This window comes from Passer montanus, unplaced genomic scaffold, assembly GCF_014805655.1.
Source record: "Passer montanus isolate IOZ18808 unplaced genomic scaffold, ASM1480565v1 scaffold36, whole genome shotgun sequence".
In the NCBI taxonomy this organism is placed as follows: domain Eukaryota; kingdom Metazoa; phylum Chordata; class Aves; order Passeriformes; family Passeridae; genus Passer; species Passer montanus.
Genome location: NW_024368374.1, coordinates 7,940,381 through 8,012,469, shown reverse-complemented (window position 1 = coordinate 8,012,469; position 72,089 = coordinate 7,940,381). Strand labels below are relative to the sequence as shown.

At 40.3% G+C, this 72,089-nt stretch overlaps 1 protein-coding gene across 4 annotated transcripts; it reads right to left on the bottom strand.

The window, feature by feature from the left end:
- Window positions 1–16,144: 16,144 nt before the first annotated feature.
- On the bottom strand, window positions 16,145–58,073 carry RNASEH2B (ribonuclease H2 subunit B). 4 transcript variants are annotated; one of them, XM_039716706.1, is made up of 11 exons: window positions 57,925–58,073; window positions 46,800–46,871; window positions 43,780–43,887; window positions 41,436–41,512; window positions 38,741–38,861; window positions 32,703–32,767; window positions 31,384–31,489; window positions 28,253–28,331; window positions 27,419–27,461; window positions 22,199–22,279; window positions 19,537–20,284 (listed from the first exon to the last, which is right to left on the bottom strand). In XM_039716706.1, exons 1-11 carry the CDS (start codon window positions 58,004–58,006, stop codon window positions 20,177–20,179), a joined length of 942 nt encoding a protein of 313 aa, XP_039572640.1. In that variant the 5' UTR covers window positions 58,007–58,073; the 3' UTR covers window positions 19,537–20,176. The 4 variants fall into 4 exon arrangements, with proteins under 4 accessions (XP_039572643.1, XP_039572640.1, XP_039572641.1 ...); XM_039716707.1 differs by having other exon boundaries at window positions 38,741–38,858; XM_039716709.1 differs by lacking the exons at window positions 19,537–20,284; window positions 22,199–22,279 and adding an exon at window positions 16,145–16,951.
- Window positions 58,074–72,089: the final 14,016 nt, after the last annotated feature.

Genomic DNA, 72,089 nt, shown 5'->3' with positions numbered 1-72,089 from the left:
TTAAAATGGTCCTGATACTTTATTTCACATGAGGGGAGGTGGGCTGAGGATGATCCAGATGAGCCTAGTAAAGCCAGGTCATACCTCATCTGGATGCTATAGCAAATACCTCCCTGAGGGCCAAATTGTTTTTCTACAACATTTACATGCTTCACTCCTCCTTGTTAACCTGAGAGAGAAGGAACTAAGCTCCTTTAAAATCTGTCCCTTTGGCTTTGCTACTGGAGTCCCCACATCCTTAATGAGTTACCTCATTTTGAAAGACTGGAGGTGTAAGCTGTGGCTTTGTTTGCTGACCCGGGTTTGTACCTGGCTCTGTCTGTTTCCAGGGCAGACATTCCTGATTGCTGATGCCGGTGGAAAGCTTTGCTCAAGGCTGGTAAGCTTGCACAGCAGCAGTGGGATTTGGCAGATATACTTATGTTACTGCTAAACCCAACCATAGTTAAAGGGCACCACTATGAAATCCCCACCACAGCAAGCCACGCTAAACACCAGATTTCCAATTTTGTACTATGTGGGACCCACAAGCTGAAGCAGTTCTGTAATCTGATTTGTCCTTATTCATGCTGAACACTATGAATAAAACCATAATGCATTAAATACAGTGCTAATCTGGTTTGGTCACTGCAGAGTTCACACCTTTATGGGTTGATGATAGGTGACCATGAGGGTCATTTACATTGTGCAGAACCAGGCATCACCCATCTCTCTAGCATCCATTTACCTTGCAGCAGCCTCACATCAAAGTTTCCTTCATCACCAAGTTTTCAAGAGAGTTTTTGAAGACTTTAGATTCTCCTGGAGACATCATAAAATTGCTATTGGCTACATAGGGAATTGAAGGTAAAGAGTCAGACAGTTCGAAGGAAAAAAAATAGCTCTAAGAATATGGACACCTTGTGCTTCTACAGTACTGCTCCCCCAGCTGTAGTCTGCCAGGTGATGGTCACAAAATGGAAGACAGTAATTCCCAGGGTTTTGCACTCCACTTCCTTGATGTGATATGGCCTCTCAAGGTGCCCCACATGCATTTGCTGTGCCAGGTTATGGCCCATCCACCTCCATGTCTTCCTCCATCTTCCATAAGGAAGTTTCTCATACAGTTTTGCTCTGAAGTTTTTGTGTTTGCTGCTCTTGCTATGTGACCTATAGTGTTGGTGATACGGCAGATGACAAAAGAAATCAAAAGCAAAGGAGCAGCTGTGTCAGACACAGCTGAATGCAATGCACCAGCTCTGCCACAGAGGATGAGAGAATCCCAAAGCACATGCATGGAATCATCACAGTCAATGAAGGGTATGGATTGGAAGGAATCTTAAAGATCATTTAGTTCCAACTCCCCTGCCATGGGCAGAGACACTTCTGGGAAATCAGGTTTCCCAAAGCCCCATCCAGCTTGGCATTGAACACTTCTAGGGATGAGGCACCCTCAGATTCTCTGGGAAACCCATGACAGCACTTCACCATTCTCACAGTAAAGAAATTCTTCCTTATATTTAGTCTAAAACCAACTCCTTTCAGTTGAAAGCCATTTTCCCTTTTCCTATCACTATATATCCTTGTGAAAAATCATTCTCCATCTTCCTTGTAAGCTCTCTTCAGGTACTGGAAGGATGCCAGAAAGTCCTCTCTTCTCCAAGCTGAACGGCCCCAGCTCTCTCTGCCTTTCTTCATTGGAGAGGTGCTCCAGCCCCTGGTCCTCTTCATGGCCCTCCTCTGGACGTGCTCCAGCAGGTCCATGTCCTCCCTATGTTGGCAGCCCCAGAGCTGGATGCAGCACTCAAGAAAGTGTCTCGTCAGCATTACCAGAGTTTTCTCCTGAGGTGACTGACAAACTAGATCTGTTCACACTGAGGACTGCTTAGAGATTTTTCCTGGCACTTTTTTAACACCTCTTTTTGTTCTCACTTTTTATTTGCCAGCAACTAAAGCCAGTTGGCCTTAATGGAGAATGAAAAAAAATGAACAATGAAGAGTGGCTTTCCAATTAGCAATGGCAACAGACATTCTAGGATTAGTGTTTTGTCATAATACATGGAAAATAAGGAACAATAAATTGCAGAAAGCCTGATATTAGGCACTTCTTTAATGAAAAAAGATGATGAGTTTTCAGTCCAGACTTTAGGAATGCCAATACTGTGTAATAAAGGTAAACAGAAGTGCTCAGCTTTTGCTCTTAAGTTCCAAAATGAAAAAAGATGAAATTTTATGACCTATATTTTTAAAATCAAATACAGTCTACAGCCTTTCTCTTTGGCTGCTAATATAAAGTTTAAGATGAGCTGTATGTCATTACAGAGTGACTGCCCTTTAAAAGAGGAAAGAGCCCCCAAATTTAAGTTTGTTAATATGACATCCATGAGAGACTATTTTAATAAGAAACACACAGCATGAGGGCAGGTGCCTTCAAGCTGGATCTGGAGACATAACTGAAGTCCTTTGTGTGATACAGAAAGTTCAGAGTAACACTGACCATGGACTTTGGATCACTGTCCTTGACATCATTCACAGGTGAAGCAGAGCACAAAGTTAAGCATGACGAGCCAGAGGTTCAGCAGTAGGTGACCCATGTAATACCTTGGCTAAGAAACTGAAATTGTGTCATCCTATAAGGTCTGGAACAAGAAGCACCTAGGAGTCATTACTTACAGTTATAGCAGAGATTTTCTACCTCAATTCTTTGAGATCAGGAATGCCTTCTGTAAGTGAACTTAAATTTACTATAAAGCAATGTGTCTTTCCCTTAGAAAAACTTTGAGGAATCTGCAAAAAGGGAAGAAAGGAGTTGGAAGTAATGAATCTACCGAATTGTGTAGAGCTATATTTGCTAGCCCTAACCCTTACATCTCATGGTCATAGGTTCTGTCACTCCTTGATGTCTGCACTGACCTATGTAAATATTTTGCCAATGGGCATTTTTTTTTTCTTTCCTGCTGCAGGCATTCCCCAGGTCAAACTCTATAAACAGTTCATGGTAGCTTGGTTACTCCTTGAAGCAATTTAGCTCCTTCATTGTAGGAGCTCCAGACAGGTGACAGAAGGAAAGTCCTGATGCCATCTCATCTCTTCACATTTCTGCGGGATGCAGAGATGAATTTTTAGAGAGGAGTGGAGTAACTGTGGTGAGGCTTATCGGCTCTGATGGGGCTGGAGAAAAAAGAGACCTGTCAATAGCATTTTAGTGTTCAGAGAAATTCGCATGTTATAGACCAGCTCAATGAGACAGGCAAGGAAGGGACCAAGAGCGGTTGGATGGCCACAGCCATATGGTGAATTAGCAGCCAGCAACAGGAAAGAAGAAATGGACTCAGGAAGGAGATGTTACCTCTAGCAGCCCAAGCTCTTTATTAGCTTTTATACCTGTTTGTACCATTTCATATATATGTTAGATGAAGCAGAAGCACTTGTGTCTTCTGGCATCTGGTGTTAAGACTCCAATAACTCTGAAGGATATTCCAAAGAAGTTCTGCAAGCTCTTCCACTAGATATGAAAAAAAGAGCTTGGCTTCTTGTTCTTGGAGGCGTGTTTTCTGTGTCTCAATGACACAAGGGGAGAAGATGAGGATGTCATAGTCACTAAATCATTAAATTATTCCTAAAGGGAAGATCTTTCACCCCAAGAGTTGAAGAGGGATATCAGTTGTGAATCTCAGGAGTATTTTGGTTACTCCATTTCTATATCCTGTTCACTGTTCTACCAAAGAGTACCACTATAAACAGAAAATAGGTAAATAAACATTTGGAATATTTATGCTAATAACAAGAGCTGATGGCTAAACTGCATTTCCTTGCAATGTTAAATCACCTGTGATCATGAGCATTAAGCCTCTCCCACAGGACACCCAAGTATCTTCTCCAGTTATCAAGGACAGCATGTCAGAGGGCCAGGCATCAGGGCAAAGGGGCAGCCCTAAACTGCAGGGGGACTCATTTGGGAGCAGGGGGCCTGCTGACAAGGCACCCTCTGCAGTTTTGTGATCACCAGGTGACAAGCAAGCTGCCAACAGAGGGGGCCAGGTGGCTGTCTTTTGAAAGAAGGGCCAGAGTCCAGCAGAGTGGAAGTGCAGATATATGACTGGAGGGCAACCAGGCCCTGAGGGGGAAGCCAGATGTGGGACCTCCCTGCTCAGTCCATGACAGATGCTCTGTGGGCACCCAGCACATGTACTGTTGGCATTTCTGTGATACAAACTGGGCCAGAGGTGGAGGCAAGGGACTTCAAACCTTCTGAGAAGAAAGGAGTTCTTGAGTCCTTTGAGATGTTACTTCCTCAGGAGAGCTGAATGACCTCCTCCCAGCTATCTCCCTCCTCCATCTTATGGACTATATCTGAACTTAGAAACACTGGTAATGGGTGTGCCTGAATAAAGACCATGGGAATTATTGATTTTCCTCTTGGGGAGGAGATTATCCATTAATCTGAAACAGAAAAAAAAGAGATTTCCAATATTCAGTGGAATGAAACAATTCATTCTGTTTGACGGAAGAATTCAACGTGACCTCAAACAAATGCTTTTCTTCATTGCCTTGGGGCTTTAAAAAAGTCAAAGAAGGAAAGACAGACAGCCAAAGGAGGAGGTTACGTGTCCTAGCCAAAGCTATTAAGACAAATGCTGCCTTTTTCCTCACTTTGTAGCTGAGGGACTTCAACAGTATCGTGGGGGGCAGGAGAGGGAGAGAGGTCGGGCTCTAGCCTGGGAAGTGTACGAATGGGCTTCAAACTTTTGGCTTGCCCAGCTGAGGCTAATGAACCTGCACTGAGATCTTATGAGAAGATGAGAGGATGGACACATGCTCCAGGCATTGAGGCTTTTCCTCTTTCTAAAAGGTGATAAAGGGAATAAGTGTATAATGAGGACTTGAGACTGGAGCTGAGGGAAGTGAGATCCAACTGCAGCCGGCAAATATTCGTTTTCTTTTGCCTAATGACCAAAACCCATAAATTAGTTAGGACAGCTTTGACCAGGGTGCTGGGAAGAACCGTGCTGATGGTGTGAAGATCCATCTTGGGAGTCCCGGTGGAGAACAGTGAATGAGGCAGAAGGGTACTTGAACCTATTTCCTGTGTACTAGTTAGACAGGGAAAGTTCCAAAATCAACCCCTCTTTGCAAAAGGAGCCCAAATCCCCTTGAGAAACCAACTTCAGCAGATGGAAATGTTTTGCAGCAGAAATGTCAACACAGAGGATAAATACTGCTGATGGCCACCCACTGCTGGCTTTTGGCAAATCAAAGGTGTGCTCAGCTCCTCATCTTGGAACTTTTTCCTTTTATCAGCATCGTCACAGGTCAAGCAGGATGCAGGACAAGCACAACCTGGGAATTTAGTGAGCCTTTCAATACACAGTGTGTGGCACATTTGTTACCTAGACCCACTGGCTGTTAACTGTGTCATTTACTTGGGTTGCTTGCTTTGCCAAGCCCACATAGGTCATCAGTAGAAATGCAAACACATTGCATTTTTCATAGGTTTTCTTATATTTTTATTTTATGGAAAATATATTTTTCTGTCATTTTGTACCCGGAATGTCATTTGTGTCCTCCTAAATATCATGCAGAGAAATAAACAACCCCACAATCCAGTCAGGGAGGTTAGCAGGCCTGATACTGTGCTATGTCAAACTGAGCCAGTCTTTTACATATGTTATATATTCACCTTTTCTCTGGCATCTGCATTGCACTTGGGAAAACACTCGCACGCAAAGGGATGGGCTCAGGGGAATGGAGAAACATTATCTAGCACGGGAATACTCAATTAATTTTCAGCAAGCAGCTTTTATAATACATAACATACACTTAACATAATACACTTTGGTCTTGTGCCAGAGATTCTAAATGATTAGGCTGTATCAATTTACTCTTGAAACACTGATTAAAATCTCAAAACTTTCATAGCAAATGATGCATGAACCAGAATCTGAAATGTGATGATTGAAATATTGCAATGTCACAGATTCATCACACAGCCTTTCCAAATCCACTCTCAGTTTCAGCTGGCCCCTTAAATGTTCTACTCACACATCCTAGTGATCAGCTTTTTTCTCCTGTTCTGTCTCCCCCTCCCTGACCCTCTGCCTCTTGGAAAGATAATAGCCAGACCTTAATTGAAGCAAACAGGTCATTAAAACAGTAATTTTGTAGATATTCACAATGACAGACATTCATTCAGTGCCAAAGACAAGTAAAGAATCGAGGACTGGATATTCCATGCACATTAATTCTACCATAGACCAAATCAAAGTTAAACATCTTCCTCATTTCTTACTGTGAAAAATTTCCATTTGGAACAGAATTTAAACAAAGAAAACTGAAAAATGACTATTCAATTTTTGTCCTGAATGGTGCCCTAGCCTTGAAGGAGGTCTTAGCAAATGGTGTCGCAACTTCTCCAAAGAGAAGGAAGATTCTCATCTCCCGTTTCTTGCTGCACAGTCACAACTCATCATTTGTTGCAGATAAGAGAGGTCAAATCACCCTGATTATTTTACAACCTCTCTCTAGGACAACCCTCATCACAGAGTCACAGAAATGCACTTAGTTCTAACTGGAATCCAGAAACTCCCAGCAAAATTTCCTGCTGCATGGAGCAGATTGTCTAAAGATGATGTCTGTCCTAGGAACCACTGTACCAGAGCTTTTGGGAAATGATACTTTAGCAGCAAGCCAACACTGTAAATCTCATACTGGGTCTCAAATGCCTGTAAAGATAAGTGCACTTGGACTTCTTCAAACTGTCAGCTACAGGTCCCTTCCTTAGCTGTCAAACTGCAGTGTCTCGGGGGAGAAGCCATGTGTGATTCAGATAGTCTGGCACTGAGGATGTCTTGACCTGCTCTGGCAAAGGACAGCACTCATCACCCTGAAGGGAGACATCTGAGCCTGGACTCATCCTATTTCACTTCAGGCCAAATTGAGAGTCTTATTACACTAGGACTTTTTCCCACAGTCTGTACAGAGAGGCACCACCAGACCCCTTGTCAACACTCAAATGAAGACGTGTTTTCGTCCCCAGTGACCCTGAAGGAAAGTGCTCCTTAAAGTGTTCAGTTAAATGCCTAAAATGAGATGAGGTGGCCTGGACCAGGCAGCAGCCCAGTGTAGCTGCTTCCACAAGAACTGAAAATGTTCTCCAGTCCAAGTCCCGCCTTGACAGGCCAGGATCAAACATGCCAGACCATGCTTGCCACCACACTAACATCTAAGGATGCTAGGAACAGGGACTCTGGGGAGATGACCTCTGCTTCAACCATTTCAGGGATCACCTGAAGCTGGGAGAAGTTAGAGGGAGAAGCACATCATCATTTCAAGGTGCAGAGTAGATGCCTGGCTAGACCCAGTGACTGTCCCCTGCGGGCTGCCCTCCTCCCAGCTGGCAATGCTCTCCACTGTGCTTTTGGCATGCTTGAACCCCTGTCCTGGAGCTTTCCTGGTCCATCACATGCCACCATTAGGGGACAACTTCTGTGTTCTTTTCAGAGCTTTTACTCTGCTGCAGCTCAAAGTGTATGTATGCAAGGACAAAAAAAAGCCCAACTGAATGAGATCATTTTTCTCTTCTCATCTCAGACATTCAGCCTGCTAGCCAGGGTTACTGGAATAAAGCAGGGAAGCTCTTTTTCCATAGCAAGCCATCTGGTTGACATAGACTCACACTGATGCTAATCTGTTGGTTTCTTTCTTTTTATTATTTTTTTTTCCTGAGGAACACTTCATCTGCAGCTGTAAATTCAGACCTGCTCCCTCTGTGTGCAGAGCATTCATTTTGCACACATATTTATTACCACATTATGCCCCATTGTAGGTGTCAGGAAATCATTGTTATCCTTGGTGTGTCTACGTTGTTCTAATGTCAGGGATGTACTTTCAAATGGAAATTAAGCAATTATGTTTCACATGGGGAAACCTGACAGACGCATAGATTTTTACACCACTGGCAATGTTGCTGTCACAAAAGCAGACATTGTTCTCAGTGGACTGCCAAAGAAATATAATGTATTTCAAGAGCAAAGTGGGAGAGGGAGGGGAGCAAGAAGGGGGAATGTGGGATAATTAACTGTGTGATTTGAGTTCATAGATCATGGAGCTGTTTAACTTCAAAATGCAGAAGCGACATGACAATGAGGCTACTTAACTCATCCTTGAAAAGGAGATTTCCAGTAGCCTTTTAAAACACAAATAAATGCTTTCAGCACCATCTTCAACTCCTGGTTAAACCAGGATGCTACTGCATGTTTATTATTTGTAGCACTTATTTAGGAATTGGTCTAATTAGCTACTAAAATAAGTGCTGTAGGAGCAAAGAGCCATGCTGGTTTTTCATTGAACATCAGCCCTCCAGCCCAGTTGGTCAGTGTCCCTGGGACAGGGAGCTGGGCAACCCTTCACCTGGTGAGGAATGTGTGCTGCAGGTTGGTGCCATACATCCCTAGGGATGGGAAGATTCTGCTTGTCCCCCATGGCTCTGTTGTTGCAATGCAGCACGCAGAGTCCATCTGGGACCTCATGCAGCACAACCCTCCTTCCCTCCTCCTCCTCCTCCTCCCCTCTAGCTATTTTTGGTTCGTTGCAGACTTTATTCAGCAGCCTTTTGTGTAACTCTCCTCTGCCCTTGGTCATTAGCTTCGTACCACTCCCTCGGGTGTAGTAGACCAACAGCAGCCCAAAGCCAGGAGCCAGTGAGCTCAGGCAAAGGGCTGTATTCGTGCCCAGTTGAAAGCAATAGAATTCTGGGGCCCAAGGAAGAGAATATCTTAAAAAATGAAGTATTTTAGAAATATTTCAAAGAAATCCTCACATTTTACAAAAAGGTCTGTTAAGAAGCACAGCAGCGTACATCATAAACCAAGCTTTCACTTAAATGGATTTCTAGAAAAAATCAAAAAGAATTTAGGACTCTTCAAGAAGAATTTATTTGTTTCATGGATATTTTAGATGGGCAAATCATGTAGCCCTGAATAAAACAAAATTCTTACAATTGAGATTGAGAGGAATAACTAATGACCAAGACTTCAAGCCAAGAACTGCATGAAGATGACTGAGAAACTGGCTGTTGCCTCATAGTAAAATACAAGGCACCACAAAACCACTGAGATGGGGGAAAAGTAGAAATTTCTATCCTTCCTCCCCTCCATGAGGCAAAAAAGGTATGTTTATCATCCCAGCTCTCAGTGGAGTTTTAGAGCAAGGGAAGAAGTGTAACCACATTTTTGGGTGCCAGTCAGGGCTTTTATGTTCCTCTCTGGCCATTCGGGTCACCTTTACCTATGTGAGAGGGGAATAAAACCCACAGATGCTTGGGTCTAGCTGGCTGCAGATATCCTGTGTCTGCTGCTCCTAGAGATGCAGAGCAGAAGCATTTGTTAGCACCTGGACACTTCTGCTGAACATGAGACCCTACCCTACCTCCACAGCCCAAGAAGGCCCAGTGGGCAACTGCCATACCTCTCATGCTGGGAAGCAGTGCTGATGTCATTTCCTTCAGGACATGAACCTTTCTTTTCCTGTTTTCCACCTCTTCCTGCCCACTCACCAACCCTGGTGGCAGGCTCTAGTTTTAATTCTTTCCCTGGCTCCTCAGAGAAGACATCTCTTGTCCATTAAGACAGACCACTCCTCATTCTTCTTGCTGTCTCATTTATTTCTTTCTCTATCTCCTGCAGAAGACAAACCATATGAGACCTGGAAATGCTTCTTTAAGAGATTGAAGATAACTGGACAAACAAGTGCTGCTCTAACACCAGTAGATTAATACCACATAGCTTCCTCAACAAGAGGGAAAAATCAGTGTCCCACAGATCAGGTGGGAAAAACGAACTAACAGAGAGAAATTATAGAGTTCTCTGTAGGTACAAAAGGGGAATCAGTATCAGCATCACCTGAATTTCTGTCAAGCAAGGCTGGGGTGGAGGCACACACGACCTTCTTTGGCCCTTGGCAAATACATCTTTTACATCAACTTGGCAAAATGTCCAAAATGTTTCCTGGGAATACTTGCAGCTGATAGGGTGCTGAAGGAGGTAAACAAGTTAGTGACAGTGTCAGTACAGTGGGCCACAAGCAAACCATGAAGCGCTGCCAAACCCAGACCATCCCAGGAAGCAATGGATGTGAGAAAAAGGCATGATGTGGGCTCAGTGTACTCCTGATGGACCACCCTCACCATCCACTGTACTGTGACCAGCAGAGAGAATGTGATTCCTGGCTATTAAATTGCAAAATCTTGAGGAGGATCCAGATTTTGAATGAAAGACTCCAATCTATTCAACTTTCCCCACAAAAAGTGACAATTTGGAGTACAGATGGCAGTTATGTTCTCCACCTACAAAGGAGGAATCAAAAAAGCCCATCTCTTCCATAGAGGAGCTCCATACATCCAAAAGGCTCCTTCAGAGACAATAATCCCTCTCTGCATCTTCCCTGCTTTGTTCCTGAGCTTGTATCAATCAAACTCTCCATATTGTCAGATGGGTCCCACCTGTTCCTAGCAAGTCTCAGTCCTTACAGTGGGTTCCATAGTTGTCAGTGCCTGATTCCTGTTGGCACCAGATGTGCAGCCAGGTGTTTACCCATTGAAGCTCTTTTCCTTCCCAAGCCCTTCCATTCATCATGGAGACCAGGCATTGTGAGCAAAATGGCTTAGGTCATGTCAACCAAAAAACATGCTGTTTATACACACTGTTAGTTTAAGCTCAGTACTTCCAAACCCCCAGACAGAATTCAGATACAGAACTCCCTTACTGTCCAATAGAATTTGTGTGGTTACACTTTGGCAGAGTTGAAAATACTCACACACACATAGAACAGAACACATGGACACAAGTATGAGGACATCTGAGAATGTCCCTGTTTGTAGTTATTCTGTAAGCCCACTGGGACAGATACCTCATCTCTCAGTGGCTTCAAAGCCAAGTAGGACTCTTTTGTACACTGTAAAAATAAACAGTTTTCTATGAAGAACTGCTGAAAAAGGCCCTGGCAAACTGCACTGAGAATCTTTCTGATCCTTGCAAGTGCCACTGGCAAACTCATTTCTATAGTGGTTTTCTCTTAAAAGGGTCCAGTAACATTTTCTTCTTCTTGTCATGGAGTAGCATTTCCATTCTAATGAGTTACTGCTTTTTAGTAGTTGCCTGCTACCTAGTGGTTTACACATACCACTGGCACAAGTAAAGAAGAAGTTTTAAAACATAACTTCCAGATAAAAATGAGAGCATGGAAAAGTGCTGAACTATGGTCCTCTTTGCTTCCCTGTGCTATTCAAGCTCTCTTTTCTCTCTACCCTTCCTACCTCCACTCCTTTATTTCAAATCTTATCAGAGTGACAGAATTGCTTGGGTTGGAAAGGCCCTCTGGAGACCATTTTAGTCCAGTTTCCCTGCTCAGGCAGGGTCACTCGGAGCAGGTTACACAGCCATGCATCCAGGTGGGTTTTGAATATCTCCTGAGTGGGAGACTCTACAACCTTCCTGGGCAGCCTTTGAGCCTTCCCCCCCCCCCAATATTTTCCTGCAAAAAAACCCCTCCGAACAAGCCAACAACAAAACCCTGTGGTCTCCGTAGATCATTTGGCCCATGCTGCTTGTCACTAACCAACAGTCCTGGAAGAGAAATGCTCAAGTCAGGCATATGCATACAGGCACTACTTGGAAATAAAAACCACAGCAAATAATCCTCCCTGAAGGTCTCCTCTCTACCTCTCAGAAAGCTGCACTCTCTAAACAATGGGTTGGGAAAAAGGTACATTGCACTCACTCTCGCTGCAATTCTGTGGTGGCACATTCATTACTGATTCCACAGAATTACAGAACAGCCCATGTGGTCCAACCATTCATGGAAGAGGAACATAGATGAGATTATCTAGCGCCCTGTCCAACTGCATCTTGAAAACCTCCAGTGATGGGGACTCCACCACAACTCACGAAAGGTTGTTCCAGTGAATGGTTGTTCCTAAGGTGAACAATTCCTTTCTATGTCAAAACAAAAGCTCTCCAAGTCCAACTTATACTTGTTGTCTCTTGTCGTATGTGCTGGGATGACTTTATGGTGCTTGTATCCCCAATAGTTAGTTCTGTTTATGCTGCATATTAAGTTACGCACATTTAAGACTGGCTCTGAGAGCAAAGTGGGGAGAGAAGAAGCGTGGAGTTGGTTATCAGGGACTGCATTTGCTCTCCCACATCCTTCTCCTGTACTGTGCTGTCTGCAGCACAGACAGACAGCAGGAGAGAGCTCTCCTTTACTTTCTTGTTAGTTGTTTTGGTTTTGTTTTTTTTTTAGCTAGCTGAGGCAGAGAAGTTCCCCAGACTGTAGTTTTTATTTTTCTAGGAACTGTTCAAACCTGCTCTGGACAGAAAACTCAGAAAAACACTGGGAGCTTCACACCTGTGGCCCACCAGGGCCTGTGACGCTGCATTTCAGTGCTGGAGGGACTGATAAGAGACTGAGTGAGCCGAGCTGCAAGCCATGAAAAGGACTTTCTGAATTTGCCATCTCTTCAAAGCAGCAAGAGGTTATACTGCTTAATATTACTCATTTTGTTATGCTTGTGAATACTTTGCTTGTTAAATAAACAGTTTTGTCCACTTTTCTCCAAGGAAATCTTTTCCAGAACTAGCTAGAGAAGGGGCCGTTTGAATTTGCTTTTCTAGAGGAACCTCATTCAGAGGTTTCCTCCCAAAATTTGCCCTAAACCAGGACACTTTTCCATGCGACTCTGCAGGAAGACAGAGACAATTCTCTTTTGGGAATGTGGCTTTGCAGAACCAGTAGCTGATGCAAGTGGTACTCACTCTTTAGGAGCCTTCAGGCACTGGTGGAACCAAGATATTTGAAATACAAGAAAAGGCATGGCTCAGTGGCTGCACCATCAGGAGATGATGTAATGGGATGTGACATTGGGGGAGGAAATTTAAGTCAGAAGGGTGAAACACATGTAAGGGGTTGAAGATACCACACAAGCCACCCAGTGCTATCTGCTGCTGTCTGGAGATGATGTGAGCTCTGCAAAGGGCATGACACTTGGGGATCTACCTCATATGGAAGGAACAGCAGGACTGAGCTCAGTGCTGCTCCTTCTGCATCTGGAGGAGAGGTGAAGGAGCAAATCCCACTGCTGATAACAGCAGCCCGATCTCTGTATCCAGTGTGCTCACTCAAGTGGCACCAGATCCCTGGTGACACCATAGCATGACTGATACAAATAAAGGTAGAGAAATTCAACAGAAATTAAATATAGTCTTTTTCATTCACATCAGCATTGCTGTTGCTTTCTTCATGTTCAGCCTTATTGTGGTCTTTTGCCACATTCAATTCAACAGTTCATTTTCCATTTCCTTCCTCACTGCCTACTTCTAATTTTCAACATTGACTTTTGTATTTGAGCCAGCTTTGCTGCCTTCTTAATTTCCATCCTCATTGTTGTCTCTCTAACCTTTCTGCTCAGTTTCTCCAGTGTAGGATTGACTACAAGAGAAGAAAGTACATCAGGTTGGGGTTTTTTCACTTTCACCCTACTGCATCAATTCTGCACTGTTTTGGAAGAGCCTGTAGCAATGCCAGCTTGCACAAGGAATTCAAGAGGAAGTAGTGATGATTCTATTCGTGACTAGGGCTGCAGAGTTTTGATTTTGGCTGTCCTCGTGAATGTGGATTCCTGGTCTGAAACAGTCTGCTCAGTTGGCCTGAAGTCAAGGGGAGATGGGGCTATAACAAATTAGCAACTTCTGAAAAAGAATCAGGTCCTCAGATTGACAAGAGAAAGGGTGAACAAAACAATGACCATAATCCCAAATCCGAATTTTAAAGCAGAACTTTTCACCTTCCTATTAGCTTCCACTTTTAAAAATTGATGAGCTTCACAGGGGCATTGTTTTACCTGACATAACCTCGCTTACTTTGCAACTATCATCTCAGGGTATGCAATGTATTTTAAAAGGGAGCTTTGCAAAAATGAGGGCAATTTGCAATATGACAGACCCTAAAAGACAACAGTTGTGCACAGAGAGGGTACTAGAGAGTTCAGTTTGGACACTTGAGCTATAAAAGCTCTTTAAGAATGTAAAGCAATGTGCTGTTTTCCTTAGTCTTAGCAACACCTTGTGAGATGTCTTCATTGAACTAAGAAATGTAAATGCTACTTCATATTTAAATAGATGCTGTACCATTGCTTTGTTGTTAGCACTGGTACTTCTCTTTCTTCACAAAAGTGCTGGTGGGTGATAGGTATATGAAATGGTACAAGCCTTATTTATTTCTTTTGATTTCATTAATATCAATAAACCAATTTGACAGCCAAATAAAATACCCACAACCTTTGTTGCCCCTTGTTGTCTGGATTTTATAAATGCAATGACTGTAACTATCCTAACAGCCTTGAAGCCTCATGTCAGCACTTACAATATCAGGGTGATACCAGGATAATGTTTTGGCAGAGGAACAGCTTTTCCTCTGTGCTTTATTAACTGTCTGCTATTAAAAAACATGGAAAAAAAATGTTTATCAGTTCCATATCAGTCTGTGATGGACCTGTGTATCACATACGTGATGGTGAAGAATGCAAAATACATAAAAGGTCACACATTAATAATTACATCATTCTCTTCACCTCCACTCTTTTCATCCCACCAATGCTCAATGATTCACCACCATGTTCATGAAAATGAAAATGTCCAGAGTGTGCAGGCCAGCAACTGTATGTAGACAGAGATGGGTTCTCTTTAGAACACCTGTATGGTAAGGTCCTCAGGGATTAGTCTAATTGCATCACTGAATCTGTATAAATGAACTTTTAGATTTGTATTTATATCAGGATTCATTATTTCCTCCAACTCAGTCCAGGAATTACTGACTACCCTGTGTAGGGTAACAGCATCAGTAGCCTGACTGCACCGTGTTTTTCTTTGCATTCCTCTGTGACACTAGTGAACAAATAATCAGCAAAATATTCCAAAGGCATTTATTTCTTTCTTGCACATGAATTAAAAATAAAATCTTACAAAATATACACATACTGAAATATATAATCTTAATTTATACATCAAGTATTTTGTAATGTAAGCTAGAAAAATAGAAACTTCATTTTGGACCCATATAATAATCTTGCTGTATTCCTAAAAATGATGTTGAAATAAGTATATTTTCCTTAAAATGGGAAAGTGCACATTCACCAGACTAACAAAAATAATTCAGTGCATAAAATAATTCCTAAAACAGGCATTCAGATTACATTTCCTTTCATATATGATTTCTCAACAATTAATAGTTCAGGTATTTCATATTTGGAAAGAGAGATGAACAGAGTCAGTTGAAAAGAAAGTTGAACAAGCTATTGCCCCTGTCCTGGAATTTAGTTTCTAGCAAGGTCATAATAAACTCTTATTGGAGCTCTTCTTTATTGAAAGTTAGGCAAACTTTGCTAGAGTTGATGTAAAATATTTCTTTACATTTAACCTAGAACACTTAAAATACATTCATGCTTTACCAACCATTTTGGTTATTTGCTGTAGGCATCTGTGAACTGGGGTCACAGTTGGAATTTACAGAAGTAAACATTCATTCTGCTCAAAATCCTGTCAATTATTAATTTTAAAAAGTTCTCCAGCAAGGAGTTATATATTAATAGCAGTTTGATATACAGGTATTTAAGTTAAGAACATGAGAATGCATATAACACAAATCACTTCAGGGTCTCATTAGCATCCACTTTCTGCATGTTTCATGTAGACTCAGACTGACATTTTGGTTGAAGCTCACTCCACAGAAAGTGCCACTTACATTAATAAATAAAGGATAATTAGGTCTTTTTTTTAAACCTGAAAGATTACGTAAGTTTTGGTTTAATTATTAAATTCTTAAAATTTCATTCTTAAATCTTAACACAAAATGTACATATTATTTTATATATGTTTGTAAGGATTCAATCCCTTAGAATAAAAGAAGTAAAATTAAAAAATATGGCTTCTCCATCTGCCTTTCTGAACACAATGAAGCATTAGCACTTAAGGGTTACACTGTCCACACAACCTGAGGTAGGTGACACCTTCTGTAAAACAAAATCATGTAAATAATTTGGACAAAATCATGTAAATCAAACTCGGTGAACCTACTTTTAAAAATGTAAATGTCCTATAAAGAGTCAATATTGTTTTTTTAAAATAATCAACCCATTTTGGTTGATTTTATGATTGAACATTGGACTTCTCATCCAAAAAGGCCACTTTTCTGAATTTGGATAGATTTTGAAAAAGAAAGAAGAAATTCCATAAAACATGCTATACAAACATATTTTGCTATACAGCTTCTAAAACTCGTAATTACAGTCACTAAAACCATACATTCTATTAAAAAATGAGTACAAAACATAGAAAATCAAGTAGTTAAGCCTTGCTCAAGGATGCAGTTGGTCTGATCTTGCAAAATACTTGGGCAGGTGCTTAATATTAAGCATATGCATCACTGTGCCAGGAGAGATTTTATGGCGAACACTAATGCACAAATATTAGACTGGCCCTTCCACTTCAAGATAAGCATGGACGTAAGTGCTTTGCTGGATATGGATCAGGATGCTCAGCACCTAACAGGGCTGCAGGCAGCGATCCAGCAAAGCACTTACCCACACGAACAACACGGCTGACTTTAGGATCGCTGCTCATGTGCTTAACATTAGGCATGCTCGTAAGTGCTTTCCTGGAAGGGCCCGATAGACCAATCGTGTGCAAGCTATAAAATTTGAAGCAGAGTATGTTTAACACACCGCATATTTAACAATGCTAATCTGCTGAGATTTGCTCTTTCTTGGAACAGGGCATGTGCGATGTCAAACACTTATTTTTCAGGAAGTGCGTAAAAAAAGCCGTCAAAAGCAGCTTTGTGATTATGGCGAGTTACAGTAATACAAGCGAGTCTCCTTAAGCTCCTTTCATTTCTTCTTTGCACATCTTTTCTCAGGCATCTACAAAGGAAAGAGAAAACCCTAATCAAAACATTACTTTATTCAAATAACCATCCATGCATTTAATTTTGCCCCAATAAACATCACATCAGATGCAACTGAACACCTGAAAACAAGCACACTGAACCCTTCCAGATTTCAGATCTGAATGCAAGTTCTGCCAACAATGCCACCTCTCTCACTGAAAATATTCCAATCACCAAGCTCTTCCACAAATAGAACTAAGTTTATTACTTAAGACTGAAAATGATGTGCCAGTTTGACCCTTAAATATCCCTAAGTCAGCACTTGTATTTCCATGTTTTCCATGCCCACTGATGTCAACCCATTTGCTATGCAAAGTCTAAAAAAGTGAAAATGTGAGAGTTGTTTAATCCCAGATAAACAACTATAAAATCATCACAGCTCATCAGATATTTACACGAACATGCAGAGATGTCATGTTAACCCAGAAAAAGAAATAAAGTAAGACCACATTTCTATAATAGCCCTGGCACATTGCTCCATACTATGCTAACCAAGGAAGAAATAGCAAAGCAGCACTTCATAATGATCTACTGCTACTGCTGGCCAGGCAGGGTAACTATATTTAAATCCTTATTGTGGTAGGAAATATTGTTTTATGCACTTGGCACCTTATGCTCTTCATAACTTCTTACAGATACATGTTGAGGAAGTTTCAAAGTTACTAAATGTATTTCTTGCTTTCCTAAAGGGAAAAGAGTTTTTGTTTTCACGTGAAAACTCTAATGGTTTTTGGAAATAGCTTATTTTTCTTGTCATGCACAAATTCCTAGTCAACCAAAAGCACAGTTACTAATAAAATTACTATTGTGGTAAGTTACAGCATAGCTGAGAGCTGAAGTCGAGATGTGGCACTAAAGCAAAATGCATCCCTGAACAGAGGAAGAACTCTAGACTTAGTCCTTGAGCACAGCAGCAGATGTGAAAGGCATGCACAGAGCAAGAAAAAATAAAATCTGGTACCCCAGATCAGAAGTCAGCACAAAGGCCTCTCATTTGCATCAGATTTGTTCTGTCCCAAATTCTGATCTGAGAAACTGTGACTTTTTCATAGAAGGCTCTTTAACAGCTCAACAAAAAGGTGTGCTTGCAAAATTTATTTCACAAAACTTTTGAACTGTTAAAACCCAAACCCCTAAAACTAGCATATTTAAGAGCTAGCTTAAATAAAAAATCTAGCCTATCCAGAAGAGCTTCTACTATGTATCTGTTCTGCCCCAAAGTTCCTGTTTCTAACATAATTCTCTCCCATTCTTGGTTTCCCAAAAAGCACCCATCTCATGCTTGGCTGCTTTCTCAGTGTTTTTATTAATAGATACAAAACTCATTTTTTCTACCAAAACACTCCCTAACTTGTTGCTTACTGCACAATGCTTCTCCATTAACATGACAAAATGTGCCTGTTCTTTTTCTTTTTTTCCTATAGCATCATCCTACATTTTTGATGAGTGTTTTTCAAAATTGCCATCACTTTGGCATCCCTTCTACTCATGTGAATTTGGGAGGTTGAATGTTTTTTGGAATTTAACCCTTCCACATAACCACAATTGCTCATTCTGGGCTCATCAAACACTATTTATTATCAGAGATAATAATTCTGTAGATCTCCAAGTATTTTCCTCTAGCTGGAATTCTAACCATGCTGACCCTCTGCACATCTGCAAACTACATCTGACACTTTGTAAGAAACATCAGTTTGAAAGGCACACAAAACCCAACAAGATCTACAAAACTGCACAGAACACATGGCAAGGGTTCTCTTTCATTTCTGGCTGGAAGAGAGTGCCACAGGGCTTTTTAACCTAACAGACACCATTGTAATCCAAGGGCTGCAAATGACAGCAAGTTTGAAGCAGAAAAATGGCAGTTACACAAAAAGGGGGAATTCCTAATTTCTCTGAAACTCACACGACCAAGGGCTACAAGCAGATTCTCTACTGAGCTGAAGTAGGAAAGACTGATGTGTTTTCAGAGTGTCTTTCAAAAACACACATTGTAGTTGATCCACAGTAATGAGACAGTGCAACAACTGATGGATGACATTGATTATGGCGCAGAATTGGCTAGATTGGTACAAATGATCCCAGTGACTCCATCTCTTTTTCAGTTCTGTGATTAAGGGAAGCCACATCATCAGCTAACCCTCTAAATACGTAGGAATACTCTGTACTGATGAAAGAACACAGAAAAGAGTGGATAGTGCATTTTAAGTAACAGTCCTGCCTTGTGCAAAACTTTGTAAAACTAAACCTTATCTAAGACACTCATACTCAAGCTTTTGAATCCAATGCCAAACAGTCTTCTTAAAAAAACCCCACCCATTCTTGCCTTTAAATCAAATTTTTCCTGATTATTTTCGTAAGGACCTCTTGACCTTGGAACTAAACATAAAAATACCCCTATATCACTACGTGCTAAGAGATTTATCACGTAAAGCCAGAGAGATGCCAGAACTCTTTAAGGATTAAAATTTATATACAGGAAAATACCAAAATCACTTAAAAAATGTGCTGAAACCCAACCTAGCTTTTGAAGCATACAGCAAATACAGCAAGCACAAGTTTCTTACACAAAGCACTTTATTGCATTACATGTACACTGACATTCATTGCCATTTGTTTCCAGCATATTGAAAACAACCCAAATCCCAATACAGAGAGTATCCTTGCCTCAATAAAATACCACCACTGACAATGCTTATATCAGCGCTTATATTTGGATCAAAATAAAAATGCAATGATGCCATCCTATTCTGACCTAACACTGGGTAAAAAACTTCAGAAAGTTGTAAAAATATAATGCTCCTTATGAATTAAAAAAAAAATAATCATCAAACGTGGGCAAATTTTCAGCCTAGAATGAAGTGTAATGGAGAAAACTCCAAGGTGGGCTTGACTGGGATTGCTCTAGGAGCAGCGGCACAATATAGTACCCTGCTAAGTCTTGCTTCTAGCTCATAGCACCATATTAATGCAGCTGAGCCATCTTCCCAATCCAGGCTGGAAAATCAAATATCATGGTACTGCCTTGCCTCACTAAGCCTAACAGCTCTGTGCCCTGCCAGCTCTCAGACCTCTCCATCACACTCCACCATGTACCCAGACACGCCCTGCATACACTATACTAACAAAAAACTCCAGGAGACATCTTTAGCTTAACATAAAAATAACCACTGTATAAAATTCTTTCAAGAACAAGTCTTCATTTTGATGTTTTAGATTTGGAGCTGAAGAAAGCAGAAATGGATTTCATTCCACTCTTATCAACTTTGGCCAGAGCCTTCTGTGCTGCAGACATCTTGGTGTTTGCCTGTGAATGAAATGATAAACAGAAACAGTTAAATAAACAGCAACTCCACAGGGGGAAACAGATGCTACAAACTCCTAAATACAGAAGTCAAGCAATAAGTTGAATTGCTTTTTTAGTATACGGCCGTAAAGATAATGTTATGCAGGCTTTGAATTGTAGGAGAAAAACATTAAAAAAACAAATTTGACATTATTCAAACTGAAGAATAGTTGTCATTAATTACTTAACCTCAAAGACAGAAAACCAACTGCAAGGAGAAGGAGGTGAAACATCTCTCCTTTCTGCAGAATGAGGTATCCCAAATCAAACGTTTACTTTGGGATAATCCCTGAGTGTACATTAAGAGGAATAATGCATGCAATAGAACAGATGCATTCTGTACCCTCCGACTCAATCTCATGATTATGCTGTCAGCAGGCTGAATTACAGACCTGCATTACAGATGATGAATAATTCAAACTGATTTACTATCAAAGACTATGCACAGTGAAATAAAGGGAAAAGAGATTAAGAACTAGGAATGAAGAAGGTAACTAACGTTTCCAAAGCACTTTTGAGGCCACTGGGACAACTTCCCAGACTTCTACACCTAAAACACGTTTTATGAACCACATTTTATTGAGCTGATCTCTTTTCTTTCTTGTATTTTAAAGCGTTATGTTTTCAATCTCTAGCTGCTTTCCCTATTAAGAAAACTTTGCATTGACCTTTATGATACTCCTCAGTCTGCAGGACTTCCCAATAACAGTTCTTGGGATTAGCTAGATGGTTATGGATACGATGGAGATAGGCAACAACTGTATGATTGTCTGTGTTACTCTACAAACAAAACCACTGCCAAAGTATTTTAAAAAGAGTAGTATACTGTACAGAGTCCAAGAGCTATCTTTTCTTTCCCAGATTCTCTCATCAATGTGCATTATTACTTCAGAAGTAAATCATATTTAATGGTAAAATGAATTATCTCTCCTCAGTTTATGTCTATCTCTATGCTAAGTTTAAAAGCTATAGCATATATTGTGGGGAGGGGGGAAACATGCATATTTAAACTATTTATCATTTTCACTTAGGGGGCAATCCTCTTACTTCCAAACTACAATGTGCAATGAGTACAAAAAAAATCTGGGGTTTTGGGGGGAGGAAGGAATGCATCTGTCACCAGCTGCTTCTCTTTGCAAAGGGATAACGAGTAGTCAGCATTAGACTGAAGGTCACAAGACCAGCACAGCGGGCCTTTTCGGTTCCCCACGGATTGGAGGAAGATTCATTTTCTTTCAATGTTCACAGAAATAAGCCAGTACAAGCCTCACAGCTTTGGCAGACACAGACAGGATCTATTTCTTTTCACATCTCTGTTGCTCTCCTAGGAATAGTACAGTGGCAGGCACCGCTGGACTCAGATTTGGATTGGCCTCCAAACATGCGTTGGAGCTGGCAATCAGTAAGTTCTGTGTTGACTTAACTTCATTAAGCTGACATAAATAAGTGCACAAGCAATATTTCTAGGTAAAAATAAAGCCTGTCCTAGCATCCCTTGGAATTTAAGCAAATGCTGCCATCTTAATTTCTTTTTTGAGTTACTGAAATTTACCAGTTGCTATCACTAAGCCATAGGATTTCTCATCTAAAGATCTCAAAGAGCCTCGCAAACATCAGCCAAACATCTTCACACATGTGTCTGAGTCTGTGAGGCTCACTGGAATGTTCACTGGTGTAATACAGCCCAGCAGCAATAGTACAAAACAGCTCAGAATAGGAAATTAAAACTGTCACATTAAACCTGAAAGAATTACAGATATCAGACAATTTTGTATTTGTTTTATATTTGTGATGTGTTTTGAAGGAGAAAGTTAAGCGCTCTGTGCTAGTCATCTACACTTCAGCAAAACATGTATGAATGCAAGGCTTGCTTACCTTCTTGGTTTTCAGATTGTCGCTGTTAAATTTAGTATAGTCTTCTTGTGGTTCCACAGGGACATCTGACAATTTCCTTTTCTGAAATGTTAGAGTGAGGAAGTTGCTCTGTCAACCACTTTTATGATGTACACACATGGAAGTTCAAAGCTTTGGCTTTAAAACGTAACCATAGCACCAAAACAGGACTGGAAATCAACTGAAGAATCTGCAGCAAGAGTGGAAGACTTCTGTCTGCAATTGTCTTCTCTACATGTGAATATAAACCATCTTTACAGCATTCAGAAGAGAGCATTCAGTGTCAGGGGAAGGATTTTCTTCCTAGCCTTCTGAAGAATGACTGTTAGAAATCAGCCATGATTGTGACTTTGGTGTCAGTCTATTTAGAGAACTTTCTGGAGCAGCTGTTGGAAGTCAGTGCCTGACAGTCAAGGAACTGTGGTGCTCACGATCTCACAGACCTGTGCAGCACCTCCAGTGTTGCAGCTATCTGCCAACACATGTGGATTATCTCCAGTCTGTTGTCTGCTTGTTCACAACCTTAAGAATTAATTAGTTTCTACAGGCTGCCAACAGTGAAACACTGCCATAGCTCCACTGACTGCTTCATCACTTGAATCCAACAGTATATTATGGAAGTTTGACACTGCATCTGCTGTGTGCCTTCTAACTTCAGAAATAATGCACGTGAAGGATTCTAAGCACTCCACATGATCAGGCTGTAAAAATGAATATTTCTTTCCATAAACTGTGAGCATGTGTTTAGTTTAAAGGTGAAAACTTTCTGGTATGTTTCCAAAAGGGAAAAAAAAGTATGTACTATTTTACAACACTGTATTTTTATTATTATTATATATCTGATATTACTACCCTGTCCTTAATATCCTGTGAAATCTAGACCGTGGCCTTCCCAGCTTTTGTGCCAAAGAGAGTGATTTTGCAAGCAACTTGGATGGTACCATACATTTTAAGATCCTGTTTTATTCATTTTGTTTATGGTGCTTCTGATATCTCTCTCTCTCCCTCCCCCTCCCTCTCTGTTTGGCACAGAAGCCAGGTCTGCAGCCTAGATTTCTCAGCTCTTAGAACCAGATCCAACTGAAGCCTTTTCTTTTGATTTCAATGGAATCTGGATCAGCCTCTTTAGGAGGCTGTTTACTGTGCTGTGATTACATTTTCAAATGACAATCTAATGAAGAATTACTTTTCTCCTCTTTTTGGAACCTGATAAACAAGTTTTTAAAACTTATAACAAAAATGTTTGCATTTCAGCAAAACATTTGCTGTTTAGTTGTAGCAAAGCCTCCATATTCTTTGTAAATGTCTCTCATCATCTGCCAATGGCCAGACTCCCTGTGCTGACAAACTGGACAGTGCGATGATTACAACACAAGATCAACGGCTTACAATTACTACAAAGAACATGCAATTTTGATTTAATCATTAAATCACAAAGACCAGGCTGCACCCAGTTTGTCCTTGCTCAAGAAAGAGAATGTGTCATTGCTTTTCGGCTGATCACTGAAGCTTCTACATCTTTCCTCCCTTCAGAGTTTAATGTAATGTCCAAACATGCAATTATTTTTCCAAAACAGGAAATGCATGTTAGAACCTTATTTTGGAATAATCATATATTATGTCTGTTAATACACCCTGCCCTTATGAAGAGAAATGTCAACACAAGTGATTAAAAATGGTCTGAAGGAGATGAAGTTTCCATGTATAAGCCTACCTTGCTCCTCTGAGATTGTGAAATGAAGGAGTGTTTTAATCTCTGAAGTTGCAAGGACTTAAACACAGAAACATCATACACACCCTGGTCAGTGCTCTGGAAATTAATCAGATCCTCAGCAAGGTCTCACTGCCCAACAACTGAACAGTTCTAAGCCTCATTTCCTCTGCAACCAAACTGCTGAAATAAAACTATTTTTAAAAATAGATTCTCAGAACTATCCCAATGGTATAAAAGCTATTCGTACACAATATGGAATGTACATCACATGCAGTTTAATACAGTTGTTTTAACATGCTTATATAGCTAATGACTATCAGTTGGCTCCTGATGTGTGCTTAATATTTCTTACAACACATAAAGATAATTCTTAACTGAATCAAAGGGCCAAGTAACTGTGCAGCCAGAACAACTGTCCAGCCACATGGAAATAACATATCTCTGGATATCCATTGGAGAACAAATGCTATTAATAACAGTAGGGCTCAATTATTCCTCTATGTGCTAGCTGACATGCTACTAAACAGAACAGTCACTGAACCAGCCAGAAATGAAGGGTTTTTTAGACTTTGTTTCAGTAAGTAGCAGGGATATTGTGGGAAAGGCCAGCGTGGTACGTAATCTCGTTTCAGCAGACACAGGCTGCCCTGTTTAAAATTAAATGGAAAGGATTATCCAAAGTGGGGTTATTGGTTCTAGAGGGACAAACTTTGCAAACCATATGCCTTACTTGTCTGAGGCAAAGCAAAGGGACTTGATGTGTGAGGAAGACATTTGGAAGGTAAAAGAAAAAGACTGAAAAAGTGATTTTGGACCTTTTACTTCAAACAAGGTGAAAATCTTGGAGGAAAAAGCTTCTCAGACTAAACACTATAAATGCAGTTCCTTGCTCATACAGATGCATGCATATTCCACCACCTGCCATCCATCCCCCAAAAAATCCAAGTGACATTAGGTGTAAGCAGAAATCTCTAATGAATGGGGGAAAAAAAGACTGGGGGAAAAGAATTATTAAAAAGAAAGATCAGTTTAGGGGTCAGGTAATCCTGAGACTAAGTGAGAACTGCCAAAAAGTCAAGCTGAGTTAGACCTTGGAAAGGAAATTAAAACAAACAGTACAAGGTTGTTTATCCACAGAGGCAAAAAGGGAATTAAAAAAGAGAAAGTGAAGCTGCTGTACTGTAGGGATTGGATAGATATTAAAGTTAACTTATGTGTGGACCCAAAATGGAAGAACTCTTTTGCCTCAGTAAATAATTTTCAGTAAAAATGAAGAGGTTAAGCACAGGGACAGAAGAGAGAACAGAAATCACTCTATTGAAGACAGAAGTAAAACCCAATATGCTGATCTGGTTGGAAGACAGCATCAGGAACTACAAAATGAGAACCAGAACCTGGCACATACTCACTCTATCAGGCTGGGACCATATCAGTGCAGAATAGCCACAGACCCATCTCTAATATAAGAAGGAAGAAAAAGTGATAGTAGGACTCAGGAGAAGAGAATGTGGAAAAAACTGAAAGAAGGAAGAATAATTAAAGAGTAAATGAAACACAGAATAATACAGAGTGGTTTGGGTTTGAAGGGACCGTAAAGATCATCTATATCCAACCCTTCTGCCATGGGCAGGAATACTTCCCACTAGACCAGGTGGCTCAGGGTCCCACCCAACCTGGCCTTGAACACTGCCAGGGTTGGGAGTTCACATTTCTGGGCAACCTTTTCCACTGCCTCACCACATTCACATCTAATTTAAACATACACTCTCTCTCAGCTTAAGGTCATTGCCCCTTGTCCTGTCACCACCAGCCCTTGTAAAAAGTTTCTCTTCAGCTCTCCTGTAGCCACCTCAAGATACTGGAAGGTGCTCTAAGGTCTCCCTGGAACCTTCTCTTCTCCAAGCTGAACAACCCCAACTCTCTTAGTATGTCTCAGCCTAAAAAAAACAAGGTAATGCCTACTAACTCGCATTTATTTTCTCAAATGTAACACATTTTTTGGCGACAGAATGTGAAGGTTCTCCAAGCTGAACAACCCCAACTCTCTTAGTATGTCTCAGCCTAAAAAAAACCAAGGTAATGCCTACTAACTCGCACTTATTTTCTCAAATGTAACATATTTTTTGGCGACAGAATGTGAAGGATTGCCAGAGGGCTTGACATGGTGCCACTTAAGCAGCTGCAATTACAGAAAACAAATACTGCATAAGAAGTTTAAGGTAGGTGAGAAACTGGGAAAAAGGAAAACGAAGGCAACTAATGCAGAAAGGGATGCCATTGGATCAGATGGAGATTACTAATTAATTACTAATTAAAGATAATAATAGAATGCTAACATTTGCTGAATGTACACCACTGAGTAGCATTATGAACACCTAAAGAGCTTTTAACACTGTGTAAAAAAGTCAGGGAACTTTCAAGAGTGGAAACATTAAAACCAGATTAAATGTACAGAAGAAGTAAAAGGTCATGTACACAGAAACTAACTGCATGAATTTCTTGTAAATCTGAGAACTGATCAAGTAAAAACTGCAATGGAAAAAAGAAAACCCAGCTGTGTGTCTTAACTGTTCACAGCACAACAGAGAGCTATCTGATCACACATCAATAGAGGCAAATGGGATTCTAGTCTGTCATGGGACAAAGTATTTCTAGTTAAGACAAGAAGGGAAGAATGCCATCATATTGTAGGAGTAAAGGTTTTATCAGAAATAATTACACATTTTTCTGGTCACCTGCTTTGAAACAATTGAGTTAATCTTGGAATATGTGTAAAGAAATCTTTCCACAATGAGGGAATGGAGAACCCATCTCACACAACCAAATTGGCTTCTCAAAATGAAAACACAAAGCATATATGTTTTCCCGTTACACATTGAAAGAACTAATGTTAGGGAGGGAAAGGAGCCATTTCAATTTCAAAAAACAATGATAAAGTTAGCACAAAAGGGCAAGGGAATAAATTGGCCATGAATAAATTCAAGGTGGAATTTACAGAAAGGTTTCTGAGCATCAGAGGAATGAGGTTATTGAACGCTCTTCCAAGAGAAGTAATGGAAATAAAAAATCCTAATGAGACTTACAGTGAAGAATGGTCGGTGTATGAGAGATTATTCAACATGGTTGTCTGGGAATCCATGACCCAGGAGGTCCCTTTCAGGGTCCTCATAAATTACATATGAAAGAAAACCTATGAGGTCATATTGTCCCATCAACCTCAATAAAACTAAATAAGCAAAATGTATGAAAAAGACTGTTGACCAAAACCATAAAATATGGCTCTCTTTCCCCCACCCCCCCCTTTTTAAACAGGAAAACCAACCAAAATATTGCTTATTAAAAATATGAGTTACCTGGTAAATTTCTTGAGCTTGTTTCAGACTAGCTTTTCACAAGGCCACCTTACTTAATGTATTGTACCCAGTTTCAATAATAACTCAGAAAAATTAACTTACAACACATCTATCAGTATCTTAATGTTCTCCTACCTTCACTGGTGGCTCTGGTTCTGGGCTTCTAAGTTCTGGGAGCCTGCAGAACAAAAGATTTTAAATTAAAAATAAAGAGAGATAAATTGCACAACCTAAAGTTTGAAAATCCTTCTTCATAAATACTGCTTTGGTTATCAGCTGCTCACACATGGCAAGCATTTGCAAAAAAAAGCAGCTCACAGACTGTATTTCTGACTTATGAAACTGCTCAGCTATGGGGCTTCAGGCTGCAAACTGCACTTTTCCAAAGGCCACCATAACAGAAGCCTTTGAACAGAACTGAACTGATGAATAGGTATAGAGTCCCAGTGATGATCCAAGCCAAGTCTGCTGCTGGCAAGGAAAACCAGGATGAGGATGCTGGCTCACCTTCCAGATTTAAATACAAACTAACACAGGTGAGAAAAATAAGTCAAACCCAAGCAGCACTGAGTGAGTAGGGAAAAGGAAAGAGGACTGGGGATGAAGACTCAATTCCTGGCTCTGCTGTTTGTGCTTGACAATTCTGGACAAACTGTTCTTTTGGATTTTCCTCCCACTTGCCTTCAAACAGGATACATTACTCAGGGTTTCATCACGCAACACTGGTAACAGACCTATCCGACTTTAATATTACACCTCCCCCAGCTCACAGTCCTTAACACCATAGGAAAGCCAGAAAATAACCCATAATCTACATTTGAAAAAATCACATTTAAAGTGTGGCAAATATAATCTCATTGTGCCATTCACTGCAACCTTGATGAATAAATCTCAGTATTCAACAGAAATTACCAAAGGGACATCAATCCATGCCATGTAAAGCTATAAGCTAGCTGGAACAATACTTACCCCAAGTATTTTAACAACTCCTTACTCAGGTCTTCAGGAATATACTCTGATATTAACCCATGGGCATACCGTACATAGTCTTCAGGAAGTTCAGGGAGTGGGAAGGAGGAGAAAAAGAACATTCATGTTAGGCAGTCACGTTGCTTTAGCCATGTTTCATGTGCTACCATGAGGCACAAGGTTGAATCTCTAGTAACAGACTCCTAATGGATACACTGCGATGCTTCTCTGCCTCGAGTAGTTTATGTTATATGACACTTGTAGGTTTATTTAAAAAGTAAAGACTTACTACACTCACTTTGTCAGCACATGTTATTAATATCTGCTGCATGCACTTTACAAAAGCTGTTCACTTTCTGAGAGTACTAGATATCGTGTATTTTTCCGAAGAAATTAAATTTTAAAAACCTGCAAAAGTAAAAAGCTGACTCAACAGAACATGCAATCATTAATTTTAAAGCATCTGGATCTTACAATTATTTGGCAAGGGCTTCAGTACTAAAGAACATTTTCTGGCTTCAACTGAAAACAATTAGATGAGACAATGAGTCCATTTCAAAGTCTTGTACTTAATTTTCAGTACTTTATAGAAAATGCCAAGGCCTATCTAAACATCACTGGCAAGACAGGATAATTATCTGTGGAAATATGAACTACTAGAAGCTGTTTTCAGTACAGGGCACTCCTGCTATAAATGTTCTTCTGAGAGACTGGGGAAAAAAAAGTGACCCTTTTATAACACAAAGTCCTAAACCAGATCTTTTCCGGTCACGTTCTACACAAGCACTGACTGATCGTGGGCTGGATCAGTCCTTTTTAAACTTGCTGTTGTTGAGGCTGCTAAGGAGTAACTGCACCCATGCACAGGAAGCATTTGCCAGACAGATATTAAGTTAAAATCTCCCCTCTGAATTCCAACTCCAACAGGCCAGTTTATCTGCTCATATGTACTTAGAGAGTTCAGAAGTACATGGCATACCAACCTCAAGGAGGCAAAGAGCTATTACTTTAGTGCCAGAGATAAATTTATCTTTTTTTTCCCCTGTTTTCTTTTTTTTTAACCTGAACAGCTCAATGCAAACTGGCATTGAAGGAGAAAGCATTAACAAACTGACAGTAGCATATGCATTTCAACTGTACTGACAACAAATTCTTACTGTCACCTATCTGCACTTCTCCTTCCTTCACTGCATAGATTCATCAAAGATTTTTCACTCTCTAAGCCTACTTTAGGGTCAGGAGAGAACAAGAAATAATTCCAACCCAAGACAATGTCACTTAATATGTTCAATTTCTTCCTTAAGAAAAGTGTTCCAATCTTTGCATTATGACACTGAATGGTGAGTCCAAACCAATTGTTATTATTTCATACTACATACTACATCCATTCCCTTTGCATTTCTGACTTGAAGCAATCTTCACTGACTTCCTTTATCAATTTAAAAATACCACTATTTGCCTCCTATAGGGTCTGTGTTCCTAAGCCAGCCTTTCATCAAACATCATGAATACTTACACAACTCCCTTCTTTGTCTTCTGAACAAGAATATTCAAGTCCCATATGATAAACCTCTCCTACTTCCCTATTTGCTCTCATTATATCCTCCCCTATTTTTGCCCTACAACATCTGTAGATGTTGTACATATACCCCACCTATTTTTAAGGTGCTGAAATTTCATAATAGCCCTATGAAAACAATTCTCTACAGAAATAAATTGCACTATCACAGCAGTGAAAATCAGACAGAAAATGAGTCTTACTAGAAATAAGTGTTGACAGGAAGTCAAATGGACATTATTCATTCGCCTTGCCACATACAGTGGGACTACCTCCAAAACTCACCTACTTTAAACCCCAGCATTCCCAATTTCAATGCTGCTCTCTCAAATATGAAAACCCAAGGTTTTTAAAAAGACTATTATAATCATGTCACTACAAATAAAGAGCACGGTGGGAAAAATCTCACTGCAGATGAAATATTTAATTACAAATTTCAGAGAAAAAGTATTTAAGCATAGTCAAGATGGTTGTTGCCAGGACACTTTCCCGTTTCTTTAAAAAAGTAGGGGTTGGGAAAAAGATTAAAAGCTACCGTCACAACTTTTGCAACTTAGTCTCTTTTTAAAAACCATATATTACAATTTCTGTTCTATAAAATTGGCTATTTGCCTCATAAATCTCATTTATGTTGTTTCTTTTGATATCATGACTTGGTAGCTCATTTTCCACTTTGCCAGCAAGCTGCTTTGTTTCTCCTAAATTTTTAATAGCATGAAGACTTCTGAATGTCTTTGCAATAAGAAACAATTTGCTTTGGTTCATCTTGCTCTAAACTGTTCTTAATTTCCATTAACATTCAAAGATTTTATTCCGAGTCCATTTTCAGGTTTCTCTACAGAACGTCGTGTCAGTAACACTCATTGCCCTCCCCAGAAAAATGGTGAATAGAAGCAAATGGGATCCCACCAGACTTTTTGGTAACAGGATTCTTACAATTTAATACACCTCTTATCAAAATGTTGTCCATCATAATTACACATTTGTGTATTTGTAGTGGGTTGAGGTAAAATGTGGGTAAAATGGTAAAATGCCAGTGCACCCAGAAATCATCCAATTCATACATTGTCCATTTGGACCAGGCGCCTTTTCCCTGTGCCCATGACTTCCTAAGATCCCTTTGCCATTTTGAAGAATTCTATGAATGCTAATATTCCATGCATCCAATAAAAATAAAAATAAAAATAAAAATAAGCATGTTCTAATGCAGACACATTTACTGGGTGGGAACTCATATATATTATACATATGTATCCGATTCTTTAACACAGCCTCAGTTCAGCACAGCACTTCAGCAAATACTTCACTGAGCAAGATGTTTCATCCTTGAACTGTGGAGAAGCTAAGAGAACCCCAGCTGAGACCATTGTAATTGTTAATTACAATGTCATCTGATGAAGATAGCAAAGAACTTGAAAAAGCCAAGGCACAGAGTCACAACTTATATGGAATTTTCTGTGCAAATTTACTGCAAAGGCCAAATTCAATATATTTTAGTTTCTAATAATGTGTTTTATCTCTAGTTATGTGACTTCACAAAATTGGAATTCATTACCATGTTTAGTTTTCTTACCTTCCTGAGCATCTGTGATCTGTTTACTGTTGATACATGTACTTGCAAGCACCCTTTCACCTACTGATATATTGTTGCTTTTAAGCGCTTTCACTGTTTGATTAACCTACAGAAAACCAAAGAATGAAATGCCTGTATCAATATTGTTATGCACATGTTAATACAGTGACAAAGCTCTTGTAATTTTGTTTCAAGCACATAAAACACTCAAGTTATGGACTGTGGTGAAATTTAATATACATTTGTAATGACTAGCAGATGAGCTCAAAAAACCCAAAGAAACTAGCATGGCTTTGAACATGTTGCCTTGGCAACACAGCACCACTTCTGCAGCACCCAAAGATGAGCTGAGCTACTCAGACTCAACAGCCATGATTATACAGGTGAGAAATACACCTGCTCAGAGAATGCTCCTGAGCTCAGCAGGATGGCAAAGGCAGTCCTGGTGGAAATCAAAGATTAAAGACTTATGTGCTGGATCCAACAGAGAGAGAACTGCCAGATGAAGGTAATTTCAACAACACAAACAGGTACCTGTTCACATGTAAATATTCAGGTAATCATTGCAAAATAGGTATTCCTTCCCATGCCTCATCACTGCAGAAAATGGACCAGATTTTGTGCTTGAATTGATTAATTTAAATGACAAGGCCTCCTCATCATGTGATACACATCCACTTTTTCTATAGAGCAGCATCATGTTAAGGGTACATGCGCATGAGTAAAATGAAATTCACCTTATTTATACCAAAACAAAGACCCCATCAAGCTTAGCTTTAACACTAGTTTATTTCTGGCAGACTCTACAGTCCTCTTGAAGAGAATGACTGGATCAGGATAATAGCGACCAAACCAGGACCGTTCTGAGTGAACTCTGCCAAAACTTCAGGAAACATATTTGTAGCAGAAAACCAAGGCAGTTTTGTCCATCTTCAAAGCACAGCAGAATTTAGAAACGGTAACAATCAAAACTCTCCTCTAGCCCATCTAGGAAAGGGACAAAGCGAAAGCAAGCCCCTCACGTTATGCAAAGCCTAAAGCAATAAGCTGACAGCTTCTTCTTCCTACCCACACCCCATATAAGCCTCTTTCATGGCCAGTCCCATCAAAAAGAGAAATGCAACAAGCTTGTTAATATTTCTAACACCTGATCACATTCCCAAGTGGAGCAACTTTACTGTGATGTCTGTCCTTCTTGGGCAGGACACATACCTTGAACTTAGGCACAGCACGTGGCTCCAATGCAAATATGGACAAGCTAAAAAGCATTTCCATTTTGAACATGTAGCAATTTTTAAAGCAAAAGGGAAAGACAATACCTTTTTCTTTAACCACTTCAGTGTCTTCTCTTGGCTGTATTTGTGGAATTTCTGACTGCCAATCTCTGAGGAAAAACAAGCAAGGGGTAAAAAGTCATGTCTGGTTTGGATTGCATTTCCAATACCTTTAAAATCTTTTAACTTGTAGATAGAATATAAAAGTTAATTTGCATCTTGCACATGTTTGATATTGGGGTAATAAGTTTAAAAAAATATTGGAAGAAAAAATAAAAGACTAAGCTGATATGAACAGGTCTGGACAATCTGACAGCTCTTTAATTAGGACCTAATCCAGCAAAGCACAGATTTTATTTATTTATGTGTAATCTTGGGTTCTCTTATTCGCTAAGACTCTTCTCAAGCCCTTGTAGTTTCATTTCACCTTCACTGTTGTGTGTCACCAGACTGATGATTTTAACTACGTATCTCATAACACAAAATGTTGGTTCCAGAATTTTTTTTTTAAATAACAGATTATCTTACATCTTTCTGTACTCAATTCCAGCAACTACTAAGGGATCAGGACAGAAAGTTGGTTACTGAAGCTAAACTATCCACCTCTTCAATAAACCCTTTCCCTATCAGTTCTTTCTCATGTCAGAGTAACTAAAGCAGAATTTTTACTTCTATCCCTCTTTTACATAATTCAATATAATGTTAAAAGAAAATACAGAATCCAAAATAGTGAAACTCACTCCTTGTGGGAGGAAGTACATGATTCACTCATGATTTATGGAGCAACACAAATTAACTTGATGATATGAGAATTCTGGAGAGTGCTTCCCCTGCAATAACGAGGGCATCATGAGCACTTGCTATTCACATGCACTCTGGAGATATACGAGTTCAAAACATCCAGGCAAAAGAGAAAATTACAAAGGCTCAGGGAAATTTCAGTATAAAAATTCAGTATTAACTCACAGAAAGCTAGATTTGGGAAATGGAATCAGATGCCTAATAAGATTTCACAGGAGATTTTGGAGCCTGCTGCTTCAGTCCTTTTCTTTAACAGGTATTTCAATAAGTTTTGATCTCCTGTATACCATTCCCATAAATACCTACATCTGTTTCATGTCATTTACTGATACAGTGTCATATTCCAACACTCATTTCATGGATTTTCCTTCTCCCCTGGCAAACAACAACATATTATTTATGATTCCTTCAGCACTTCCTTCTTTGGGGTTTATCTTGGCTCTTCCAAATTGCACACAAACAGTGAACTATTATGTGCTCTTTCTGTATGCATGGCAGGGGGTATGGAGAGGTCAAGGAAAGCTGTTAGCAAGATAAAAGTTTAAAATCTGTCTCAATAGTTGTATAATAGTAAAATACAAAAATTCTTCAGAGCAAAAATGAAAAAATACACTAATGTACACTTGGCTGAATGATGAGGTGCAGGTAAAACAATTAGCTGTGACATTGTTGGCTACAGGCTTTAGGTCTTAGAGGCTTCTAAATGGCTCTGAAAGAAAATAAGCAGAAAATGGAGAAACTCTCTGGATACTTGAACCTGCTTCTTAAAGGGCTAACATGGTTTGGGTTCAAGCACAGTTAGTACAATTCATGGATTCCTCTCTTATCTAAGAAAGTTCGAGGAAGGGACATCCTCTGGGCACCATCCCCCAACCCATGCTGAAAAGTAATTCTAGTCTGGATTCCCAGGCAGACTCCCCCACAACAGCATGATTCAGAGTGACTCAGGGAAAGGAAATGTAGAACTGTGAAGCCATTTTCATTAAAACATGTGAAAAATAATTACACTGAACCCTTCAGAGATCACTTTGTTTGAAAATATTTTGTGTGCTTGACAGTTTTGACTATTAAACCCTAGAAACTGACAATATTCAAGACCTCTGAAGAATTAAAGTGAGTTATGAAAGTCACAAACTGCTGACAAAAGGATTCAATATTGGAACGTGGATTTAACATGTGATGCACATTTGATATTGGTGAGAGTTAGTGACTACATTTGATAATATGAGTATATATTGGAAAGCCTTTTGTTCCCTAATGTGTCTGGTGCCTATAAAACTGGTCTGAGACATCTGGAAAGATTGGGTTTGAGAAATACAGATGGAATATAAGTGGTTCTACAATTAAATAATATGTTCAGTGATCGGGTAATCGCTATGTAGACTTGGAAGTTTCCCTGATGTATTGTTGAGCAAACTGCCTAAAGCACATTTTAAAATCCATTTTCTCAGTGTTTTCCATAACTCTGAAACTTATAGGGCCCCTTTTTTCCTACCTCCTGGGAATACAAGCTTGGCAATATTATTTAGTTCTTCTAATCAGGTAAGTTTTTTTGGCTCTTCATGTTAATCACATCAGACAAGATCACAGTACAGCTTTTGCCTTGCAAAATGAAACAAAGAGTAACACTCTAGAACAGGAATTCATAACCCTTTCTTAAACCTTTTTTACTGTACATTCAATCCAATGTCAGAATTTATTAGCAAACAACCTGCCTCACCCAGACTTAGTGAGCTGTAACACACCCTTTCCACAACTACTAAAGCAGGTAATTCAGAATTTAATTCAACTAAATGAATTTTCAGTGCCCTTCAAGAAAGAGGCCAGAGAAGGTGGATTTTCTGCTAATTCAGTATGTGTAAACTGTGAGTGCTCTGGGGTAAGAATTTCTTAGACAGATGTTAAAAGTCTTAAGACTAAATGAAGAGTGAAATAATTATGTTGTTAAGTTCTGTCAAGCAGAACAGAGCTGCTGAAGCCTTAATGCAACTGGTATTTCTTGCCCCAGTGCTCTACTCCTAAAATGAGAAAGGCTACAAAGTGGACAACAGGTCTTAAGAGCCAGAAAAGAGCAAGTACCTGAAGTCATAATGCTGGTATTTTTTACAAGCAATAAAAGACAGGAGAATATGAAACACATAGAAGTGGATTAAAGAGAAAGGTGATGTGTGCATGACAGGCAAGCAAGTGCCAATGGGTTTGTTGCATAACAGTACTCTTGGCGTTCTATAAAAAGAAAGAAATTCTAAGAACAAGCCCCACTGTAACCCAATCCAAACTTGAACAAGAAAAGAAGTAGCACGTACATGCAGGTACATGCCTGGGAAAACCCAAGAACATCACATAAAGCTGATGTGTGCGTACAGCTTTTATGACAAAAGCATTGTTGACCTCGCATTTCAAAACAAAACCCAGGAAGTGAACAAACCTTTAACAGCTAATACAATTTGTTGGCAAAATGACACAAACTTATAACGCGTTACTTAAAATGGAGAAAAAAAACAAGCAGTGAAGCATCTTCACTACTGTCTAACAGAATACAGTTTATGGAAGGATGCTCCCAGATGGGTAACAGCTGTATTTGCAGCATCAGAATGGATATAGAAGTTAGACCAAGACACAAGATCTTGTATATAAAAGACACTTTAAAAAAAAAGTCTTGTTTTGGGAACATAAATACTGTACTGTTGTTTGGAGGAAGTGTCCCTTCAAAAAAATAATCCAGACCTTATCCTAAGTTCCTATGCAGACTCAAGTATGACAGTCAAAAGGATGTGGCTCCATTCTTCACCTTCTCAGACAGGTGACCAACCTGACCTCCATTACAACAATGTAATAGTGGATGAGGGAAAGGCTGTGGATGCTGTCTATCTAGACTTCTGGAAAGCATTTGACGCTGTCTCTCCCAGCACTGTCCTACAGAAGCTGGCAGCTCATGGCTTGGACAGGTACACTCTACACTGGGTAAAAACCAGTCTGGATGGCCAGGCCCAGAGAACTGTGTCACATCCAGCTGGCAGCCAGCCACTAGTAACCCCAGGGCCAAATTTTTATCTAATATCTTTAACAATGATCTGTATGGGGGGATTGAGTGCACCCTCAGTCAGTTCAGAGATGGCAGCAAGTTGGGCAGGAGTGTTGATCTGCTGCAGGGTAGGAAGGCTCTGCAGAGCTCATCAATCCAACCTCTGGAAAGGTTGGATTGATGAGCTGAGACCCAATGGCATGAGGCTCAACATGGACAAATGTCAGGTCCTACACTTGGGTCAACAAACAACAAACCTCTGCAGCACTACAGGCTGGGGGCACTCTCAATGAGGCTCAGGGGGGACCTTATTGCTCTCTACACCTAACAGAAACAGAAAGGAGTTGCATTAAAGTGGGGGTCAGTCTCTTCTGCCATGTCTCAAGTGAAAGAACAAAAGGAAATGGCTGCAAGTTGCACCAAGAGATCTTCACATTAGATATTAGAAAAATTTGTTCACTGAAAGGGTGGTCAAACCTCGGAATAAAGTGACCAGGTCAGTGGTGAAATCACAGTCTCTGGAAGCGTTCAAGAGGAGTCTGGATGTGGCACTTGGAAATATGGTTTAGGAGTGATTATGGCAGCACTAGGCTGACACTTGGACTAGACCATCTTGAAGGTTTCATCCAACCTTGACGATTGTGTCATTCTGTACACAGAAGTTTAACAGCTCTTCTCTCACCCTGGCTACTTATCCCATGTTAAACAAGTTGTAGGGCACAGCAATGGCCTGAATGCTTGAAAATACTTTTTAATGGAAATACTTGTCACTTCCTGAGAAGGCAAAAGCGGTTTTGCATTTCAGATGCACCTGTCCTAAAGAACCTTCTCAAAAGTCAGAACTCACCCAAATAAAAGGATTGTTTGGTCCAAATGACACAAAATGTAACTACATACTCTGTAGGTTTTTTTGGAAATGCAGGAGGCATAGTAATATTACTCCACAATTATGTTTATGGAAGCACATAATTCCAACAACCCCAGTCCCAAACAGAATGTGACAACAGCCTTCCTATCTCGATTTTCTGCTCCCTTGTGAAAGTGAGCATTTTCAACAGAAACATGTCCTGCCCTGAAGTTCAAATGCAATTTCCCTACCCTACTGCCCATGCACCATATCAAGCCCAAAATACTTAAACTTGTTCACCTAAATTAACTTACAGCTTCTGCCCCCCACAAACACCTTAATGTTCTATACAGCTAGAAGGAGGTCTAGTCTTTTACTTAGCAACTTTACTTTTTCAACACCTTTCCTTAGTCACTTCCCACTTATCTGTAGATTATCAAAATATTTCTTAAATATCATATATATATGAGAACAGTTAGCTTGCTTTGTGAAAGCAAATTCTTAATGTTCGTAGTTTTCAATCTATCTTTTAACTTTAACCTCAGCTCGCTGGAGAAGCTCTAGTGCATAAGAATCAGACAGCTTACTAGTTCTGCTCTTGGTGCAAAAGATTCCAGTATGTTCTCCTGTAGATCCCCATGTGCATGTAGGGAAATCTCCATTCCCTATCAGGGAGTTAGCAAGCCTAAGTATAATGCTATTTAAAGGACTGAAAATAAAAACCAAAGTCTTGCATGTTTTACGATCTGCAAACCTGCAAAAATAATGTCACGCTCCTGTCCCTTCCCTAGAAAGCATATATTGTCCTCAAATAAAATGAAAGCCCCCACACCAAAGGGAATTCTGAGCAAAGGCTGAGGAAATTATGCACAGAATTGATAGCTCGCTAACCTTTTCCATTTGAGTTTTCTCTCTCATACACTTATGCATCCCAATCAATTTTTGCATTTTAAAACAATTAAGTCTTTAAGCTTAAACCCAAAACACTAAATTACGCAAAGCCATAAAATTTGTGTTCTCCTTTCTCAGCAACACATTCATTCTTCTCCAGCTTTTTTCTATTTACTTTTCAATGGTTTGTGACAAAGGATGAAAAAAAGTGAAATGGACCACTTCCATGCCACGCCATCCTACACTAAGTAAAGAATTTATCATTTGCATGACACCTAGCAATAAGACTGCATGAGATTTTCCAAGTTGCAGCAGATAATCTGAGAGCCACATATTTCTATTCACAAGACTGCAATGACAAGCTCTAAGCCTAAGCTTCTGTTTTCGAAGTACAGCTGTGTCCAGCACTTTGGTTGTTTGGTAAAGCAAAAAACAATATTTAAATCTATTTTTTAATGAGGTGACACTAACAAATTGAGTCTTTTTTTGTCCTCCCTCCCCCCCACCCCTTTTTTTCACCTTTTTCTTCTGTTACGTGCTGTATGTACTGTTTAACATCTGCACACTTCAGCAGCAATGGGCAGCTTGGGTATTCTGAGTCTAGCACAACTTGATCAAGTGGCTGGAACTTTCCTTGCTGCTGAAAATACATCAAAGGGGTTATAAAAACATTACTAAAATGTTAAGACACATATATACACACTACACATATGTATATAAATATATATGCATGCAATGGCCATAGCTTTAAAATAAAGAATTTAAAGAAGATCGTATTTTGAATGGTACCACATGACACATTCAGAAACTGATTACAAAGCAAGCTATAAATATTTATTTCAGACCAGTAAATACCTGCAAAACGCTGAACTCTTCAAACACTGCACTTAAAAGGCCAAATTTAAAACAACACAGGGAGAAACTAATGTGAAGTACAGCAGGATTTTTTGGAAGATGACATAAGACACAGTAGTCAGAGTGTGCCAATAGTGTTTTAGACCAAAACCTGTTGGATTAAACCCAGTGTCATAACTTCCATTCACATTTTGCTTTTCCTTCCACAAAGATAAATCTCAAAGGAGCAGGGCAGCTTCTGGAACACAGTATTAACCTTTCACCTCTGCAAAGTCAATTCCAGTTTGGCCAGAGTAGGGATATAAAGTGATTTTGGCACAACATAAATAGCCCCACACATGACAGAACCATCAAACAAATTTTGCCATTGCCAAACAATGCATAATCATTCAGCATGGTTTGGCACAACTGGCAACCTTCCCTTTGGAAAGATCCTTTAGTGCATCAGTACAAAGACTCTGTGAACTTCTCATGCTTACAGAGTGCGTGGTCTCTGCAGCCAAGGCTGAACTCATTATACTGGTCAGCATGAAAAAACCCACTTGGGGTACACTGCTTTCATTATTAATTAATTATCTTGCTAGACACACAGAGGCTTAATAAAAGTAACCATCTATTGTTAAAAACAATAAAATCAAACAAGAAAAAATAAAAACAAATAAAAAATCCCAAACAAATGCACAAAAAGCAGAACCAAGAAAGTACTTAGAGGGTTTTTTCTCCTTAAAAGGGAAAAGGCACAATAACCATGGCAAAAAGAATTTAGGAGACACAAAAATAAAACTGCAATAAGCTCTTTCTTACAGATAACTGACCTGCTTGTGTCCCAAAGCAAGACAGCTGCATTTACATCATGCATGGGCACAGAGCCTAAGCCAAGAAAGGTGCTGCATAGGAGATTGCTCTGCTCAGACACACCAAGCAATCCTGCACCACACTATCAAAATCAAAGGACAGTGCAAAGGATGATTCTGTGATATCCAGTGATATCCATCAGTTCAAGCTGGAAGTGACTGTGCTGCATTCAGGCTAGCCTTACCACAATACTGTAGAATACACTAACTTAGGCAAGGTGCTGCATGAAAGCTTTTACCCTTTTTTAGGACTCACAACAGCTCTAGGCATTTATCTGGCATCATGCCTGGCCTAGAAAACCAGAAAACCTAGAAAACAATGTACTGAAAAAGTGAAGGGCAGCACAAGACTCTTTCCATGCACAGAAACTGCAGCAGTAGCTGTCCTTTACCCAGGCTACCTCAACACCACCCCACATATAGAGAGGAGATTTACTACTTCCCTAATTTAAGTTTGGTATAAAGCTTTCAAAGGAATGATGAATTCAGAGTGCAGTGCCCAAGGAACAAGCTGAACTACTCGTGGAATGACCTCTTCTGATGGACCATCCTCACCACCCAAATACAGAATACATCTGCACACCCTATACCTTAAATAATTAAAACATCATTACAGAACAGTAAGTTACTATTACAAAGGTATAAGAAGACTTTATACCTTCACCATAAATAATTTGTTCTTCTGCATTCTCCATTTGCAATCTAAAGCAGAAAATAGCTAGCAACCCTGTAGAAATTCTTTTAGAGCAAAAACTCTTAGGATGCATAAAGTGCATTGTCCCCACTAAACCAAACAAACAAGCAAAAAAACAATTAAAAAAATCAACATTTTGGTTTTATCTTATGCCCCTTTTTTCAGAGGTTGCTTATGAAAAAAAATCAGAAAATTTGCCTACGACTTTTGATATATTTCAGAAATTTACGTGAGGTTTTGCTACACCCACAATAAATCAATGAAGCCATTTTTTAATTACCCAACTTTTGGATACTCAATCAGCCCACTGCTGTTCTATGATACAGCATCTCTACAAATGTAGTTGTTTGCTTTCAAATTTAAACTGCCATAGAAATGTTCCTCCTTCCTCCTCCATAGCATCCAAACTTTTCTTTCTTTTCCCCTTCTTTCCCAAAATAACAATTTTACTGATGCCTCAGAAAGGGCACTAGTTTGTTTTGATCTGATGACATGTCAGCATTTTAAATTCAATAGTTCTGGGACAGGCTCTCACAAAAAGACAAAAGAGATTCTCTTCTCTTAAAAAAGAAGGTGATTAGTGCATGTTGAGATTGAAAGCTGACTCTTGTAATGTAATTTTACCAACCAAAAAACCTGATGGAAAAAAAAAATACTTCTAGGTATTAAGATAATACTGCTTTAAAAGCAAATTAAATTTCCTTTATTATGGAAGTCACTCTTTGTAAAATTAACATAACTTCTGCAGAACTGAAGTCAGAAATAATGTTTTCTCCTGAGAATTCCAGAGAAAAAAATAAAGCAGGCTTACCTCTTTGTCTGCCTTTATGAGGTAGTAAAGTATCAGAAATAAGGGGTCCATTGGTGTAACAAATAGCAGGCGCCCATCTAGGTGACAGACATGCAAAAGTAAGCTTCCACAATATATTGACTTTTTGGGGCTTTAGGATGTTTTTTAGGAGTGTGAACAACATTTTTTTAAATACGTATCCCAATATTTTAATAAAACAAAACAGAAAAATAGTATTTGTAATTTCATATTAAAAATACAGAGATAACTCAATTCTCTACCCTACCAAACCCAAGCACAAACCCCACTTCAGGACTTCTGCTTCATGTACTCTGAGTTTTGCCTTTTTTTCTGGACTGTATTAAAACCAGCAAAATTGAAGCTGCCCTCTATTGGCAGATTGGGGGGCAACAGAAATTGGATTGGTATACCAGAGACATTCAGCAACATTCCACCTCTAACAGCAGGCAAGGCAACACTGCACTGGCAGAAGGGACAGGCAGGACAAGAAAGAATGTCAAGGGCTAGTTAAGTGAGAGCTGCCTTCATCTGTAAAAGGAGAATCTGATGCAGTTCCTAATGGAACAAAATAAACTTAGATCAGAATACATGGCTCAGTGTGCTGTATTCAATGTTACACACAAAGGAAGGACTTGGTCTCCCATTGAAACAGACACCTCTGCCCATCTGGAGTTCATTGCAGGACAATGGCTTAGTCAGGCCTTTTGTACAACTGCAGATAATTGGAAACAATGTAACATCAAGGAAATTCACTAATGAGACCAAATAATTGATGACAATTTGACAGTAATTAGCAAACCAAAAGCAAATAAATGTAATTTTTTTTCTTGTTTTAAAGCACATGATTAAGATAATTAAAGAAAAGGAAATCCTATTATGATGACCCTAAAACTAACAAAAGATCATGTGGGAAGAATGTGTTTTGGGCAAAGCTGATATCCAACCTACCATGTGTATTACCAGCATGATGCTCAGTGTGAGGCAAAGCACACATCAGGACTACTTACAAACATGACAGCTTTGATATTGAAATTGGAAGGAAAAAGACCCACTAGCCACTTCCTAACAGCTTCCATTTAAATGCTTTCCACCCAACCTCCAGGAAGAGTTACTTTTGCTTGTTTTAAAGAGTCATACTCACTAGAGGTGTATAAAGACCTCTGCCCTCCTCTGCAGATAACCAGATAATTTGTTTTAACTGCAAACACACAGATTTTGTTGTGTTGTTCTTCTCCTGACCCTTTCAGAGATACAGCAGCCCTAACATTCAGGAACAATTTTTCCACTGTATTTTTAAAGAAAACTGAGGGCATGATTTCTTAAAGCAACTGTTTCCCAAGGGCCAAAATAAAGGTTAGAAAGGGAGAGAGAGAATACAATGTGGACATAATTGGGAGCAGGGAGCAGACCCAGTCTGTTGGCTCATCCCCAAGACAGAGCAAGGAAAAGCTCAGAGACATAATGCTTGCACTGCTTTATGTGCCTGCAGAGGATGTTTAAAAGTTAGCACACACTTTGGGATATTACTGTTAAAGAAGGCATATGTCTGGAAGGGTTGCTTTTATTTATTACTATAAATGGACTTTTCTCTAATGAAAAGGAATAAAACAAATATACCTTAATCTTCTGAATTAATACTTATGGACATGCTGGTCTGTGGACATGCTGGCAGAGCAACACTGCTACAATAACATCCTTACTGAAAATGGATTGTGAAAGCCATCACAAGCAAGTTACACAGCTTCCTCCTCATTTTCAGAAAGGTGAGCAGGATCAGAGAACGTCCAGGATAGTACAAACCAGCTCCCTTCAGAGACAACTGAAATAGCAGCTTCAGACCTCTCCTGAGAGCCCAGCACTGAGGCTGGGGACTACAGAGGCAATTTAAAGAACACAAGACCATACATTCCAGTGCTTGGAGTTCTAACACACCACTTCGCTTGGCTAGCTAAGGCCTTCCAGCCCTTTCTTTTCTTTCCCATAGGATAATACATATTAGCTTACTCAGAGGACTTGCTGGTGTGATTGACAAGGAAAGCTAACTATTTTATGGCACTTCAGTTTAAACACAATTGAATTACTTACCCCTCCTTTCCCCTTCAAGAGATGACAAATGAACATCAGCCTAATTGAGGCTGCCAAAGGCAACCTTTTAAAGAGAAATGACAAAGCCTCCAGCCCTGGTTAAATCCATATGGCAAATGAGTCTATCAGAAGGTGGGGATATGATGCAGCATGTCTCAAACAATAAGGAAAAACACCTGTAAATTTACTAGAAGAAAGAAGGAAGGTCTGTGTATAAACATTAGTTAAAGATGGGAGAAAGGCACATTATCCAACTCACCCTGTTGAACAGTCTGACCTATAAACCAGGAACGGCATTCCTCGTGAAAAGCTTTTACTTCAAACAGCTGCTGTGCACCACTATTGAATAAGTAAAGGGTTGCTTCCCCTGTTGAAAAGAAATCTGGTTTGTGTTTGTAAGCTTTCAGAAAAATCAAAAGAATACCCAATATGTTTGAAGAATGTGCCTTATATACATACAGACACACAAACATACACACAGTCTACATAAACTCACTACAAAGAGAGCTCAGACAAAAAACACTATTATATACAGATGTTCATTTACCAGCTCTATAAACGAAACTGAATTTGAATCAATAAATAAGATGTGTGAATAGTTCATCTTACAACACAAAGCCTTTGATCCAAACCCAAATCAAAATCACTCAAGAAATCAGCTTTTATTCTGCAGTGAAGAGGGAAGGTGGAAAGCAGAATTCCCTCTCCTTCCATCATGTTTGTCTTGAGGATATCAGACTCTGGGTTAGGGGAACAAAAGTCTCAAACCTATCATGGACAATCTGGAATACCCTTTTTTTTTGTGCACCAAAATGGATTGTGATGACTTTGTATGCGTAGACATATAAAGTAAATGAGGAAGTTAGAAGAAGTTGGTTTGAAGCACCCATCAGAACCTTAATAGTCGGGAAAAGAAAGGGGGAAGCTTTATTTTAGGTCATCCCATAACACAGCTCTACCATTTGACGTTAGTTTTGGGTTACAAAAAAAGGGTGACAAACACATTTGCAAACAGGACTGGCATTTTTCATATCTGAAATGGGAAGTTACCACAACTGCAGAAGGGGCCGCTGAAATGCGGTCAGCCGAGTCTGTTGGCTGGATTGCTTCTATCTTGGTTATCAATCCATCTTCAGGAAACAAGAGTAACTACAGCAGGGCTGTCCTGCTCAGAGCACATAAATTGCAAAGCTGCAGTGACTTGCAGATGACGGGCTGGCTCAGAGAAGCCTCGGTGTAAGCCCTGAAAGCTGACATCAGCATTGCTCTTCTCAGTCTGCAGACACCCCCAGGTGCGGAGGGAGGTCAGCAAAAATGGGCAAACACATGAATTCCCAAAAATGACTGGTAATGCATTTTTTCCCCTTTATCCAAAAGGCTGACCAGATGTTTAACCTCACTTAAGGATATAATTTCAGTACTCTGATAATTTTTCTTTTGGGTAGGGGAGGAGAGGAGCAATGAGTAGTCATAAGGGGGGAGCAGAAGTTTCCATCATTACCATGTGCACCCTCAACAAGGGTCTACACCACAGTTTGATCAGCCCCATATCAAACTACTCACAGAAGTGCTGACTGAACAACTTAAGACTCCTACCAGTGAGTGTGCTAGCCAAACCCAGTGGTGAGCTACAAAGTCTTGGGAAAAGAACCCTTCTTATTACCTAAGTACAGCTCCTTAAATTGTGTCATTATGCTAAAAGGACAGCCACCACAGGTGCCCTACAGTACTGTCAGACAGGAACTGCAGGGGATGGGGAGAGAACCTGGACAGCTTTGCTCACAACTTCACTATGTTTCTCGTGGTACTTCCAAATTGCAGTCTGATCCCACTTTATAGTCTTTGTAAGGGATAGAAATTTTGTTGTTTTTACCTGTCTATATAAAGGACGAAGCATGCTTTTATTTAATAAAGTGGTTAGCATCAATTCTATAGTGTGCTGAGTCCTTCAGTGCCTACTTATACAGTATCTGGCACCAACAATTCATCTGTTAGACACAAAGGCAAGGAAAATACATTAATAGTGTGTTCTCAGTTCTTCCATTGTCAGACTTTGTATTTATAACAGGCTACATAACTGAAAGTCTATGCAGGCCTATAAATAAGGTCCTGTAAATTCTAAAGGAGCACACACGGACAATCATTGCACTTTAGGTTTTCCCCAGAAAACTTCCCCAAGATCTCTGATTCCACAAGGTAAACAGATCTCTTTTTACACAGAGAAAAACAAATTAACATCTATGCTTTTAAAAACATAAACTACAAAGGCAGTATGCTGTTACAGCAGGAAAAAATAACACAGGTGGAAAATAGATGTGGCTTTATATTCCCACTGTAAATCTGAGCAATCAAGAAACAGGTATCATGACGAGTAAGTGATTTTACATTCTGTATTATTATTTTTGACAATATTCCTCTTTCAAGAACAAATATAGTTCCTATACTGTGACAATAAAATTCATCTGAAGACTCAGTTACACACATATATGTAAATACATATAAATACAAGCAGTCAATTTCAGACCAAAACCATAAAACTTTAATCTATGGAAAAGAAACTAGCTCAGGCAAAGAAAAAAACAACAGCATGAAAAACGTTTTTCAAACAGAATGTTAACCCCAACAAAGGCTTACTGCAAGTTTCTCTCGCAGCATCATACACTCCAATTATTACTTAATCATAGAATAATTGAAAATCCTTCACAAGAAGAACAATGTGACTAGAAGAAAGTAATGGTGGGGTCATTGAATTGCCTGCATATGCTGGTCTTTCTAATGTATTTTGAATTCAAAGTGCCCCATCCTCTGCTAAGGAGAAAAGAGACACCATGACCTGGGCCACGAGAAGAAAATTAGATTTAAAAATTAAAAGACCCAAAAAGCTTGGTAAGTACACTTGAATCACTTCTTCTAACTCTATTTATTTTATAGCATAAGATGAATGCTAAGAAGCCTAAATTTGGATTAAAAAAAAATTTGGACTCAACACCCAACACTGCAAGCTCCCCAAAACTAATGCACTTAAAAACAGAACTTAAATTACACCCCTTTTTTGTTCTGCCAGTATTTCTGATGAATAAACAGTTCAACCAATTAAAATTATAAAAGAAATCCTAAATGTTTGCACAGCATTAACCATCTGGCATAACCAGCAGTATCTTTGGCACTTAAGACTTGTACCTATCATCATTATTTCAGCTTTGCGAAATATGAATCTTTTGGTGGTGGAGAAAATCAACCAGACTTTTAACAGGCTCATGTCACAGCTCCAGAACTTGCCTGTGCATGGGTTGCGCAGTTTTGTAAACAAGGGTTCGCTGTCAGGTGTCTTAGGGGGGTCAATAGCAGCCTCTGTAGGGGGAGAGGAAAAAGTTAGGAACTTGTAAATTGTGAAGTATTTCACATCTGCTTCACCAAGACATTCAGAATTAATTGGATTGACACTTTTTGAAAACACACACACACATCTGCCTAAAAATTGTATGCCTCAGCCCAAATTCATCCTACCTGATCAAGGCACTTAAATTATGATTCCAGACTTCCTGGCACTCTCTATCTGTCACAGGAAAGATATGCACCTGGGGATGATTTAGATTTTGAAAACCACTTCCCCCTAGAGAGCCTTCAGGCAAGAGAGCTCCTAAATTTGACATCCCAGTTAAGTAAGATGAACTGATATGCTGCCCTGATTAGTCACAAAGACAATGAGAATGCTTTGGTTAGTCAGGCCAAACACAACGTGGACATTAAGAAAGTCCAAAAGGTAAAATACACACGGGAAGAAGCTATCCTTTAAAGCTTTCACAAAATCAGATTATGCAGGAATTAGCCTATTCTAGTTATTATGTCTGTGAAAAACATGCACACTTATTTATCTGTTATGTACAAACTTGAAATATAAAGACTGCATTTAATTCCCCCCCCCAAGAAAAAGAAGCTGAGAGAACGCAGTACCTCTGGCTGAAGCCCCTTACAGATATTTTCTTTCCTGTATCTTTGAACCAACAGAAGATAAAAAGCAGAGCCACAAAAGCATAATTTTTTTTTCTGTGAAACTGAAAAAAGAAGGAAACAGCTACCACAAGGACGCTGACTCAAGTACAAAAAAACACATCTATAAGTATCCCCAGTTAATTATATTCTAGCCAAGTTCTCTTTGTAGGGAAAGTCTAACTTATATTTATGAAAACAACTTCCCACATCTCAGTAAAGAGCACCATGACAGCATCATCTTTCTTAGCCTGCACACTGCCAGTTCTGCCTCAATTCCTTTCATACAGGCATTCATCAGAGCAAGGAAAATTACTAAACCATTTCACATCTATAATGAGCATCCAGACCCCAGAGAATGGACTGACAGAGATCAGGCTGATGTTTGTGTTACACTGCTGCTGAGGAAAGCAGAGAGGAGCAGTAGAGACAGACTGCATGATTATTCAAAGGAACAGAAGTGCCACACTGTCTTTCCCCTTTCAGTAACATCCAGCAGGTTTGGGAAGAGGGAACTGGTACAATTCACTGGCAAACAGGGAAGTAGGAACAACTGTCCTCCACCCTGGCTGAAAGCCCCTGAAAAGAACAAGTGGACTTCTCACACTTGGCTCTTCACTAACACCTCATGGGCAAAAAAACCCCCAAAAAACAAAAGGCCCAAATAACTCTCAACCTTCACATCCACCCCTTGTTATTCAGTTGTGCCACCAACAGAAGTTGCCAGATAAAAACATAAGGGGGACACAAAAAACAACTGTGCTCAGTGATAAAAGTGTTGGAGGGTAATAATTCTCAGAGCTGTTCAGAGTATTTAAAATAATTTTCTTCCCTTCAATACTCCACTGAGTCTTCAGGTGGCTTGAAAAAGTGCTTTAAAAAGGTTCAATATAAGTTGAGGGCCTTTAATGGAAAAAGTCCGTATTTGCTAAGCAGACTTGCTTCATATGCTGATACATAAACACATGGTTGTCAAGCTACATTTGCCCTGGCAAAGGCGACTTTCCAATTTCTAGAGCTGTGTATATTTCAATTCTTGACCACAGTTTAACATTAGTGTATTTTTTGTTACTTTTTAAAACACTGAAGTGATTAATGATAGTGAAAGAAACACACTGCACATGTTTACTTTGATGTGTTTCACATGAACATATTAAAATATACACAGTAAATGTGAGTTTCAAAATTTAAAACAAAAAGCAAAACAAAAAAACCCCAAAGGAACTTTCAGCGCTCGCTTGCTCTGCTTTCTTCATGCACAGATTGATGAACACTGGGAATGAGTCCAGCTGAGCCTGAAGTTGCATCTTGTCAGCAATTAAGTCAACAATCCTTCCTAATTTTTTGCTGGTTTTAATGACATTTGCATCTTTACTAGGTTGAGATGTTCTCTTCCTAACCTGCTAGTAATACACTGGATTTATCCATCTCTGCTAAGCCTGGGGGACACCTATAGGTAGGGAGCACAAAGTGTAACAAACCCAAGGACTACAGTCTCCCTTCTCTTCCTCATCAATCCTCCACCTTCCCAATCGGATAACCACCCCCCTTCATCCAGGCCTGTCCCATGCCATTCCAGGCTCAGCACCCTCTATCTGCCCCTCTGGCCCTGCCAGGAGCTCTTCCCCACGTGCTGAAGAGCAGCACAGCTGTGCCCACGGGGCTCTTTGGTGCTCCTCATGCTCCAGGGGGTTCAGCAGGGCACAGAGGGCAGCAGGGATCAAACCCCAACAAACAGTCTGAGGTGCAGGCTGCTGTCCCAGTATCTCATGGCGATGGGATCAGAGTGCATGTCACACTCTCCACATGGCTGCCACGTAAAATAGTTTGCCTGAAGGGACATGCACACACACAAGGAGAAGGGAAGGACCGGGCAAAGGCAAAAGCGGTTTCTTTGAGTTTCTTTAACATTCAATTTCCTCAAAATGTAGGCAGTATTCCATTCCACTTCCAGGGGCATCTGAAGTATATTTTTGTTATAGATTGGCTTACTATATGTCAAGCTGGCAGACAAAAAAAAGAGGTAATTGGGAGAATGCCTGCTTGGAAAACTGGATGCAGTATTAATATGGCCTTAAGGGCAAAGAAGGCTCTATTTATCTGAATTTAAATACCTCGTGACTAGGAAAATGCTGAGCAAGGGATTTTTGATGTTAGGTGTCCAAACCTAACTTATTTGTGTTCTGGACTGCAGCCAGGAAAGGTAACTGGATTTCTTTAATGCCATTACATTTATCAGTCTTTCTATTTCAGCAAGGATCTCTTATAGCTAAGTAAACACAGACTTCTTAAAAGCAGTACTGTAGCCATTTTCTAGCAAAACTGAGAGTTAAACTAGGTTAGGAGGTTTTTTCAATTTTAAGGTTCACCTTCAGATAAGAAATGACCTTACAGAAAATAAACAGTAAAAAGTAACATTACAGGAAGAGCTGTTTTGTTAAATTCTAAAGGAAAACATCAGGTGATTGCCACTATGTTTATAACAGTTCCCATAGCTCAGCCCTGAGAAACTTTTTCCCCCAAGAATACTTGGGGAAGAGATAGGTAAGAGCTTTTTGAACAGTACAGTCTCTGCCAACAATGGCCCACAGTCAGGTCAGCTTACTCACATGTGTCATTGCAGCATGATTTTCTCCTAGGACAACATACACTACAATGATATAAAAAACTAATAGAAGGGTACCGAGGAGCTCTATTAATCCTGTCTCAAGGAGGTATCTCAGCCAGCAAATCACTCTTTAAAATGCCTGGGAAGACAGAAGGCAGATACTTCCAAGAGGCAGCTGAAGAAAAGGAGAAAAGATTGTGGTGTTTCATGGAGGTCAGACATACAACCAGCCAAATTCTATAAAATGCATAAACAAAACAAAGCGAAAATGAACCAGCTTTCAAAGGATTTCTGGCAATGATTTCTTCCACAATGGATAGATATGAGGCACCAATGAATTTGGTCATTAAAACAAAAAAGTGTTACCTGGTACAGCAACATAAATAAATTGAAAAACAACATAAAACTCCCACGAAGAGCTATGAAACTGTTGTGGATGATGCAAAGTCTATTCACCTTTTTAAAAAAATGCTTATAGAATACTATATATAACAGACTAATATCAAGTTATATGGAGTTCCCATGCAAAAAGCTGCCAGCCAAGCAAGCAAAAAGGCTGTAAATATCTGTCAAATGCGTAAGAGGAAAAAACCCTCTGAGAGCACAAATTTCCCAACCACCACCAGCCTACAAAGAAAAAGGACTATTTAAGTCTGGAAATATAAAGTTAAGATTTCATTTAAAAACAGATATTAAACCATACGTCACCTACACAAGTCTTTTCCATTCCCTTCTTAACTTCTAACTGTGCATGAAAGGTGTGTCAGATGAACACATTATGATGGAGCCCATTAAATAGGTATTTTATGGAAGACTTTAAACTATGTAGCCTAAGGGTACAGATAGGTTAGATCTATTAAACATTTTGTGTTCTTTTCAGAATCTCAACCCTCAAGAAAATGGCTTTAATTCACTGTCCATGTCCATTGTTGTGCAGCATGCCCTGAAAAAAGCCTAGTGAAAAATAACTAATAAATCCAGTACTTCGTATCACCCAAATTTTTGATAATTTTTCTAAGTAACAATTAACTGCAAGTACAATAAATGAATTCAGGAATGCACAGACTGAGGATACAGTTTCATAAATGGCTTCAAATGACCAAAGATCACAGTCCATAGAAAAGTGCAGTCCTGGGGTCCCCAACTCTGCTCCCTTCTTGTTTTGTATCACCAAAACTAGCAAGCTTTATGGCCCCACAGCAAGTCAGCTCAGTTCACTCATCCAGCTGAGAAGTAAAGATCACAGTCCATAGAAAAGTGCAGTCCTGGGGTCCCCAACTCTGCTCCCTTCTTGTTTTGTATCACCAAAACTTGCAAGCTTATGGCCCCACAGCAAGTCGGCTCAGTTCACTCATCCAGCTGAGAAGAAACCAACCACAATGAAGAAGTAAATAACTTTCAATCCTATCAGTAAGCTCAATGGAACAAGGGACAGAACCCAAGACAGGAGCAGATGGTGTAGAATACACCCTACTCCACATGTGACACAGCTGTCTTTGACCAATGCACACAAATCAGAAAAACAGATCATATGTGAATTGTCAGAGTTGAAAAAGCAGGAGACGAGCCACAGGTCTACACTGTTGCTTCCTTGGCTCACAATACTCAGGGGAGCACTGAACAGAACACAGCTCAATTCACCTCTGCAAACAGGCAGTATTTTGCAGGTGCTGACATAGAAGGTATGGGTTTGCACTTGCCCACACTTGATTTTTGGAAATAATCTTAATTGTTATTCAGTTATGCAAACTTGATGTTACCTCATCACCTTACTCCTTCTATGACTGTACACAGTGCTTGCTTCAGTGAGGGGACTTTTGCCATGCCTATTGTAAAAGACAGAATGATAATCAGTTTGGTAATCATGGCATTTATTATTTAGTGCCCTAAGGAAACAATGTTCAATGTGACATAATTTAGAACATTGTACAATAAACCACAGGCACTGTTTTCTATCTTGACCACAAGGTCAGAAAGAAATGCTACTGGACAGTTTGAATATTCCTTTGCTCCAGGACACAGCTAGGCAATGCAGCTAAATTTTAAAATTTAAGCCTGAGAGCATCTTTTGGTTTCCCTTTATGCTGGCACAATTCACTTTTTAGCCAAAAAAACCCCACGTCCATGGACTCACTAGCAGCAATGGACAGTACTAATTCATCCATTACTGAAGTCGAGATGCTTGGCAGAACATGCAGAGTTTCAGCTGAATAAAGGGGAGGTCAGTCTTGAGAAGTTCAAGAACTGGTTATCATTCGAAAGGATAAAAACTACAGACTTCCCTTCTCAATATTTATAGGGTCAGCACTGGTGCAGCTGTATTACTGGCTGAATCAGCCCTATTCCCATATGCAGAGAGGCCTAAGTTGGCATAAGTTGGTCTCTTCCAAGCCAGATGGCAGAAAGCAGAAGTGGGAGATGGTGTTACACATTAAAACATCTCTTTTCAGTTATTTTATTTGCTATGCTTCCTTCTGGCTCCTTAGCTTGCCAGTTATATCTGCTTTATTCACAGCAGAGATCAGCATGCCTTTTAGGAGATGACATGTAAGAAAGAGTGCAAATTACCTGCAGGCAAAGGGCTTTGTTCAGGAGATGCAAATGCCAGTTTAGGGGGAGGTTTAGTAAAATATGCCCATGGAGTGCTAACTTCTAAAATAAGCATATTCACATTCACCTTATTAAAAAGGTATATAAACATGTGCCATTACTTTACATAGGTTTTCTGATGTTTTGACTCAGCTGTTAAAAAAAAAACACCCATATTTGTTTATTGCAAACATTATTTCCAAGTTCTTTACCTAGATTATTCTGGGAAAGTATTAATGTTCAATTATTCTGCTCAATTTTGACACTCATTACAATTTTTGATTCAAGCACCCTAACAGCCAAGCAGTGTGACCTATTTCGTAGCAGATACACTGATTTTTTTTAAAAACACTAAATGAAAGCATGTATCAAAATGCAAGGATGGAAAAAAAATTAATGTAAAACCTGTCTACTTCTGTTTTTAGAGCAAACCACTTTCACAAATTAAGTATTCCACAGCTTCTTTTGCTATGACACCTTCTCTCACTATGACCCAAAATTTTCAAGTCAAATACTTCCTCGGTTACTGCATGGAGACAAAAGTTCCTTAGTCTCAACTGAAAGGATGGAGGATTAATTTAATGTGTGCTGATGCCCAATGGTTTGGCATCACAGTCCATTTATTTCTGCCTCCATTTGACTTTTGGCATATATGAGATTTGTTCAAACAATTTGCCAAGTATAATTTGAAACTGCTTCTTTTATTTTTGAATAAGTAATTCCTAAAAATAATAGGATTGTTAAATTTCCCTCCCCCATTGCAACCCTTCCAGTTCTATTCATATGGCAGTTCCCATAAAACAATAAAAGAGCTAATCAATTTACTGTTTAAGAAAACAGCAGACTGAAAAAATGTGCTCAGCTAAACTTGTCTAGCTCAGAAAAATAAAGGTTGAGAATAATTTTCAGCATGCAGCTAACCCCTACTTATTTTCCTAATACAGACAAAGAACATATTAAACACATCAGTCTTAACTTTAGGTGTAGAATGGAACATCACACTTAGAAAACTGCCTCGAATTCCTGGCCTCTTTGCTAAAACCAGTGAAGGATATAAATAGTTTCAGTTCTGACATAACACCTATCCCTGAGGAATACTGAAAAAGAGACTGTCCTTCACACCAATCCTGTTAAGCAGCTAGTGTGATTTTGGTAAGACCGGTTTGAAGCCATTACGTAAGAATGTTTATTTGCTATACAGAGCTCAGATCACATCTACCTCAGACACAGTGACCTTACCACAGTATCTGAGAGTTTTGCAAAGCTCTACCTTTAGATTTAGATAGCCCTAAAATTAAAAATCTTTAGATTTAGCTAGCCCTAAAATACTGCTGGGTCTCAGTCTAGAAAATAACTCCTAGCTCTTATTATTTTCAGAGAACATATAAAAAATGGTAGTTCCATGGGCCCAGCTGAAAAGGCAGGTAGAAATTTCCTACACACACATTAAAAAGTAGCAGTGGTTTTTTTTTAAAGTACATGGATACTCAGTAAATACAGACAGAATCTGCCCTATTCAAGCACATCATTAGTAACTTTGTAGCCGTGAGAGAGCCAAGGTTTAATCCCCAAGAGCTACTACTTTTCTCTCGTACCTGTTCAGTAGCTAGACCAACAACAGAAAGCCAGTCCAGGCATTTCTACACTCTCACGAGTAGAGAGCTTGGATACAAGGGCAACATAACAGCCTTGATTACCCAGCTCCCACTGGAAATGCAGGAAAGCACTATCTGGAAACGCAGCCATCCACCGACGAAGCCCGTGTGGTCCTTCAGGACTCGTTAGCACTTTGGTGTCTCTGCACCATCATTCCTCCAGAACTCCAGATTCGGGAGGTCTCCTTAACCATCGACGTCAACTACTCTGCACAAAGCAAGCTCAGATCCAGATTTCCAGCCAAGCTAATAAAATCCCCTGGAACATGGAGCACAGCACAGAAACACCCAAGTGGGTCTACGCAGAGCCAGCTTGGTCCATCAGGACTTATTAGTTCAGACACTGTCTGAAAGCAGCTGCACTGCAAAGCTGGTTCTGGAAACAGCAGAGATGTGTTAACATGGCATAGCACTTGAACTAATAAAGTGCTAGTGCTGAGCTGAGCCTGCCCCAGGCTAAATCTGGTGCCTGTATATCCACTGCACAGTTAATCTGCAACTGCAGAAACAGGCTGAAGAGCTGACTCTGTTTCAAGGCCAGCATGCACAGCTCTACTGCTACCAACACGACCAAGTTCTCTGTCCTTTCACCTTCCTCCACAACAACCAATCCCACCACCTCCTGTTTGTTCACTATTTTCTCTCCTGGCCACTCACATCCATTTCTCAGCCTTTCACTACACATCCCCAGTAAGGCTGCACAATGTACTTGTCCTGCGACTTCCAGCCTTTCTGGAGTCATTAACATGGCTACCACCTTCTTCTCACTCTGCCTGAGCAGCAGTTCCTGACCCCTCTCTCACCACTTCTGGCTTCCGTCTTTGTCCTGCCCTTGGTGGTTCAATCCCTAACCAAGGAACTGTTACATTTACAAAAACAAAACAAAAATACGATTGTATTTGCATGTCAAATTGTCCTGTCTTCATGGAAAAAAAAAAGCAAGCATCAACAGAAATACCATCACAAGACTTCTCAGCAGGCCAAGGGCAGGCTACCATCTCACCCAGAAGTTGCTTAGCAGTCAGCTCAGACATGACTGTCTGGGCTCTCCTTTTCCCTTCCTACTTGGAATCCTCTTTGTGCAATTCTCCCATGCCAAACAGCCCGAGTATCTTGGTGTGGCAGAAGGGCTGGTGAGGACAAAGACTCGCTCAGTCAACTCTGCTTCCTCTCCCCACCTTCACCCACCTCTACAAACCATGCAAAGTAACTGCTGAGCTTGTAGCTGTGATGCACAGGCTCTGTCCTGTGATGCACAGACATGAGAGGATCACTAACTACTAAACTTTTACAGTCCTGGAAATATAACAGAATTAATCAATTGCTACAGGAAGTGACAGTCTGTCCCCCTAAAAACAGTTCACAACATTAGTAAAAAACTCACCCTGACTGCATTCCGCTAGCCAGAATCATAACTTCAACAAAGAACACATGCAGTTCTACCTGACAGAAGAGATTCCTTGTTTCTGAGCTGTTTCCAGAACACTGAAGCCAATATAAAAACTACAAAATCAAAAATAAAACTGAAATTTGTCCCGTCAGTCATCACACATGCTCTGAATGGCAGAGCAGCCATTCATTGTCCATGCAATATAACAGCATATAAAGGTGTACTTAAACAAGGAAACCAGTAGTAATCTCATAACTTTCCATATTAAAGCAGACAAGCTTTTTGCAGTAGACTCGGGAACAAATGGCATTGAACTCACACCCAGAAACAGATCCTGTACTTATCTGCACCAGTTGGTTTTAGGTATGTATGTATCATAATGCTATACTGGTATTATGACGATAGAGATGGTCATAGGAATAGAATTTTACCGTTAAAAGACATTTCTGTTCTAAATCCAAGTGCAACCATCTTCATTACTGAAAGTAATCAGGTCTTCCTACTACACATTCTGCTAAACAGCCAATGAAAAATTTTTGAGATTCATTCAACAGAGCAGTTATGAAATGCAAAATTCTGAAAAGTGGTAACAAGTTAACTTAAAAAAGCTTTTCTGAAAATAACGTTAAAACAAAACTAAAATCATGAAATGTTTTGTTTGGCTGACTCTCATCAGCTGTGGAGTTCTGAATTTATCAGCCATAGACTTTTTAAAAAAATCACTATGTGCTTTGAAGTTTAACTAAGGCTTAATAAACTTTCTTACAGGTCTGGAGTACTACATAAATTTCGTCAGAGCTGTGCTGGCATAATTGGTAATACAAACTGTCTGGCTTCATGAAAGTTACAAGCTCTGGCTCCAATCCTGCAAACACTTACTGAAGAGTTTAACTTACTGCACAGAACTGACTACTCATGCATAAGCTAAGCATATTTGTAAATATTTGCACAGTATGGACATCTGTTGGCATAGCCAGTCATCTGACACAAGATTCAGCTTTAAATCCTAGTCTTCACAGAGTCAATATTAAAAAAAGGAACTCCTCACTTTATAAATTCCTTTCTTAGGCATCAAAAATGTCAGATACCAAAGGGTGGAAGTGAAAAGTTAAAACTAGAGGAAGAGAGGAATCAGTGAAATCATAGCAATTGGTTCTGTTTCTGATGTAACTGGAGAAGCCTGGTTTCTTCTGGGCACGTCTCAAGATTGAGCTCCTGCCTTATTTTCAACCTTTGCTGAACAAAGTTCTTGCTATACCTTTCCTTCAGTGATGCCATTTACAGCATTTCTGACATCATCACAGGCAAAGCTCAGAAAATTACTCCAAAGAACTCATTCTTTTTATCAGGTTTGGTTATTAACACTGTCCAGTTATGGGCGAGTTAAGAAATAGCCACAGTACAAAGCTGGCCCACAGATAATCATGGAAGTCACATTTCCTTAAAAACTAAACTAGAAAAAGACAGTTATGACTTCTTCCTCTTAATGACTTGGCATTTGAACACATCCTGTTTCACTCATCCTTTTTAGCAGCAAATAATTTTGTGATCTGTTTGCTTAAACCTGATACTAGGCAGAAATACATGTAAGGAGCAAAGGCATCCTTCCACGGACTCAGCGCACGTGGGAGAGCGAGAGCCTCCGCAACACGGAGGCCATGGCACCTGCCGAGCTGCCGTGTGGAGCTCCGCTGCTTCAGCACCAGGAGCTGAGGAGATCTCTCTGCCTTAGTTTAGCTCTGATGTCTGTGTGACAGCTGTGGCTCAGGGCACTAAGCCGCTTCCTTCAAAAGCTGCAGGAAGGGACTGAGGGCATGGAGGCAAGGCGGGCCGCCAGCTCCGGGCAGGGGACAGCGAGACCCCACCAGGGACATCGGTGGCAAGAGCCCTCGGCAAAACCCTAATGGCAGACGTAAATTAAACGCACTGATCCAGCGAGGGAAATGGGGTCCCTGGAGAGGGGAGGGCGGGTACCGTGCGGGGCCTCGTGTAGAGGCTGTGTCTCTAAGCGGCCTCAGCACACCCGGGCGGGGCCCGGCCGCCCGCAGCAGCCCCGGCACCTGCCCCAGGCCCGGGGACGAGCGCCCGGCTCCCGCCCGAGCCGGCCGGGGGGCGGGAGAGCTCGGCGCTGCGGCAGAGCCGCCCCTCCGCGGAGCGACCCCGCCGGGTTACCTGGGGCAATGAGCACCCACTGCGCGGGGGCCGCGCCCGCGGGCCGCCGCTCCGCGCCCTGCCCGCTCCGTGCGCCCCGCATGCTCCGAGCGCCCCGCGATCCCGCAATCCCGCCGCTCCCGTTCCCGCCGCCGCCGCACCAACATGGCGGGCGGGGCAGGCCGGGAAGGGGCTGGGCGGCAGCGGCGGGGCGCGGCCATCACACGGGACGCGCCGCCGCTGCGGGTCTTCCCCTTCCCTTCCCCTTCCCCTTCCCGGCACATGCAGGGAGCGGGCGGAGCGGGCGGTGCGGCTGTGGCGGGCTGTGGCGGGCTGTGGCGGGCGGTAGCTCGCGGTAGCGGCGGCGGCAGAGGCAGAGGCAGAGCCTCTCCCTCACTCTCTCCCTCTCCGCCGCCCCCCGGGACTCGGGATGTCCCACCCGCAAGGGAAAGGCAGCGCCCGAGGTTCCTAAAGGCTCGTGGTCCAAAGGAGCGGGTCCGCAAACAATCAGAAAGTTTTATTAGTGAATCGCGCGCTTGCCGTGGAGGTAGTTTCGTTAGTCCCTGACCTACCGTGTAAGCACACGGCAGTGGGTTTTGGATATAGGGGTAGGTTGAAAGGGATGAGAGAAAGGAAGAGATGAGTTAAAGAGGGGCAGAGAGAAAGAGGGAGAGGAAAAGAAAGGGGAAAAGAGATCACCAGTTCTGATTCCAGCAATGACCCAGTCCTAGGCTGCTGCCCAGGCTTGGGAGGAATACCTTTTTATGGATAAGTTTTCTCCACCCTGAAGACAGGCTTCTCACTTTCTGCATAAATTAGTTACCACGTGCAGCCTGATCTTTCTGGAAATGGGTCAGAGGGCTTTGGGAGGCTTGGGTGGTCTCGATCCCCCTCTACAGTCCTTGCCCACCTCCTGGCTTCATCATTCCCGTGCTTAAACTGTACGGTGCTGTGCTCATCTCCAGGAACTAGAACAAGGGTGTTTGTCCAGGAAAAGCGCTGCCCTACCTCTGCACGGCCTCCTTCTCCAGCCACCTCTTGCTCTATCTCATGACACTAACAGTGTGACAGGGCTTGACACAAATGGTGTAGGCTGAAGGAAATTCCATTTAAACATAAGAAAATGTGTCAGGTTGTCCTGAATGACTGTGGCGTCTCTGTCAGTGGAGGTACCAAAAACCAGGCTGGGTGTTGCTCTGAGCAGCCGCTGCAGCTGTAGCCCTGAGAAGGGGGCTGGACCAGACCCTCTCAGAGGTGCCTGCCAGCTTTGGCCATTCAATGGAACTCCTACAAGGCTGGTTGAGGGCAGAGCCACAGTTCTCTCATAGCTGTCATCCTGCCCAGCTGTATGGGTCATGTGTACAAAATGATCCTGGTAAATAGGTTCTTTACCTCCAGATGGCCCTGAGAAGCCATAGCCACAACACAAAATGCATATTTTCATGCACATGGACATATATGTACGTAAACTTGGCTTTACCCGCACCAGACTGGATTGATGGCCACCTTCCCAGAGATTTAGGAATAAATATTATGTTATCAAAAGTATTAAAGTATACATATCAATTGTAAATCTCAGAGATATGAAACAAATATTAAAAACATACTAATGGAGCAGAACTAACCAAGGTCAGCATATGCAAAACAGCTGAGCTGATGTAAGGCTGAAAAAAATAATTTCCTGAAGTTTGAGCATATACCTTCATCACTGAGATTACATTAATCTGAATTTGTTTTATTTTAATTTTTCTGACTTTTTTTTTCCATTGACTGAAGTAAAGCAAGAATTAAGTGCCAAAGACCACACTGCACCATGTGTTTTGAAGTCCCCAGAGAAATCACTTGCTCTCAGAATGATTGCAATTTGCCGTGGTGTGTGCCTGGATTGCAACACTCACTGATGGGTCTTGTAAAATTCTCCTCACTTCTTGTGTTAGCAAAGAGAGAAGGAAGCTCAGCAGTTCCACTGTAATCTGTGCAAAACTGCTGGAAGTGCAGAACAGAGCTGATAGCTGTGTTTGAAACCTTCCTAGAAGGAAAGACTTCCATGTGGAAAAAAGGGTTCTCCATAAGATTTGGCTTCTAGTCCTGAAAATGGCAGCTCTTAGCATGTTGTACACCACTGAGCTTAAAAAAGCTCTGGAAAAGCCAGAAATCCAAGTCTGCCAGCCTCCAGATGCAGCGTGTGTCAGGATCAAGTCTAGAAGCCTAAGCTGCAGTTGTTCCAGGCCTCCTATTTCCTCCCTGGCTGTAGCGTGTGATGGAAATGTTGTAGCAAAGTTGCTGTATGTTTACCAAACTGACTTATTAAGCTCACATTTTTCAAAGCACCAATCCATCCTTATTTAGGCACCTGGTAAGCAAGCTAATTTTCAGAGGTGCTGAGTACTCCTACCATCAACTGAGCTGAATGGACATTTCAGCTGTTCATTTCTTTTGATTTATGAGCATCTCCCACAATCTCTAGATGTGTATTGGCCCTGGGATCTATAATGTTCTTTTCCAGGAACTTTCAGATAGAAATGTTTTTCTCAGATACTTTGAAATGCCCCAAACGGAAATTCTCAAATAGGCCTGGAGAAGGCTCTAGAATGACATCAGTTTTGGAATAAAAATTATGCAGTAATTTATACGTATTAAATATTTAAAACTTTCTGCTGTTACTCATCCACACTTGATATATACTGTTCCCCTTTATAAACAGAGGATATACTACATCATTATAAACAGAAGATAAACTAATTAGGGATTTCTGTCAAGAGCTGATGATACTAAAATCTTATTTGCTTAAGAATTAAATACTTTACCTTCAGTCTTGCCAACACTTTTAAACTGTAGTGGTGTCTCTCTGAAAGAAAAAGCTGATGTTTTAAACACTAGAGTGATCTGAATTGCTGCAGTGATATCCTTTTTAAATACTCAAATCTTAATTTCATGCACATGGGTATTCTCATTTGGGTCCATATGACTCATTAAGTCCAGAAAGTTAAATGCATCCAATATGGGACTAACCCTAACCCAATCTGAGGACAATTGTTTTCCACATTTCAGAGCCATTTGATTTACATTCAGACTTCACCTACGTGCTGTCTGTTCATTCATTTCTGCTAGGCCTGCTTCTTATAATGCAAATATCTGTGCAAATGCAAGCATCCCTTTTTGCCAAACAAAAATTACTTACTTTTGGTGCCAAAGAAATGCTACCTCTTGTCCACCTTCAGCTGCAGAATTTACTCCGTCCTTCTACCGTACACTAGTTTTAAGTGAAGGCTGTTTTAAACTTTGCTCAGAGCAAGAAACAAAAGACTGTATAGAAAGATGTGTGATTCATTGCTAAGTAGAAGCTGTTGTTTAAAAGACAAAATTATTTCCACATAATTATGTTTCATTTTACACTGTTTCAAAAAATATGGGCCAAGTTTATCTACTTTATGCTTCAGTGGTTCAAGCATTTACATGCATGACTTTAAATCCATTGCTCTGCACATTTAAGGGTCACCTGCACGTAGGGATGCAAGAGTTACATTTAATACCAAAAGGTCTAGTGGTACATGTAACTAGCAGATGTACCATGATAATTATGATCCATTTTAAGTTATCTAGTTTAAAATACTGTTCTAAGTTAATCAGAGGCCAAATTATTGCTTTTTTGTTTGTTTGTTTTATTGAAAACAAAGCATTTGTGGCATTGAAACAAATTGAAATACAGAGGCCAGACACAGAGATGGCATTGACCTGAAAGGACACATGCTGGCATTGCAAACCTATAAAACATCATTTGAATTTCTAAATGAAATTCTGAGTCAGTCTGTCAGGCTGAAAAGTAATTATTTTAAATTGTCGTTCATGACAGCATTTGTCTAAGCAAGTGCTTCTCTTATTGAAAATAGTCCATTTTAAGGAAAATAACAGTATTCATTTAAAAGCACTCAAGCAATGGTGAAAAATATTCTAACCAGCTCTGAGCAGAAATCACTTTGTCCTTTGCACTAAACAAGGTTGCATCACCTTGTGCACCTATAGGTAAAAATTGTAGGTTTTGGCCTTCATAGAAATAACCTACTAAGTTCAAGAGTTTGCCAGTATGGCAGGTCAAATAGCAGTAAGAGAGAGAAAAGGAAGAAAGCAGAATTAGATGGGAAAATGTAGGCACACCCACAGAAAGCATGGTATTCATATTGCCTAATTTTAAACTGTAAATGTGTAGTTTCAATCTAATCAGATAGTGTCTTTTTCTACTAAATGGAGAGAAGCAGACTAGATTCATCTGAACTACTTCACAAGTTTATGTCTAGAGGTGAATATCCAAACTGAAGGTACCTCAGATGAAAGGTAAGAACTTTTCTCCACTTTTTTTAAAAACTTTTTTGGTGTTTTTTGTTTTGTTTTGTTTTGTTTGTCTGTACTGGGAGAGGCCCCTGTTTACATACAGTTGTGATCATTGTTACCATTCTCCTTTTCCCCCTGTTTTTGCTGCATCCATCGCAGCCTAAGAATGGACGAGGACCTTACTGTGGGGTTAGCACGAGCAGATATTTATTGACACAAGTATGCTAGATCTAAGAAGTGTTATTCTTCCTCTGTTTAATCAGCCAGAAAATTCACTTATTGGAGGTGTGTTGCTATAGCAAGCAGATCTTGGTCTGTTTATAGAAGCTGCTCAGAATGATGTATACTGTTTAGAGAAAAAGGTTGAATGAGTATACAGATTGTGAGCTGGCTTGAAATGAACAGTAGCAACACTTGTTTAATGTGCTTGATACATTTATCCAAAGCGGTAAGTTACTGCAAAATATCCTCATTATGACTCAGGCACTGGTAAAAAAACCCAAAACACACATGCACCCCAAAAAACCCCCAACCAAGAACAAACCCCTGTCCCACCCAAAACCAACAAACCAACAGCAAAACCAAAAAAAAACCACGTCCAAAAAAACCCCAAAGACCACCACCAACAACAAAAAAGCCTACAAAGCCCCTGTAATATTTTTTAAAAAGTCAAACATGAGAATTGATTAATATTTTCATATTAAAAGTTGTTGCATCAAAACCATTATAGCAGCCATATTAACCCTGCCTTCCTTTATTGTGTACTTCAACAAATTTCTCAGCTCCATTAGGACACTCTCGGAAACCAAGCGTTCTCTTGGAAAGCAGAGCATGAATAAAAGCTATGAAACAAAATGTCCAGGGTGGTAAGAAAGAAGGTAACACTTGAGATTGAATGTTACAGTGACCCTTGTAAGTGCTGTGTAATTACATTATTATTGTTGTTTTTTCTGGTTGTTGTTAATATTATTAGCCAAAAGTATTTTGACAGTCTTGAGGCTGCAATTTTCCTTCCAGTGTATCAATGGCTTAAAATGTATTATCTGTAGGATAAAAAAAAATGTTAACAATACCTTTCTGCCACAGTTTATACACATGGGTACAATACCTGTACATCTATCTGTGTATACACCTGGCCATCCACTTCTGGTCTAGTAGGACACTGTCTCCCATAAGTCTTTTGTTATTAACCTCTAGTTACATATACACATGTCAGATACCTCAGGGTATCTCAGATGACATTAGTGACCTTCCTAGGGAAGAAGAGAGGATAAAAAAAAATGTTAACAATACCTTTCTGCCACAGTTTATACACATGGGTACATACCCTGTACATCTATCTGTGTATACACCTGGCCATCCACTTCTGGTCTAGTAGGACACTGTCTCCCATAAGTCTTTTGTCATAACCTCTAGTTACATATACACGTCAGATACCTTAGGGTATCTCAGATGAAATTAGTGACCTTTCTAAGGAAGAAGAGGGTTGTGAGATAAAGAAACACACATTCTAAATGCCTAAGTTGTGTGTATTTTGATGTTCAAATGCCATAAGGCAGTGGAGTATCAGCATCATAGCCAGGATTTCTCTCTCTAAATCATTCTTTCTTGTCATGCTTCAGCTGGGATAGAGTTAATTTTCTTCTGAGTAGCTGGTACAGTGATGTGTTTTGAAGTTGGTATGAGAATATATCTCAACGTTGACAACATACTGACGTTTTCATTGTTGCTAAGTAGTGCTTACTCTGGATCAAGGGCTTTTCAGTTTCCCATGCTCTGCCAGCCAGCAGGTGCACAAGAGGAAACATGGTCAGGACAGCTGACCCAAACTGGCCAAAGGAGTTTTCCATACTGCAGGACACCATGGCCAGTATTTAAACTGTGGGAAGTTGGCCAGAAGAAGGAGATCACTGCCTGGGGACCGGCTGGGCATCAGTCAGTGTGTGGTGAGCAAAGGTATTGACATTTCTTGTATTTTGGGGGGTTTTATTTCTCTCCCTCTCCTTTTTAATTATGAAGTTTGCTATTATTATAATTAATATTATTAGTATTATTAATATATTTTATTTTGTCTGAATTGTTAAACTGTTCCTCCTCAGTCCAGGAGGCTGAAGATTTTCTGGTTCTCCTCCTGACCAGGAAGGATGGGAGTGAGTGAGCAGCTGCAATCGTGCTCAGCTGCCAGCTGGGGTTACACCACAACACATGCAGGTGTGAATATTCCTGAAGGCCTCCCAATTTTGAATAATTGCATTTGTAAAATGGCTAACATGTGCATGGATTATGTGATGTCTAACAAGAACTTGAGCTTATGCCATAGTTCAAAGGAAAATTCAATTACCTACAGAACTCAAATTCATTAGTAAATGAGCTTCATTGGTGAATTTGGAACATTGTTTTGTTGTTGTTGTTGTTCTAAACCCGAGATATGTTAGAAAGGGTTATCTGCCTATGCCCATCTGTGGTCATGCACAGAAATCCCTCCATGGGGCCAGAAGTGTGGGCTGTGTGGTGGTTGTGTGAGAACTGAGCTTTGCCTACAAATGAAAGCAGGTGATCTGTAAGCAGAAGGCACAGGTATGAGTGAGTTTAGAAAGAACAGGTCTATAGCAGTTTGAGACACCTGAGTTTTAATTCCAAGAAGTCTCATTTGACACAGAATACAAACACTGTCCTCACAGATGAAGAAATGCATTTAAGGCAAGTTATTGGTTCTTCCACAGTTGGAGTGGCCAATTCCCACAGAACACAGCTTTCTTCTCCTGCTTCTTGCATAATTCCTGGTTGTGGCTTCTTTACTGTAACTGTGACTGTAACTGGTATCAGGAGAAGTAAAATAAACAGAGTTAGAACATGGCCTCAAACACTGTCCAGAAACTATCTGTATTGTCTAATTGGTAGCAACTCCAAGCTTAATCCTGTGCTGTGTAGTCAACTTTCCAGACATGGCACCAGCACAATGCCAGGGACAACAAGATTTTGCCCAAAAAGTAGTGTGACAGTGTGAGTTGGGTTAACATGGCAAGGTTTTGGTAGTAGGAGGGGCTACAGGGGTTGCTTTTGTGAAGATCTGCCAGAAGCCTTCCCCGTGTCTGAGAGATCCAGTGCAGGACAGACTCTCCACTGGCCAGGGCTGAGCCCAGCACTGACAGTGGCAGTGCCTCTGGGATAGCAGACTTAGGGAAGGGGAAAAAGCCTGCACCGTTGCAGACAGAAGGAGGAGTGAGACTACACAAGAGCAGCAGTTCTGCAGACACAAAGGTCAGTGGAGAAGGCAGGGCAGGAGATTCTCCAGGAACCAGAGCTGAGATTTCCCTGCAGCTGCTGGTACAGACCATGGGGAAGACGCTCTGACCCTACAACCTGTGGATGCCCCAAAGGAGGCTGTCACCCCACACGAAACTTGTGCTGGAGCAGGCTCTTGGCAGGACCTGTGCCTCCGTGAGGACTCACACTGGAGCAGCCTGTTCCTGAAGGACTGCACCCCATGGAAAGTACCCACACAGGAGCAATTTGTGAAGAACTGCAGCCTGTGGGAAGGATTCATGTAGGAGAAGTTTGTGAGGGACTGTTTCCTGTGGGAGGGACACTGTGCTGGAGCAGGGAAAGAGTGAGTCATCCTGCTGAGGATGTGTGATGACAATGTGTGATGAACTGACCACAGCCCCCATTCACCATCCCCCTGCACCACTGGCAGGGCAGAGGGAGAGAAATTGTGAGTGAAGTTGAGCCCTGCCTGGAAGAAGGGAGGGGAGGGCGAAGGGAATGTGTTTTAAGATTTGGGTTTATTTGTCATTACCCTGCTCTGTTTTGATTTGCAATAAATTAATTTCCTCAAATTCAATGTGTTTTGCCCATGACGATAATTGTTGAGTGATTTTTCCCAGCCCATATCTCTATCCAAAAGCCCTTCCTTATATTTTCTTTCCCCTGTCCAGGTGATGAGGATACTGACAAAGTGGCTTTGGTGGACATCTGGCACTCAGGGTCAACCCACCACACAGGGCCACCCTGTGTTGGGGGAAGAGTACAGTGTCAGCATCATACTTCTTCCCTTGGGGCCATGGAAGGCATTCTGGGTTGATTTATTTGCTAGTTTAGACACAGCCATGCTTCACTATGGCTCATATCATGCCCAGTGAGAATTTTTGCCCAATAGGATGAATATAAGCAGGCACAACAGGTCAGTAGTCTAATAAATCTTGCAAGGCTCACCTATTTCTGGGGCTTGTGGGTGAAGAGTTTGTTGGCATGGCCAGTTCATGCACTGTGAGCTTGACATTTCTGGAAGTGTAAGACTTACTGCACATGAAGAAAACTTATTGTAGATCTGCATCTCTGTGATGTGTAATAGCTGCAGGTGTGTGCAGTACCAGTGCACACACGGTGTCCATTTACCCAGAACTACCAGCCCAGGGAAAGTGATTGCCAAGGCTCCAAATGGACAGCCAGGCATGCAGGGATCCTTGACCACGTTTTTTCTGACAGTAGAAATTTCCTGGGGAAAAAAGGGGTATTTTCTGTGGAATGTGAAGATAAACTTAAGAATTTAGAATTTTCAGTTGTGTCTGAGTTAATGGTTTCAGCTCCTATACCATATAAAACTTTTCACTTCACAATAGTTTTTCATGTATCTTTTAAAAGTCCCCTGAATGCATGGGCAAAATAAATCTTACTGGAAATTACATATGTGGTGAATTCTTAGCTTGCTGCATGTGTTAATCATATTGGAACTAGCTATACTCTCAGGTTACTTTTAATTCAGACTGAAAATCAGTATTCTCAGTTGAATTATGTATTGGCTTATGAAGTGTTGCGTCTTCACTAATGCAATTAAGTCTTATTTTGTGAACACTGCAAAAAGATTATATTGTTAATACATATAAAATTTGATTTCAGCCAAGAATGTTCTCAAGGGAAATTCTAGGAGGAAAAAGGTCCTTGTTACTTGGAACATCATTAATAGTATTTTGTGACCTTCAAGGCAGATAATTACAATAATAACTTGTTGAGGTTTATGTACCATCCATAGCTTTATTGAAACAAAGGACCTGTGTGAGATGCTGTTTCAAAGATTCTCTACAGATCAAGAATTGTTGTCTTTGACATAACCCTTATCAAGAACATCATACCAGAAATAAAGAATTGGCAATAAAACATCCCCTGTACTGGATTTGGGAAGTAACCAAACTGATTACAAAAAAAGATTGTAAATTGATTTAAAATGTGAAAGGGTTGTATTAAACTTAAAGACTGCTGTACTTGTTCCATATCTTTAGAAGTGACTGGCTGAAGACTGACTTGCCCATAGTCTGAAACAGACCTTTTATCATCTGTCTGCTGGATGGAACAATACAGGCATGTTTCATTTATTTAGAATATGGCCAGGGGCCAAAGAAAGATTAAAAATGTAAGCAAGAGTCAGTGCAATGGTTGTTCCTGTAAGAGTCAGGCATTTGGACTGCAATATCAGCAAATCCGCCCACAAAAGATATATTCCTACAACAGAGGATTTTCATTTGATGTCCTGGAAAAGCAATTGGTACGGTAAGGACAGGCTTACCCATTACTCCAGCAGTTGAATTTGGAATGCGTTTGGCATTTACAAGAGTAAACAAAAGCAACTGACACACTTGAATAAGTTGTTTTGTGCGCAGCAGAACTAATGAATGCAAACAAATTCTAAAAAGAACAAATTGTTCCTTATGGAATTCTGTCTTTGTTCTTCAGCCTCCCTCATCATAACCCCAGCTCCCCTGCCCAGGTCCTCTGCACTTTTTGAGCCAGCTGAGACTCATCACATGCTGCAGCTTACTCAGAGCTGGGGTGTGCTGCTGGCCCCCAGGCCCTGCCATAGCTGAGCTCACCGTGTCCCTGTCTCAGTGAGGGCAAGTTGTCTGTGCACCTCTGGCCTCCAGAAAAGCTTCATTGTTTCATGGATGCCTGAGAGGGGTTCAAGCCTGCCTAAGGGACCTAACTCGAGCTTAAATTCAAGAAAGCCAGAGAGCCAGTCTTATTTCAGTGTTTCTGCCCTACCAAAGCAACAATAGATCATTGCTGCCTTCCTGAGACTAGGCATGTAATTTATGCAAACAAGGTCTGCCTTCAGAGAGATCGAAAGGTATTCAGCTGTCTCCACCAACTGGAGAGGGAAACTTTGCTTTGGGAGAGTTTATTCTTCAGTTTTCTGAAATGTTTGATCAAGTTAGAAACCTACAGTAAGACTCCAATTTGAGCCTTGTTCTTTCTAATTTGATTGAAACTGGCCGTGAAGGTCAGGAGAGGAGGACACAGATTGCCCCATTGTGGGACTTATGGCAAACTATGCTAGAAGTAATAGTAATTAGGAGGCACGTGTATTTGATATAGTGGTTTGTGTGCTTTAATATTGCTCTAGGTACTGTAGAAAAATACTGCAAAAATAGACTAAATTTTCATTTAGTTTCATTAAAACTTCTTTTAAGTTGTTGAATACAAGTCCAAGTCTTGTGTCTATCTGGAACAATATAATTCAAAATTATAGAAGAGTTCAATCCAAAATTTCATTTCAGGTAAGGCAACTGATTCTGCTACATACATTGGTAGTGAGTTGAACAGAAGACAAAAACTTCTTGAACACAAACTTGTGTAGAAATGCCATGCATCACCAGTTGAACTCAGCCTTTTTTAATATATCTGTGTCTTCTGAAAGTACTCAGACCAGTGGCTGATGTGATTCCTTAATCTTTCTCCAAAATATGTTTTTAATTTTTCCTTGACACTCAGGTGGATCAGAGATCTGCTGTTTTATGATTTAATTGTCTTCGACTGTTTTGGAGTGTGTACAGTTCATTACACAAAAAGAGCGGGAGAACTGGTGGTTCAAAGGGATAGTAACAGAGTTTGAAATAAGTCCATTTGAATAAAAGAAGAAACCAGCAGAGCCTGTAGTCAAAAAATCTGACTGATTTCATGCTGAAATCTTTTGCATATCTGGATAACAAAGAACACACTACAAAATGAAGATTCATGCCTTCTCCTCCTCTTGGGCTGAAATCAGAGTGAGGAGATACTTTGATTTGTGAATTACATAGTGAGGAGATACTTTGATGTAAAAGAAGAAACCAGCAGAGCCTGTAGTCAAAAAATCTGACTGATTTCAAGCTGAAATCTTTTGCATATCTGGATAACAAAGAACACACTACAAAATGAAGATTCATGCCTTCTCCTCCTCTTGGGCTGAAATCAGAGTGAGGAGATATTTTGATAGTGGTTCCACTCTGCTAACTCAAACATAAGTGTGACTACGAAGTGGATAAGGTCTTGCAGGAAAACTCTTTTGAGCTTAGTTGTACAACAGAAGAATTGAGCTGTTTGGGAGTAGGAATACCTAGTATTTTTCAGTGAATGTCTGAAGACTTTCCTATAAGACCTTGACATTCACAGTATGGAATACCTATCTATTTGTCCACCCATGGTCCTTTTTTTTTTCTTTTTTAAATTAAGTGCCAGTTTGGCCAAGGTATGCATTCATGAAAAGTGCTAATAAATCTCTTATCACATGGGCTGGCTTTGTTTAACAGACAGCTTCCACAGGAGTGCTGTGTCCTGTTCTGTGAGCAGTGACACTGGCACAAGGAAGAGCAGTTCTCCTTTCCATCAACAACCAACCTGCCTTCAGAGAGAAAATGGGTGAGTTCCTTCACTTGCAGCCAGGCTTTGCTTCTTTTCTTTTCCACCATGCAAATACTCTCTAAGCCTTCTATGGTCTGGCTCTAGACCCATCTGCAGTCACATTTTTCTTCACAGAGTTGAAATAAAATTTTACAAGTCAGTTTTGCTTAAGCAGCAGAATGCTTGGGGAACCATCCTGGATTCAGGGAGAGGTATTTCCACTGAGGTATTAAAAATACTAAAGTGCTAAAACTATTATCTGAATATTTCTGAAAAAGAAGAAAGCCTAATAAATATGGAAAAACCAGCTGGGTTTATTTTTGCAATATATAATTTGTGAATTACATAGAGCACATCTAGGACACTATCAGTCCTTGGGGAGGCTATCTTAGCTCTGCCTCGCAGCATTTCCACATTTAATGCACTTAGGAGTAGAGAGGTAAACCAAAGCTAACACCTTTTTTTTTTTTTTTGTTATACTAAGACTTCTGTGCTCAACTCTTAAGTGATTTAATGTGGAAATTCTGAGGGACAAAAAGCAGAAAAAGGAAAGAGCAATTGTAAATAAACCCACAAGAAATAAGGAGGATTTTGGCAAAGGAGGATAAAAAAGATAGAAACAAAGAAGTGAAATATGTCTAATGAGAGAGAAAGAAGGAGTAACTGCAGAGAACACCAGAAATTTCCTACCCATGGGACCATATCAGCAGCTCAGACAGAAGCAACTGTGCCCAGCAGAGACAGAAATTTGTCAGAGACCCTAGGGCTGTCTTGACAGAAACTAGACCCAACTTCCAAATGCCAAGCAAAACAGGGTTAGAAATGAAGAAATCTTTTTACCTTAAATGAAAAGCTTTGCCTTAAATAAAAAACTTTCAAAAGACTGTCCTACTTCTCCTCTGCTGCATGAGAAATAGAAAACTTTAGCAGTCAATGGCTGTTGGGCTCTGTTGTCAAGGACTTGGTTAAAATGCAGCTTGAACAGCCACAGTGGATGAGGCCAATGGGGGATACAAATGGAATGACCTTCTTTTGTTGTATTTTGGTTTTCAGTTTTTATTAAAAAAAGCTCTTTAGCTGAGGTCTCTACCTAGGCTTTTTTTGTAACCGAGATATAAAACAGTTTGGCTCCATCTTAACTGGCCAGCCAAACTTGCAAGGTCAGGCCATAAACAAATTTAACAACTGTTGTTAATTAAATAGTTATTGTAGTATAGATGGGGTCAAACAAAGGGTATGTGTGGGAGGGGAGGGAAAGAGAGGGCCTAAGTGGCAAAAGGTGGGGGAATCTTGGCTCCTGACTTAGAAGGCGTGAACAAGCAAGCACTCTGTGGAAAAGACCTCTGGGACATAACAATAACAGTTAGCATTTCAAATTTTGGTGCAAATATTAAGAAATTAATAGCAAAAAACCCCAACTCATGTTTTCTCATTTACACTTTCCTGTTATGTGCGGCCATCCTGGTAAGACTTGGCTTTCCTCCAGCAGAAATCCTGTATCTGCCTCTATCAGTGGTATCACTTCAATGACATATTAATGCCTCCCCATGCCAGGATGTTGTCCAAGTTCCAGCTGTTTGAAAGAGTTGTTACAGAATGGGAATTCCAGTTGGAGATTTATAGAACAGCAACAGGGAAAAAAAAAGGGGATTACATTTAATTTTAGTACTCAGAAATGTGCTTTCCTTGTCATGAAAGTGGAACCCTGCCTGCGTGTCTGCAGCCTGCCCTGCATACTGATTTTGTGTGTGCCTAGCTAAAACCAGTGCCTGTGATATGATCTGATTTTTGACTCTGCAGAGAAAGGTAGGAGGAGCAAAATTTATGTTTCAGGTCTGTAAGGCATTTTAAAGTTAATCAGGTCCTTTGGGTCTGATATAATTTGTGTAAGATTGCTGTTGATGATTAGAATAGCTATTTAAGATTTTTGTTAATAGTCTGTTACATAGACCCAGTGGAAAGATTCCAATAGCAGTCTGTTAGTTTTTCCCTGTCACATTCAGGTTACAGACCCTTCACAGATGTTGTAAATAGACATCAATACTAAAAGGGAATATTACACAAATTAAAATCATAAGTGTGCTCAAACTGCCAACATAGCCATTTTGTTAAAAACATCTGTCACATAAAAGCAAACATTTAAGGCCATTATATTTATAACAATTGTTTTCGTTTTTAATATGTACTACATATTTTTCTTTTCT

Excerpts from the sequence above, each read along its gene's own strand:
- RNASEH2B (XM_039716706.1), bottom strand. The coding sequence starts at position 58,006 with ATGCGGGGCGCACGGAGCGGGCAGGGCGCGGAGCGGCGGCCCGCGGGC. Across the intron at positions 41,513-43,779 it reads AGGTCAGACTGTTCAACAGG|ATGGGCGCCTGCTATTTGTT; the intron begins GTGAGTTGGATA and ends TCTGTCACCTAG. Across the intron at positions 20,285-22,198 it reads ACAATCTGAAAACCAAGAAG|GCAAACACCAAGATGTCTGC; the intron begins GTAAGCAAGCCT and ends TTTCATTCACAG.